Genomic DNA, 72,089 nt, shown 5'->3' on the forward strand with positions numbered 1-72,089 from the left:
TACTCTGTGTCTGGCTTGTTTCACTTACAATAATGGCCTCCAGTTCCACCCATGTGTCTCCAGAAGTTATGATTTTATTTTTTATGCCTGAATAGTATTTCATTGTGTATATTTTCTACATTTTCTTTCTCCAATCATCTGTTGATGGACATTTAGGTTGATTTATATCAGTTCTACTGTGACTAGTGTTGCAACAAACATACAAGTACAGATATCTTTCTGATACATTGATTACTTTTCCTTTTTGTAGATACCCAGTGGTGGAGTTGCTGGATCAGACAGAGCCAATTAATGATCAGTAATGGTGGCCAATGATCAACTAGAAACAAAATACTTAGCAGGGCCTGAAAACGCCAAAACTCTGAGACAACTGACCTTCAAAAACTTCAACCGCCATGAGTGAAATATCCAAACACATTTATCCACCATTCAAAGACCCTTTATTGCCTGTCCTCTGTGCATCTCAGAATTCTTTTTTTTACCACACTGTCTATATACTGCATTAGCCATTTATATGAAACTCCAAGGCATCTTATACTACGTATTCAAACATGTATCCCTAGTACCTAGCACAGTCCTGGCATATAGTTTGCTACTAAACATTTGCAGAATGCAGTAATTATCTTGTACCCAGGTTCCAAGTTTTAAGGTGATTTCTCACTAACAATAAAGTATTACAGTTCACAAATAATCTACTTCCTTTTTTAGAAATGGGATCGATTTTAATCTTATTTCCTAATAACATTATTTTCATTTACTTCCGTCTAAACATACTGTCCTAAGAGAGCAATAAGAAAGAGAGCTAAAGCTGGAGCATGAAGAATTGTACATGGTCCACACTGTGGCCTGACATGCACTGCTCACCTGAGCTTCATCAGTTAGGTATGTCAGGGAAGATAAGCAGGGTGAGAGTGGCCTCAACAGAGGACCCCAGATCTCTGGCTTCCCCATCTGGCAAGTACACCTCTGTGAATAAAGTCTTCAGAGCCAGATGACAAGAATGGCCCAAGCAGTCCACCAGGGAAACCTGGACCTAGTGTACATCAATGCAGAGCATCGAGCACAACATAACAGGTGTACAGTTGCCTATTCCTGTTCAGAGATAACTGCATCACACATACTGTAAAATGAAGAAGTGCAAAGAAGCAGATGTAACTGAAGAAGACAGCAGGAGCAACAAGGAGGGACAACCACGACCTAGGAGAGCACCATGCCAGAGAAACCTGGACCCCACACTAGGCTCAGTGCCCATTATACTCTTGGGACCCAGTGCTTAACCTCTCCATCACTTGGCAAACTTGGCATTTTTTGTTAATTAAAATAATGTTTTTAGTGTTCACCTTCCCTAGGAGACAGGCAGATCCTGTGACACTACAGCTTCTGGCACATAGTAGGTGCATCACAAACACCGGCTGAGTTCACACACTCTTGCCTTCTCAAACTTTCTTTTCAAGTCTTCAGTGGAAAGGAATTACTAATTGAGCAAGAATTAAATTTCTAGAGACTCCTGGATCCACTGAAGTTTGAAACAAGGTGAAATTTGTTTACTGCCATATTCCTAGCTCATAGCAAACTGTAGTCATTTAATACATGTTTGTTAAATAAGTGAGTGAATTGATTCATACATCTTACTTAGCAATATGTTTTCTGAGTAAAGTTGATAAATGTAATAGTTTACTTCTGGTATAATTTTACTTTACTTATTCAATAAACCTGACAATTCAACTAGGTAGCAGGCACACCGCTGTTTAAGAAAAAGAGGTATAAGATACAATTTTTCTACATGAAAGCCACAGTCTAAAAAGTAGAAACATATGAACAAATTGTAACAATAAATTGGCTAAATTCAAGTCGGAGGGGTTTGTTTCTATTTTAAACAGGAAGTGTTGGAAAGTTCTAAACAGGAAATGTTCCAACACACCATCTAAACATGAAGCAGAAGCCACCCATAATTGAGTTTGCTACCACCAACCTCAACAGCAAGAATTTCAATCCTGCTGCTACAAATTAAGTGTAACTCTGATTTTATTACTGCTATGTAACCCAGTTTTATACTCTCTGGTTGTCACTTAATGTTCCAAAAAAGTATTAAAGAGAAAATATTATTATGGTGATGAGCCCATTCACTGCAGCCATCTCATCATTATGCAAATTATAAGACCTATCATTTAAAAAGAAAACTGTTTGTTTAACTTATTTATCCAAAACTCAGTGTAACATAAACATATTTGCCATCAGACTTTGGATTTCTGGGTTAAATAGCATATAAATGTGATTAGAGGCTTAAAGTTTACACTTTTCTGGTTCTCTTAAGTTTTTTTTTCCAAAATAGCATATGCCTTTCTAAACAATTGTTAGTATATTTTTTAAATGAACTTTAAAAGGCATATTTTCCAAAAGCAAAATACAGCTCCCATTGGTAAATGATGATGTTGAGATACAATAGACAACTTCTCTTGGGAAACATTTAATCAGTGCTCACTTTTACACTCTGTCCAGAAATGTCAATGGCTTTAAAATATAGAAGTATATTACACAAATAAATTTATACTTATTCAGTATTGTGCAATATTTAGTACTTGTTATAGCTCTCTCTTGCTGAATAGTAAGCCATTCCAAAACTTAAGGAATTATTTATGTTTAATATTTTTTATTGTTATTATTTATTTAGTAATTTTTAATAACATTACTTCTCATGGTTTTGTGGGTTGATGGACACTACAAAAGCTCTCTTTTGGAGTCTTTCTTGTAGCTGCTGTTGGTTGGCTGCTGCTGAAGTTACCTGAAAGCTCAACTAATCTAAAGAGCCTAGACAGGTTACTCAGATGGCTGGCAGTGTGTATTGGTTGCTGTGTGTGATATCTATCTGACCTCTCCATGTTACCTGTAGTTCTCACAACTTATTAGTTGTTCCTAAGACACACAGGGAAATACTACAAAACTTCTTATGACCTAGGCTTGGAGGTCCTAGAATATGACTTCTGCTGCATCCTATTGGTAAAGCAAGTCATTGTGACCAGCACAGATTCAAGAAATGGGAGAGTAGACTCTACCTCTCAGTGTAAAGAGCAGCGCGTGCATGCAGGGAGGAAAGAAATTGAGGGCATCATCTTGAAGACTATCTTACCACACCATTATTCTAACCAATGAACATTTTGTTTTAGATGGATAGTACTAGCTACTCATGTCTACCACAGAAACCCAAGCTAGGCATTGACATATTGAAAAGAATGTCAGTACCATTAAAAAACTCTAGAAAAATCACATGTGATGACAGGTTAATTCAGTCTCTCAATTACATCAGTATAATTCCCTTCTTTTAATCCTAAATATGGTAAAACAGAATTGAATTTTGCAAAAGTCTTTCATCTGTTTCCCTGTGGAATAATGAACAAACCCAATAAATGTATAAAGAGCATGAAGTCCAATTTATTTTAGATTTATACCTCTTGATTTCAAAGCTTATAGAAATCCAGAGAACTAATCATCATAATCCATAATGCCTGGACCAGAAGTCATTGTTCTAAGGGTATCCTGTGGCATGTTAAAAATGTATTACTAATTAGGAAATTTAAAACTCTTTTGTTGGTGATTTTAAGAGAGCTGACTAGCTCATCAGCACAATTCACACAGATTAAGAATGGAGATTACTCTGCTGAGTGGATTCGTAATGATCAGAAAAAAAATCCACAAATGAGAAAAGAGATAGAGAAGGGGAAACATACTGTCAATCACTAAAATAAAGGGAATTTTCAAATGGTCTGATTTTGTATTTTTCAAAACAAAGGCAGCTTATTGTGATAGAATAAGAATCCCACTTGTATGTCTTCTTTTGAGAAGTGTCTGTTTATGTCCCTTGTCAGTGTTTTAATGGAATGGTTTTATTAATGTTCAACATCACTAATCATCAGGGAAATGCAATTCAACTTAAGATACCATCTCACATTATTCAGTATGGCTACCATTAAAAAGTAAAAAAGTAACAAATTCTGGTTAGACTTCAGAGAAAATAAAATGCTTACACACTGTGGTGAGAATGTAAATTAGTTTAGCCACTATGAAAAGGAGTTTGGAGATTTTTCACAGAATTTAAAACAGAAGTACCATTAAACCAGCAATTCCGTTACCTAGTATATATTCAAAGAAAATTTAAAATTCTACAAAAAGAAACCTCACATGCATTTGTATATTCATCATATTGCTATTCACATTAGGGAAGGCATGGAATTAACTTATGTGTGAATCAATAATTTGGATAGAAATATGTGCTACATAAACACCATAAAATACTATGCACACATAAAAAGAATACAATCATGTCCTGTGCAGGAACATGGATGCATCTGGAGGCCATTATCCTAAGGAAATTAATACAGGAACAGAAAACCAAGTACCATGTGTTCTTGCCTATATGTGGGATCTAAACATGGGGTACTGATGAATATAAAGATGTCAACAATAGACCCTGAGAACTACTAGATGAAGGAGGGAAGGAGGAGGGCAGGGGTGAGAAACTATGGGTACTATGCTCACTACCTTGCTGATAGGATCAATTATATCCCACAATATATGCTCACTACTGTGGTGATGGGATCAATAATGTCCCACATAGCTCAGCATCACAAAATATATCCATGTAACAAACCTACAAACGTACTCCCTGAATCTAAAAAATTTAAGGCAGAGACAGAGTAAGACAGCAGAATAGAAGCCTACACCACTCATCCCCCATACCAAAACACCATATTTTCACAACTTACTATATTCAAGAAGCACTGTCAAAGGGACCAAAAATTAGGTGAGCAATCACAGTATCTGGTATTAACTTCATATCAGTGAAAGAGACATTGGAGAAGACAAAAAAATGACAGTCTAGATACGCCAATGCCACCTCTTTTTCAACCACCAGTAGTGGCCACATGGTGCAGAGATTGTATGTTTGGGAGAGAGAGAGCACAGTTTCTGAGGCTTTGCAATAAACTCAGTACTACCCTGTCACAGTAAAAAGCAGAGCCAGATTGTACTCAGTTGACATATGCCAATAGAGGGAGAATTTTGATTGGCCCTAGCAAAAGGAAAATCTCCCATCTCAGTGTTGGGAGCTTGAGTCTTTTTTTTTTTTATTTTTTATTTTTTTATTTTATTTTTTATTTTTTATTATTATTACTATTATTATTATTATACTTTAGGCTCTATGGTACATGTGCGCAACGTGCAGGTAAGTTACATATGTATACATGTGCCGTGCTGGTGCGCTGCACCCACCAACTCGTCATCTAGCATTAGGTATATCTCCCAATGCTATCCCTCCCCCCTCCCCCCCACCCCACAACAGTCCCTGAAGTCTGATGTTCCCCTTCCTGTGTCCATGTGTTTTCATTGTTCAGTTCCCACCTATGAGTGAGAATATGTGGTGTTTGGTTTTTTGTTCTTGCGATAGTTTACTGAGAATGATGATTTCCAATTTCATCCATGTCCCTACAAAGGACACGAACTCATCATTTTTTATGGCTGCAGAGCTTGAGTCTTTACAAGCCTTGACATCATGAGTTGAAGTGCTATTGGACCCTAAGAGAACTTAAGGGGCAGTCTAGGCCACAAGGACTTCCATTATTAGGCAAGTCATACTGCCGAGCTGGGCTTGGAGCCAGTGGAATGTGGAGGGTGGGGAGAATGTGGCCTACTGAGACACCAGCTAGAGCAGCTAAGGGAGTGCTCACAACACCATTCCCCCACCCCTCACCCAGCAGCAGCCACAAAAAGAGAAACTTGTGAATTTGTGAGAGGGAGAGCACAGTGACTGGAGGACTTAACATTAAAGTCAGTGCTACCATGTCAGTAAAGACCTGGCAGAATTCATCACCTGCTGACTAAAGAACCCCTGTACTCAGAATAAAAAACAGTGATACCCAGGTAATACACCATGGGTATTGGGCTCTGAGAAGTGCTAACTTCAGGTGTGACCCAGCACATTTCCAGCTATGGTAGCTATGGTGAAACACTTCTTCTGTTTGAGAAAAGCAGGGGGGACAGTAAAGGGAACTCTGTGTTGCACCTCATATACCAGCTTAGCCACAGTGGGGTAGAGCACCAAGCAGATTATTACAGCCCCTGAGTCCAGACCTAAGGTCTTGGTCAGCATTTCTGCACTTGCCCTGGGCCAAAGGTCGAGTCCCAGGCATTGCAGAATTTATCACAAGCAAACTAAAGAGTCCTTGGGCTTTAAGTGAGAAATTGATGATGATTAGGCAGGACCCCCCCCTCCATGGGCTGCTGGTGTTGGCAGTCATAGAGGAGGCTCCTTTGCCTGCAAACAGGGAAAGGAAGGGCAGAAAATATTTTGTTTTATGCCCTAAGTGCCAGGTTAGCTACAGTAAAATAGAAGATCAGGTAAATTTTGAAGATCCTATACTTTAATCTCTGGCTCCCTAGCACCTATGGACCCACTCATAGCTAGGTGAACTTGCCACCCTATAGGCAGAGACAAAAATCTGGCTGACTTTGCCATCTATTAATCCTGGAGTCCTAGGGCTTTGAGTAAACTTATATGGTAGCCAAGTAGTGGTTACAGTGGGCTTTGGGTGAGACCAAGTTCTGTGCCTACTTCAGGTGTGAAACAGCACAGTCTCAGTGGTGGTGGCCACAGGGGTGCTTATGTTACCCCAACTGCAGCTCCTCAGGCCTTAGCACAGAAAGAGAAACTCTGCTGGTTTGAGAGAAATTAAGGGAAGAGAACAAGAGTCCCTACTTGATAAATCAAGATAATTTTTCTTGATGTTAATCCAAGGCCGCCAAGGCAGCACCTCTACGTGTTTGCATAAACTATTGTGTTATTGTGTTTGGGACCCAAGACTCTTTGAATACCTGGAAAGCATTCCCAAAAATAATGGACACAAACAAGCCCAGACTCTGAAGACTACAAGAGACAACTCTTCAATGCCCAGATATAGATATTGATACAAGTATCAAGACCCTCCAGGAAAACACAACCTCACCAAACAAGCTAAATAAGGCGCCAGGGACAAATCCTGGAAAAACAGAGATTATGTGACCTTTCATACAGGAAATTCAAAATAGCTGGTTGAGGTAATTCAAAGAAATGCAATATAACACAGAGAAAAAATTCAAAATTGTATCAGATAAATTTAACAACAAGATTGAAATAAAAAGAATAAAGCAGAAAATTTGAAGTAAAAATGCAATTGTCATACTGAAGAATGCATCAGAATTACTTAAAATCATTGATCAAGAAGAAGATCGATTTAGTGAACTTAAAGTCAGACTATTTGAAACTACAAAGTCAGAGGAGACAAAAAAGAATAAAAAATAAAGCATGCCTACAAAATCTAAAAAATAGCCTCAGAATAGCAAATCTAAGAGTTATTGGCCTTAAAGTAGAGGTAGAAAAATAGATAGGAGTTAAACATTTATTTAAAGAAATAGCATTAAATAATATTAAACAATTCCCCAACATTTGATATCAAAATTCGAGTACAAGAAAGTTACAGAACATCAAGCAGATTTAGCCCAAAGACTACCTCAAGGCACTTAATTGAGCTCCCAAAGATTAAGGATAAATAAATGATTCTAAAAGCAGCGAGAGAAGAGAAACAAATAACATTCAATGGAACTCCAATATATCTGACTGCAGACTTTTCAGGGGAGAATTTACAGGCTGAGAGAATGGCATGACATATTAAAAAAGCTAAAGGAAATATAAGACCTTTACTTTAGAATAATATATTTGGCAAAAACGTCCTTTAAACTTAATGGAAAACAAGAACTTTTCCCAACAAACAAAAACTGAGGGATTTCATTAACACCAGACATGTCCTACAAGAAATGCTAAACGGAGTTCTTCACCTGAAAGAAAAAAGTGAGTGAGCAATAAGAAATCATCTGAAGGTACAAAAGTCACTAGTAATAGCACACGGAAAAACACAGAATATTATAACATGATAATTATGGTGTGCAAAAATCTCAAGTAGAAACAGTAAGCAATAAACCAATAAAAAATAACTATAACATATTTCCAAGACACAGACAGTAAAATAGGGAATGAAGAGAAACAACAAAAAGTTTAAAAGAATGGCAATAAAATTAAAGTGTAGAGTTTTTATTAGTTGCTCTGCTTGTTTGTTTGAGCAATCAGTGAAAAATTGTTCACAGTCTAAAACGATGTGTTATAAGATATTATTTTCAAGCCTTATGGTAACTTCAAATCAAAAAGCATACCACAGATGCACAAAAAGTAAAAAGGAAGAAATAAGATTGTATTACAGGAGAAACCACCTTCACTAAAAGGAAGACAGGAAGACAGAAAAGAAGGATGAGAGGACAAAAATCAATTAGAAAACAAATAACAAAGTGGCAGGAGTAAATGCTTATCAATAATAATGTTGAATGTAAATGAACTAAATATTCCAATCAAAAGACAAATAATGGATGAATGAACAGAGAAGCAAGACAATAATCTGTGACCTAAAAAAAAACATACTTTACCTATAAAAGTACATTTAGACTGAAAATAAAAGGATGGCAAAAGTTACTCCATGCCAATAGAAACCGAAAAAGAGCAGAAATAGCTATACTTATACCAGGCAAAAATAGATTTCAACAAAAGACTGTAGGAAGAGATTAAGAAGGTCATTATATAATAATAAAGAGATCAATTCATCAAGAGGGTATAATAATTGGAAACATATATGCACCCAACACTAAAGCACCTAGATAAATGAAGCAAATATTGTAAGAGCTAAAGAAAGAGACCTCAATACAGTAATGGCTGGACACTTCAACACCCCACTTTAGTCATTGGATAGACCTTCCAGACAGAAAATCAACAAAGTAACATCAGACTTAATCTGCACTATAGAACAAATGAACCTAATAGATATTTATAGAAAATTCCATCCAACAGCTACAGAATACACATTCTTCTCCTCAGCACGTGGGTTATTCTCCAGGATAGACCATATGTTAAGTAACATGTCTTAAAAACATTCAAAAAAATTGAAGTAATATCAAGCATTTTCTTTGGCCACAATGGAATAAAACTAGAAATCAATTAAAAATGAATTTCAGAAACTATACAAGCACTTGAACATTAAACAGTATGCTCCTGAATAATCAGTAGGCCAATAAAAAAGTTAAAAAGAAAATAGAAAAATTTCTTGAAACAAATGATAATGGAAACATAGCATAGCAAAACCTATGGAATATAGTAAAAGAGGTACTATTATAAAAGGAAAATTTATAACTGTAAGTGCATACATAAAAAACAGAGAAACTTCAAATAAATAACCTAACAGTACATCTTAATTAAATAGAATAAAAAGGCCAAACCAAACTCAAAATTAGAAGAAAATAAATAATAAAGATTAGAGTGGAAATAAAGTTAAAATGAAGAAAACAATGCAAAAGATCAATGAAACAAAAAGTTGATTTTTTTTGAAAAGTAAAACAATTGACAAATAATTAGACAGGCTAACTGAAGAACAGAGGAGATACAAATTTATAAAATCAGAGTTAAAAAGGAGACATTACAAGTAATGCTTCAGAAAATCAAAGGGTCATTAGTGACTACGATGAGCAATTGTATGCCAACAAATTAGAAAACCTAGAGGAAATTAATTCTTAGAGAAACACAACTTACCAAGATTGAACTAGGAAAAAATAAAAAACCTGAACAGACCAATAATGAATAACAAAATTAAAACCATAATAAAAAAGTCTGTAGGACCAGACTGAAAAATAGAGAAGGAAAGAACATTTTCAAACTCATTATTTGAGGCTAGTATTAAACTGATATCAAAACCAGACAAAGACACATTAAAAAAGCAAACTATGGGCCCATATCTGAGAATATTGATGCAAAAATTTGCAAAAAACCTAGCAAACTGAATTAAACAGTACATAAATAGATAATTTGTAATGACCAAGTGAGATTTATCCCAGAGGTGCAAGGATGGTTCAACATGCAAATCAATCAATGTGATATGTCATATAAACAGAATGAAGGGGCCAGGCTCAGTGGCTCATGCCTGTAATCCCAGCACTTTGGGAAGCCAAGGTCGGTGAATCACCTGAGATCAGACTGGCCAACATGGTGAAACCCTATCTCTATTAAAAACGCAAAAATCAGACAGCTGCCGTGGTGGGCACTTGTAATCCCAGCTACTCGGGAGGCTGAGGCAGGAGAATCACTTGAACCTGGGAGGCAGAGGTTGCAGTCAGCCAAGATCATGCCATTGCACTCCAGCCTGGGTGACAGAGGGAGACTTCATAAACAAACAAACAAACAAACAAAAAACACAAAAAACAAAACAAAACAAAAAAAAGAATGAAGGACAAAATCCATATAATCATTTCAATTATGCTAAAAAATTATGTGATAAAATTTAATATTCTTTAATAATTAAAAACCCTTTGAAAACTGGGTATGGAATGATAGCTCAACATAATAAAAGTTATATATGACAGACTCACAGCTAGTATCACTCTAAATGGGGAAAAAGTAAAAGCCTTTCCTCTATAATCTGGAAGATGACAAGAATATCCACTTTTGCCACTGTTATTCAACATAATTCTGAAAGTCCTATCTGGAGCAATCAGACAAGAGAAAGTAATAAAAGGCATCCCAGTTGGAAAAGAAGTCAAATTATCTTTTTTGCTGATGATATAATCTTATATTTGAAAAAGCATAAAGACTCCTCTGATAGAGTTTGAAAGTGTGTCCCCTCCCAAATCTCATATTTAAATGTAATTCTCAATGTTGGAGGTGGGCCTGGTGAAAGGTGATTTAACCATTGGGGTAGATTACTCACAAATGGCTTAGCATCATCCCATTTGGTGCTATCCCCATGATAGTGAGTGAGTTCCCCTAAGATCTGGTTATTTAAAAATGTGTAAAACTCGCCCCTCTGTTTTTTGCTCCTGCTTTTTGCCCTGCGATGTGCAAGATTCTACTTCAACTTCTGCCATGACTGTAAAGTTCCAGAGGCCTTCCCAGAAGTGTATGCCAGTGCTATGTCTTCTCTACAGCCTGTAGAGTCATAAGCCACTTAAACCTGCTTTTTAAAAAATAAATTATCCAGTCTCAGGTATTTATAGTGATGCAAAAATAGATTAATACAGAAAATTGGCACCAAAGAATGGAAAATTGTTATAAGCATACCTGAAAACGTGGGATCAGCTTCGTAATTGGGTAAACAGGCAGAGGTTGGAAGATTAGGACTTAGAAGAAGACAGAAAAATGAAGAAAACTTGAGATTTTCTTAGAGACTAGTTGTATGGCCGTGACCAAAATGCTGATAGTGATCTGGACATAAAAGTTTGAATTTGAAAGTGATGATTTAGGGTTTCTGTTGGAAAAATGTCTAAGTAGAAAAGCATTCAAGATGTGGACTGGCTGCTTCTAACAACCTATGCATACATGTTGGAGCAAAAAAAAAAAAAAATTGAAACTTACACTTACAAGGGAAGCATAGTGTAAAATCTCGAGAACTTTGCAGCCTAGTTATGTGGCAGAAAAATACATAGCTTTTATAAGAGAGGAACTCAAGCAGGCTGTGGAGCAACCACTTGTTAGAGATACTTGTATAACCCAAAAAAAGCAAGTGTTGATAGCCAAGACAATGGGAAAGAGGAATTGAATGCATTTTAGAAAGCTAAAATGCAGCCCCCCATCACAGACCCTGAGTCCTAGAAGAAGAGAATAGTTTCTGGGATCAGGCCCAGGACCTGCTGCCTTGGGTAGCCTTGGAACATGGCTCCCTGCATCGTGGCCACTGCTCCAGCTCCAGGTGTAGCAAAAATTGGCCCAGTTACAACTATAGTCACTGCTTCAGAGGGTGCAAGCCATAAGCCTTGGTAGCTTTCATGTGCTGTTATGCCTGTGGGTGTACAAAATGCAAGAGTTGAGACTTGGGAGCCTCCACCTTTATTTCAAAGGATGTATGAAAAAGCCAGGGTGTGCAGGCAGAAGCATGCTGCAGGGGTGGAGCCCTCATGAAGAACCTCTACTAAAACAATGCAGAGAAGAAATGTGTAGTTACAGTCCTCATGCGGGCTCCCTACTGGGGCATAGACTAGTAGATCTCTGAGGAGATTCACTGTCCTCCAGACTCCAGAATGGTAGATCTAGCTACAGCTTGCACCTTGGACCTGGAAAAGCCAGAGGCACCCGATACCAGTCCATGAGAGCAGCTGAACCATGGGGGCTGAACCATGCAAACACAGGGTCAAAACTTCCCAAAGCATTAATGTGCCCTGGAAATGGGATACAGGCTCAAAAATAATTATTTTGGAGCCTTACAATTCAATAACTCCTATTCTGGATTTCAGACCTGCATGGGTCCTGTGGCCCCTTTCTTTTAGCTGATTTCTTCCTTTTAGAATAGGAGTATTTACCCAATGCCTATGCTCCATTTGTATCTTGGAAGTACCTAACTTGTTTTTTATATTTTAGGCTTATAGGAGGAAGGAACTAGCTTTGTCTTAGATGAGACTTTTGACTTTTGAGTTAAGGCTGAAATAAGTTAAGACTTTGGGGATTATTGGGAAGTCATGATTGTATTTTGAAATATGAGAAGGATATGAGATTTTGAATGGCCAGGGGCAAAACAATATAGTTTGGGTGTGTGTTCCCACCAAAATGTTATATTGAAATGTAATCCTCAACGTTGGAAGTTGGCCTAGTGGGGAGGTGATTGAAACTGAGGGCAGGATTTCCATAAACAGTTTGGCATCATTTCCTTTGGTGCCATTCCCACAATAGTAAGTTTTCATGAGAGCTGGTCATCTACAAATGTATAGCCCTTTCCTCCCGTCCTTGCACTACCACGTGATGTGCAAGCAGCGGATTTATTTTTCACCTTGATTGTCAGTTGTCAGGGGCTTCCCCAGAAGTAGAAGCCAGGACTATGCTTTATGTACAGCCTATAGAACGATGAGCCAATTAAACCTATTTGCTTTACAAATTAACCAGCCACCAATTATTTTTATAGCAATGTGAGAGTGGCCTAATATATCCACCAAAAAGCTATTAGAAGTGATAACTTGAGTAAATTTGCAGAATACAAAATCAACATATATAAATCAGTAGAATTTCTATATGCCAAGAGTCAACAAACTGAAAAAGAATTCAAAAAAGTAATCCTATTTGCAATAGCTACAAATAAAACAAAATGTGTGGGAATTTACCAAAGAAATAAAAGTCCTCAACAATTAAAACTGTAAAACACTGATAAAAGAAATGAAAGAGGACACAAAAAACGAAAAGATATTTCTTTGCTCACAGATTTGAAGAATCAATATTTTTAAAAATGTCCATACAATCCAAAGCAATCTATGCATTTCATGCCACCTCTATCAAAATAGTAATGATATTCCTCACAGAAATAGAAAAAAGCTCTGAAACATTTATGAAACCACAAAACACCATGATAGCCAAAGCTATGCTGAGTGTATAAAACAAAAGTGGAGGAATCCCATTACCTGGTTTTAAATTATACTATCAAGCTATAGTATTTAAAACAGCATGATGCTAGGATAAAAACAGACATAAAGACAAATGGAACAAAATAGGTAAGTTAGAAACAAACTCATACAGCTAAACTAAACTTATTTTCAACAAAAGTGCCAAGAACATACAATAAAAAATAAGACAGTTTGTGTAATAAGTAGGACTGGGAAAACTGGCAAGCCATAGGCAGAAGAATGAAACTAGAACCATATTTCTTGCCACATAAAAATCAAATTAAAATGAATTAAAGATGTAAACGTAACACCTCAAACAATCAAACTTTTCCAAAAAAAAAAAAAAAAAACCGGGGAAACTCTTTAGGGTGTTGGTTTGTGCAAAACTTTCTTAGATAATACCCCATAAGCACAAACAACCAAAGCAAACATGGACAAATGGAATTACAGCAAGTCAGAAGCTTTTTTAAAGTGAAGGAAACAATAAACAAAATGAAGAGAAAACCCACAGAATGCGTGGAAACGTTTGTAAATTACTGTCTGAAAAGTAATTAATAGCTACATGATATGGTTAAGCTTTGTGTCCCCACCCAAATCTCATATTGAATTGTAATCCCCAGTGTTGAGGGAGCGACCTGGTGGAAGGTGATTGGATCATGGAGGTGGTTTTCCCCATGCTGTTCTTCTGATAATGAGTTCGCATGAGACCTGATGGTTTTATATGGGACTCTTACCCCTTTGCTTCACATACATGCTGTCTTGCCTGCTGTCATGTAAGAGGTGCCTACTTCCCCATCTGCTGTGACTGTAAGTTTCCTGAGGCCTCTCCAGCCATGTGGAACTGTGAGTCAATTAAACCTATTTCCTTAAAAATTACCCAGTCTCGCCAGGCGCAGTGGCTCACGCCTATAATCCCAGCACTTTGGGAGGCCGAGGTGGGTGGATCATGAGGTAAGGAGTTCAAGACCAGCCTGGCCAAGATGGTGAAACCATCTCTACTAAAAATACAAAAATTAACTGGGCATGGTGGTGGGTGCCTGTAATCTCAGCTACTCAGGAGGCTGAGGAAGAGAATTGCTTGAAGCCAGGAGGCAGAGGTTGCAGTGAGCCGAGATCGTGCCACTGCACTCCAGCCTGTGCGACAGAGCAAGACTTCATCTCAATAAATAAATAGATAATAAATAACCCAGTCTTTGTTTTTTAATAGCAGTGCAGAAACAGACTAACACACTACAATATATTGAGTTCAAAAAATTCTATAGAAAAAAGTGTAGTAATCTAATTAAAGAGCGGACAGAAAATTTAAATAGATACTTATGAAAAGAAGACATACAAATGGCAGACAGGAAAATGAAAAGGTGCTCCACATTACTGATCATCACAGAAATGCAAATCAAACCCAAAATGAGATATCATTTCACCCCAGTTAAGGTGGCTTTTATCCAGAAGTCAGTCAAAAACAAATGCTGGTAATAGCCAAGATTTGGAAGAAACTTAAATGTCAATCAACAGATGACTGGATAGAGAAAATGTGGTACATATACACAATGGAGTGTTATTCAGCTATAAGAAAGAATGAGAGTCTGTCATTTGCAATAACATAGATGGAACTGAAAGTCTTTATGTTAAGTGAAATAAGTCAGGCACAGAAAGACAAATATCACATGTTCTCACTTATTTGTGGGTGCTAAAATTTGAAATGATTGATGTCATAGAGATAGAGAGTATAAGGGTGGCTACCAGAGGATGGGAAACACAGTGAGGGAAGAGGAGGATAGTGGGGATGATAAATGGGTACAAAAAATTGTTAGAAAGAATGAATAAGACAGTATTTGATAGCACAACAGGGCAATTATAGACAAAAATAATTTATACATTTTATAAAAACTAAAAGAGTATAATTGGATTGTTTATAATGCAAGCTATAAATGCTTGAGGGGATTTTTTTATTATGTATTACTCATTGCATGCCTGTATCAAAGTATGTCATGTACCCCTGTAAATATATACACCAACTATGTACCCACAAAAATAAATTAAAAATTAAAATTAAAACCAAAGGGAGGAGAGTATAATGAGGCATGTGTGACCCATGGCTTGAACTAACTTTTCAGGTTAACTTTGGAATGTCCTTATCCAAGAAGAGGGGTCCATTTAGTCAATAGGGGCTTAGAAATTAATTTTTAGTTTATGAGTAGAAAAAAGAAGAATTTTTAATCCTGAGCCATAGCTCTCAGTCAATCAATCCCTGCAGGGAACCCTATTCTTTACTCTGGAGATAAACACTATTTTTCTTTTCCACTGAATAACATCACATTTCAAAATGATGGAAACATCTTGAAACTAAAAGGTACAGCCTTATTAAATTTGATTTGGTTTCAATTATACTTAATTTAATCACATGTGTTCCAGAGTTTCTCCTCAGTCTTCTCCTACTTTAGGCCCATGATCTGTTGAATTTGCTCAGCTCCCTGCTCAACAGCAGGAAATCAGTTAGAATTATTTAAAAACCTCATTGTGGTTGGGAGTGGTGGCTCATGCCTGTAATCCCAGCAATTTGGGAGGCCAAGGTGGGCAGATCTCTTGTTGTCAGGTGTTTGAGACCAGCCCGGCCAACAGAGTGAAACCCCATCTCTACTAAAGATACAAAAATTAGCTGGGTGTGGTGATGCATGCCTGTAATCACACCTACTTGGGAGGCTGAGGCAGGAGAATCACTTGAACCTGGGAGGCAGAGATTTCAGTGAGCCAACATGGTGCACTGCACTCTAGCCTGGGCAACAGAGAAAGACTCTGTCTCAAAGTAATAATAATAATAATTAATAATTAAATACAAATAAAAATGTCATTGCATTTCAAACAAAATTTCTTTTGAATATCAACTGTATCAACTTGCATATTAACTTTAATTATTCTGTTTACTTTATATCCAATCCTGAGAAATCTTTGAGAACTAATTTCACTGTTTTCTGCCACTTTGGTAAACATATGAAATTCTATCAAACAAAATGCACAAAATTCCTGAGAAATAAACTTTATCCTTGAGGAATAGACTTGCTGTGTTAGAGGAACTCATGGTTACCAAGCTTCTAGTTTAATAAACATGACTAGAATACTCTATCTTAATATGAGTAGCCAGGTACTCACCAGGCATCTAGAAGGTTAATACTTATGGTCTAAAAATAGCCATATTTTTTAGCTGGCCACAAATTACAATTGCAGAATATTTATGGCCATACAAGACACCTTCCACCAAGCCTGAAAAATGTGTAAGTGTCCTAAGAGTGCAGCATTTTTTCTGAAAGATAATATTAATGAGCTAGCTTAGGTCAACGGGTTAATGGTCATTGTTAAAACCAATAACCCCTGACTTTAGTAACTACATCTACACCTTCCAAGTTTAACAATAATTCTTTCTCTTTATACTTACTTATAAGTAGAGACACTAACAAAAGACAATGCATTCCTGCTCTTGTTTTCTGAGTATGTCCAACTCTGTAATGGAGTCAATTCTAATAAACTTGCTTCTTTCACTGTGCTCTCCGACTCACCTCAAATTTTTTCCCGCACAAGATCTAAGAATCCTACTTTGTGGTCAGTATCAGGACCCTCTTTTCCAGCAACATCTTTCAGCAACACCATGAAGGGACACAAAGACAAGATCCCCATCCAAGGAAAACAAGCCATACAGAATCAATCAGCTGGCAAGTGGGCCATCTTTTAGAGTCGTGAAGCCATTCTGGTGGGCAAGAATGATTATCCACTGCTACTTAAGTGAGAGGCCCTAGGGTATAATGTTAGGGGGAAGACTTAGCCCAAAAAGTTAGAGACCTGGGGGTGTCATACTCAGATTAGAAGCCAAGCTCACAAGGTTAGAGGACCTGGGGTATATTGAGGAGAATGGATTTGGCTAAAAAAGATGTTTGCCACTTTCTCTTTTTGGACCATCCACCTTGCACTCTCTGTCCTTCACCTGAGTGCTCTGCATCTTGTCACCTTTCTGCTCACCACCTCTGTTTTGTAGTAGCCTATAGGCTGCCCCAGGAAAGAGGCTCCAAATAGTTTAGCTTTTACTTTCCTCAACGATCCTCTGACTTTTAGCTGATTGCTTATTTAATTTGCCTCTTCTGTAAGTGACACTGAAAAAAAGAGATATCTTGGAACCTAGTATTTTTGTACCTTAATTATCAGAAAAAAAACAGCAATAACCTCTCCATCATTATGACTAGAAGTTGGAAGGTGGTATTTAACAGCCCTACATGATAAGTTCAGATATGCCTGTTTAGTGACAGCCTCTTTTATGACAATCCCCTGCAATTGATTAGCCTCAAGATGGAGAACATGAGAATTTTTCTTAACAGTTTTCTCTCATTTCTTAACCATAAGGTCATCTTTGATGAGCTGGTATAGCACAGCTGGACCCTACTTTCTAAATCCAGCACGTCACTTTTTCCCTGAAAGAGTTTTGTCAGTTTTGTCATGGCAGTGCGAAAATAGACTCATACATTACAATATACAAGTTACAGCCTTCCCATTTCTCCTGTTTGGTCTGACTCCTTTCTTTGCAGCTTAATTAGTTTTATAGAAGAGAAACTAAGAGGGAGGAAATACATTATGTACAGGCTTCTCTGATGCTTGGTCAGGATAAAAAATTAAAATGGGCTTCTATATGTTTGCTGGAGGAAAAGACAAAATAGGGATGGCACACAATTGATTCCCCTTTTAATGAAAGTGCCTCTTAATATTAGGATTTTCTTAGCTAGGGCTGAACTCTCCCCTGCCAGTCCAAGCACCCCATAAGAACACGGTCAGACTCCTTCAAGTTCTGGTGAGGTGTGCAACATGTTATTAATTCCTTCTAGTTTTCCAGGGTTATCTAGTGTCCAGTCATCATCTTCTCCCTGCCCATCGAGTCGTGTCTTACATACATACCCCACTCTCGAAACACTCGCGCTTCACTAGAACAACATGCAGTAGGGCCTCTTATCAGCTGACAAAGTTGAATTTTTGCCCCTCTGGGATGTGACAGATGATAATAGGGACACTCTATAGGTATATATACCCTTTTCTATGTCTGAATTAGCCATACGCAAGGAAAGACTAAAATAGTTTGCAGAGGTTCCAGGAAAATTCATAGACAAATTTAAGCAGGCAAGGTTTGCATATATTTATGTTTACCTGCTGTGTGGTAGAAAAGCAGTGTATTATGGGAGTGGTTAGAGGATGTGCTAATAGGGTGGCAGACTGCAACCAGAGACACGGCACCTATCAAGTAGGAGGCACAGCAGTGCCTGACAAGGACCCAAAAGACAACTAGAATCTGGAAAAGAGAAATGAATTAGGAAGAAAGTAGGATATATAGAGAAAAATTATGATTATTTGACTCCTTGAAGGAATAAAAAAAAGTGTGATAAAGCTTTTTAATTTTTATAAAATCTGGAAAATTACTCAGGGAAAAGATGAAATCCTAGCCTTATTACAAGGGTGGATAATTTAGACCTTGAGGAAATAGACTAACACTGCCCCTGACTCCAAGAAGTGACAGGCATTGCAGCATTGCTAGGAGTTTATTTTATAGCCCAGCCTGCTTCTGATATCTGCAGGAGGCCACCAAAAGCAGCCTTAGGCTTCCAGACTCCCAGGGATCAGCTTTTAGACTTGGCTTTTGCAGTTTTCCATCACAGGAATAGGGCAGAGAAAACATAAAATAAAGCAAATCTCACAAGAGGCCCAGCTTCTAGCTGCAGCCTTGTGCTCTCCACCACTTCAGAGGCAGCCTCTTAACCTCTGGCCCTCACAGAGGAAGTGAGAAGGTGAAAGTCCCAGTCTGTGCCTCTGGGCCACTATGCCTTGGATATAAATCAATGTGCCTTCTGTAAGAAGGTCGGCCACTGCCAAAGGAAATGCACTGTGCTTCCAAGGGAGACATCATCAGAGCCCAGCATATCCAAAAGTGGTAGGGCCTGATACTTCCTGACTCCACTCCCATTAGACTATTAGCTATTGAGAGATGGAGGAGCCTCAGGTGACTCTTGAAGTGGCAGGTAGGAGTATTAGCTTCTTATTAGGTGTGGGAGCAGATGACTCTGTTCCTGATTCAATACAATGGGCTCCTGTCATCTCATGATGGACATGCCCCAAAACACTACCTTTCTTATCTTCTAAGCTGTCCTCCAGAGCCTCTGGGTTTCTCACCTGCCTTTTTAGTACTTTCTGAGTGCCTGCTCTCTTACTGGGGAAAGGCTTATTGACTCAGGAGACCAAGTCATGGTCACCTTCACAGATCATAAAGCAGAGAAAGTTTTTCTTTTGTTCCTGACCCCTCAGGGGAAAAAAGAAGTTAAGAATGAGCTGTCACATTTACCACCTGAGGTGTTGTCTCAAGTAAATCCTGAGGTTTGGGCCACACAGGCTCTGGGAAATGCACTAAACACCTCCCGCATTCAAATCCAAATTCAGCCTAGTGCTCCTCACCCTCAGAAGAGACAATACATTTTAAGGCAAGAAGCATGAGAGGAAATTCAAACCCTTATTTTGTTTTTGTTTTTTTTTTTTTGAGACAGAGTCTCACTCTGTTACCCAGGGTGGAGTGCAGTGGCACGATCTCGGCTCACTGCAAGCTCCGCCTCTTGGGTTCACACCATTCTCCTGCCTCAGCCTCCTGAGTAGCTGAGACTACAGGCACCCAACACCACGCCTGGCTAATTTTTTTCTTTTTTTTTTGTATTTTTAGTAGAGACGGGGTTTCACCGTGTTAGCCAGGTTGGTCTCGATCACCTGACCTCATGATCTGCCCGCCTCGGCCTCCCAAAGTGCTGGGATTACAGGCGTGAGCCACCGTGCCCGGCCTCAAAACTTTATTGCCAAATTACTGCCATATGAGTTATTAAGGCCATGAGAGTCTCCTTATAATATTTGCATGTTACCAGATGAAAAGCCTAAAGGCAAGTGCATATTTGTCAGAAACCTTAGAGCATTAATAAATGCAGTTGTCTCCATACACCTCATTGTCCCCAATACTTACCCAAGTCCCAGGGGATGCAAGCTGGTTTACATTCTTAAACCTGAAAGACGCATTTTTCTGCATCTCTATGCATCCAGATTCACAACATGTTTGCCTTTGAATGGACTGATCCAGATACGCTCAGCCTCAAAATCTAAGCTGGACAGTCATCTCTGAAGAGTTCTGGGGTAGCCTCCGCTTATTAGAAAATACTCTAGCTGAGGACTTAAGAAATCTACAATTGGAAATGGACACAATTATTCAGTATGAAGGTGACTTGCTCATTGCTAGCCCAACTAAAGAAGACTCAAATAATAATACTGTTAAATTGGTAAATTTCCTGGGAACTTGCAGATACAGGGTATCACCATACAGGGCTCAGACTTTGACTGAAAGACTTAAATATTTGGAATCTGTCTTAACCTCTGGAACTGATCAACATCCCTAGAAGATAGAAAAGTTATTTTAGTCATTCAAGGGTCCCAGTCCAACAAATGACTGTGGGCTTTTTTAGGAGATGGCTGGGTACTGCTGCTTATGGGTGCCCAGATTTGGACATGTAGCCAAGCCTTTATACGATACACTAAAGGGAAAGATTTAGAGCTCCTAGAATGTAATTAGAACTGCAAGCAAACCTTCAATACTCTAAAGGAGAAATTGGGCTCTGCTGCAGCTGTGGGAGTCAACAAGTTGGATGAACCATTTTTTCTTTATGTAGCCAAAAAGCAAGGCACAGGCCTTGGGTAATCTTGGCCCAAAACTGGGGAACATTCCAAGGCCAGTAGCCTAATTTTCTAAGCAGATAGACCAGGTGGCCTCAGGGTGGCCTTGATGTCTTAGAGCTATTGCTGCTACAACTTTTCTAGTAGGCAAAGCTAATAAACTAACATTAGGACAGCACCTACAGGTTTTTGACCTCACACCAAGGGAATGTGGTCCTGGAAGATAAAGGGCACCAGTGCCCTTAAAGCCTGACAAACCATAAACCCACCTACTTATCTGCCAGAGTCCACAGGTGCTCCCAGCCTTTCTGGCATACAGGTTGTATTAGTCTATTCTCATGCTGCTAATAAAGACATATCTGAGGCTGGGTAATTTATAAAGAAAAGAGGTTTAATCAACTCACAGTTCCACATGATTGGGGATGCCTCAGACTCATGGCAGAAGGCAAATGAGGAGCAAAGTCACATCTCTTACATGGCAGCAGGCAAAAGAGCTTGTGTAGGGAAATTCCCCTTTATAAAACCATTAGCTGTAATCCCATCACTTTGGGAGGCCAAGGCGGTGGATCACCTGAGGTCAAGATTTTGAGACCAGCCTGGCCAACAGGGTGAAACCCCGTCTATACTAAAAGTACAAAAATTAGCCAGGCATGGTGGTGGGCACTTGTAATCCCAGATACTTGGGAGGCTGAGACAGGAGAATCACTTGAACCCAGGAGTCAGAGATTTCAGTGAGCCGAGATCATGCTACTACACTTCAGCCTGGGCAACAGAGAAAGACTATGTCTCAAAAATAAATAAATAAATAAATAAAACCATCAGATCTCATAAGGCTTATTCACTGTCACAAGAACAGCATGGGAAAGACCTGTCCCCCAATTCAATTACCTCCCACTTGGTCCCTCCCATGATATATGGGAATTATGGGAGCTATAATTCAAGATAAGATTTGACTGGGGACACAGCCAAAGCATGTCACAGGTTATAAAACAAATTTATTCTAGGAGGCCAGACTTAAGAGAGATGAGCCCCTTGACCATCCCAAGGAAGAGTGGTTAACAGATGCAAGTTGTTTTATGCATCAGGAAAACAGGAGGAGTAGATATACTATTATTAGTCAGCACAAGAGAATCAAGGCACAAGCATTGCTGGCCTCTACCTCAGCTCAAAAAGCTGAGTTAATTGAACTTACTAGGCCCCTGCAGTTGGGAAAGGATTTAAAAGTTAACATTTACACTGATTCCAAGTATGATTTTTTAGTGCTTCATGCTTATGCTGCAATTTGGAATGGGTAGGGACTCCTGACCTCCAAGGGCTTTTCCATACAACATCATTCAGATTTTGAGCTTGTTAGAATGATGCTTTGCTGCCAAAAAGTGACTATAATTAACTGCAGAGGACTTCAAAAGACAGACTGACCACGTAAAAGGAAATGCCCTTGTAGATGCCACAGCCAAGGCCCCTGCACTGAAAGGGCCAATGAAGCTTATGGGCGTGCTGGTCAGCATACATAGAACTGGGCCAGAATACTCCGAAGAAGAACAAAAATGGGCCAGGGTTTGCCATTCAGTCCAGGACCCCTCTGGCTGGCTGAATGATGGTAATAAATTACTAATACCAAGTACCAATCATAGGAAAATAATTCAGCACTTTCATGATTCTTTTCACCCTAAAAGGGATTCTTTGTTTCTGTTAATGTCTCATTTGTTTATGGGGGTAAATCGTTTCAAGACACTAAAACAGGTGACTCAGCCCTGTGAGCTCTGTGCCTGACATGACCCAAATGGCCAGCAATTTTCTCCTTCTCCAGTTAAACCTGTCCAACATTGAGGAATCTATCCAGGTGAGAACTGGCAACTCTAATTTACTCAGATGCCTTTCTGCAGGAGATTCAAATATTTGCTAAGGCTTACTGATACCTTCACTGGTTAGATCAAGGCATTCCGCACCCCATCTGAAAAATGTTTACCGGAAGAAATAATTCCTCAGTTTGGGTAATCTAAAAGCCTGCAAAGTGGCAATGGCCCATCTTTCACAGCAGGCGTATCCCAATACCTATCCTCAGCTTTAATAATCTAATATTACCTTCACTCTGCGTGGAGGCTGCAGTCCTCTGGAAAGGTGAAAGGGCTAATCCTACTCCAAAGAAGACTCTAGATAAAGCAGAGGCCTGACTATCTCTGACACCCATAGCTTACTGCGGGTTTGAACTGCTCCAAAGTAAAACTTATGATTAAGTCCTGTTGAGTTAACATACGGAAGGCCTTTCCTAACCACAGATCTCCTAATAGATGAAAAGACTCATAAATCACAAAAATATGTCACCAATCTAGGACAGGTGCAAAGCACTCTGTGAATATGGAAACAAGAGTTTTTCCCCTCCCACATAGGAGGAAAATTCAGTTTCAGCTCAGCTAGGGATTTAGTCTTACTAAAGACATGGTAGGAAGCTCTCCAGCTGACCAGCTTTCCCCAAGGTGGAAAGGACCACAGCAAGGGCACCTCAGCTCTCCAACAGACGTTCAACTCCAAGGGATTAACAGGTGGGTACACCTGGGCTGGGTCGCTGTGCCTCTGCTCCTCCTTCTGGCGTTTCTCCTGCCGCCCTAATCCCACCTTGGCCATGAGTCAGATTGTGCTCATGCAGACCGGGCAGTGCGGGAACAAGATCGGCACCAAGGTTGGCAGCCAGGGCTCTGAGGGCCCAGCTCGGGCCTGCCGGGTGGCCAGGGAAGATGTTGGTAGCGGCAGTGGTGGGGGTGGTGCCCCTGCGTTGTGGCCCCTGGGCTCCCTGCCAGGGACGCGGTGGAACTGGCCGGCTGGCGAGGCGGCCAGGGTGGACCCCAGGGACACGGCGGCCTAGGGATGGGAGTGTGGATGAGGGAGGGGGTGGGAGAGGGACTGGGGCGCCTCCGGCTCCCTGGCCTCCGTGACTCAGCCCTGCCTGTCTGGCCCCTCCCATCTCTTGCAGTTCTGGGAGGTGATCTCTGATGAACATGCCATCGACTCCACTGGCACCTACCACGGGATCAGCGACCTGCAGCTGGAGCGTATCAACGTGTACTACAATGAGTCCAGCTGTGAGACCCCAGTCCCTCCCCAACCGCCCTCCTGGGAATGGCGGCCCTCCCCTTGCTAATGCCCTCGAGTCCCACTCAGGTGGCAGGTACGTGCCCCGTGCTGTGCTCATGGATCTGGAGCTGGGCGCCATGGACTCTGTGCGCTCGGGGCCCTTGGGGCAGATTTTCAGGCCAGACAACTTCGTCTTTGGTGAGCCTTGGGTGAGGACTGGGGTGCGGCTCCTTAGCCAGGGTAGCTTAAAGTCTAGGAATGCCCCAAGTCATCGCTGTGGGAACAGTGGAGCCAGGGCCCCTGAACACCCTCCTATCCTCCTAGTTGCTCGATCTGCCTCTCCTAAACGGGCTTTGGGAGGAAGGCCCAGGTGTCTTAATGTGAGGAGCTACTGATGTAAACTCCCTGCAGGGAGCTGAGCTGGGGCCTTGGCTACTGCCTTCCCTGAAAATGGACAGGAGCCACCTGCAGGGAGGTCTGTTAGCCTGTCTCAGGTTTGGCTCCTGATTTAATTTCTAACAGGGGAGGCTGCTGTCCTGTAACTCTGGGGGAAAGGGTTTCATTTGCTCCACCTGCAGGGTGATTGGTGTTCTCACCTCACATGTGACACTTGGTGCATTTTGCATTGTGGTGATGACCACTGATGACCATACACCTGGCCATTGAGTGACTGGCTGTACTGTCTTACAGGTCAGTGTGGGGCCGGAAACAACTGGGCCAAGGGGCACTATACAAAAGGTGCAGAGCTGATGGAGTCAGTGATAGACATTGTCAGAAAGGAGTCTGAGAGCTGTGACTGCCTACAGGCTTTCCAGCTGACCCACTCCCTGGGTGTGGGGACTGGGTCTAGGATGGGTACCCTTCTCATTAGTAAGATCCGGGAGGAGTATCCAGACATGATCATAAACCATTCAGCATCCTGCCCATACCCAAGGTGTCAGACACTGTTGTGGAACCCTGCAATGCCACCCTCTGAATCCACCAGCTCATAGATAATGCAGATGAGACCTTTTGCGTAGATAACAAAGCTCTATATAACATCTGTTCCAGAACCCTAAAACTCCCCACACCCACATATGACGACCTGAACCACCTGGTGTCTGCTACGCTATCATGAGTGGGGTCACCACGTGCCTGTGTTTCCCAGGCCAGCTGAATGCTGACCTGCGGAAGCTGGCCATGAACTTGATTCTGTTTCCCGGGCTGCATTTCTTCATGCCTGGCTTTGCCCCACTGACCAGCCGGGGCAGCCAGCAGTACTGGGCCCTGACCATGGCTGACTTTACCCAGCAGATGTTTGATGCTAAGAATATGATGGCCACCTGTGACCCCCACCATGGCCACTACCTAACGGCAGCTGCCATTTTCAGGGATTGCATGTCCATGTGGGAGGTGGATGAACAAATATTCAACATTCAAAATAAGAACAGCAGCTACTTTGTTGACTGGCTCTCCTACAACATAAAAACAGCCGTCTGTGACATCCCACCCCAGGGGCTAAAAACATCATCCACTTTCATTGGCAACAACACGGCCATCCAGGAACTCTTTAAGCTTGTCTCAGAGCAGTTTACAGCAATGTTTAGGTACAAGGCCTTCCTCCACTGGTACAGGGGCGAGGGCATGGACGAGACATAGTTCACAGAGGCCTAGAGCAACATGAACGAACTTGTGTCTGAATATCAGCAATATCAGGTTGCCACAGCTGATGAGGAGGAGTTTGAGGAGTATGCTGAGGAGGAGGTGGCCTAGGCACTTGTTCATTTGGGTCTTCACTTCTCCTCCTGCTGCATTTTGAAGCACTTTTATAGTATGTGGTTTTGCCTAATAAAGTATTCTCATAGCATCTGGTTTCACCTCCAACTTCTTTCTATAGGCCCTGTGGCTACTGCTGCCAGATGTGCATAGTTGTCCTGCAAGGCTGAAGCTGTCTGGGCTTATCACATGCCCAGAAACAAGCATTCCAGTGGTTCCAGGAGGGGTCAGCATGGGCTGTGGACATGGAAGACAGGCTTCACATGAACTTGGGGATGCCCTGGGCCTTGGGCAGCTATATGGTGAAAAACCTGTTCCTGAAGGCAACCCTTGGCTTATCCCATGTAGCAAACTTCCAGGGAAACAGCTGGCACTCTGTTTCTGGAACTTTAAAAGTGGTCAGTGACCCTGATGGACAATGTTCCCAAAGTCCCACCTCAGGGTAGGGATGTGGTCAGACAGCTGGTTCTGAACCAAATGAGGGGTGGGCAGGTAGGACTCCAGCCACTCCATCACCATGACAATCTGGGTGTGTTTGTGTGGCCTCATTCTCTTAATGAGGTGGGCATGGGATATCTGCCAGGGACTAGTGGGCAGGAATCGAGCCCAGTGTATACTCCCATGCACTGAACCCTATGTAGAAGAGGATTAGGTCCTGGGGGCCATAGATGGTGGTTGCTGGGCCTGTGTGCTCAGGGCAGTCTCTCCAAAGGCACAAATGGGGTTTCTGAACAGGATCTGAGGAGACAGGCAGGTGCTCACAAGTGCTGCTTCCCCCAACTGGCAACCAGTGAGAAAAACGCCCGAGTGGAGGTCTGACCTGCATCAGTCTGGAGGGCTGATGCTCTCTAGAAAGGTGGCTAATGCACAGTGTCTGCTGTCTCCCTGTCCCCCACTCCAGAATTTCAGGGCAAAAATAAGATTGTCAGGATGAGACTGGTGAGGGTGGCACCTTTGGGGATAGGCCCTTTAGCCTGGCAGAGTCTCCTCCCCAGGCTTCTCGGGGAGCCTGGACTTCAAAGCCTGCTTTGGAGAAGCTTCAAATAAGAGATGTGTGTGTGAGCTGGGTGCTGGGCAGCATGCCAGGACAGTGTTCTTCTACCTGGCTCTTGCAGAACTTGTTCACGGCCTGTGTGATGACCTCTTGGTAATTCCTACCCCACCCCCATCACACAGAAAAGATGAAGCCAGCATGGCCTGGGGGTGGGCAGATGTACAGGTTCTACCCCAGGTCCCCTGGGCATAACACCTGCCTCAGATGCGTCAGAGAAAAGAGGTGAGGCTCCTTTCTTTTCTCTGAATGTTGGCAATGGCCTATTGCAGCCAAATAGGAACAGGCTGGCAGGAGAGTGCCTCATCTTGAAGGAAGTGGCTCCTGGAAGCAGCTAGGAAGAGGGAGAGGTCCCACGTACTCCTCCAGCCTGTTTTCCGAGCAGGAAAAGGGGCCTCTGTGATAGCGCTCCTCAATGGCTCTCACCCTCTGAGGGGTGTCCTTGCCCAACCCAGGTGTGCACCAATCTGAGATGGCCTTCCATGGATCTGGTTGGGAAGGTTCAGCTGCAGCAACCACTGGAACCTGCCCACACCTAGTGTCTCCACTCACGTGTGGGGTCAGATGTTCCTCCTGTAGTGGTACAGCCAGAGTGGCAGAAGGGACAAGTCACTGCTACAGTTCCCACCTGGGTGTGAGTGGGGGTCAGGCTTGGTACCCATGTATTTCCCAATTACCTGGTTCCATCTGGGGAACAGGAGTGGTGCTTTTCCAGGCCTCTTTTCCATATGCCAGCTACAGGCCCAGGTTTCCCATGTTTCTGGAACCCCCCGTGCCACCAGACAAGCATGGCATGTTGTGGGGGAAGGACATCAAGCCTACGGGCAGCAGAACCTGTCTGGGTATGTTCTCTACCCCTGGAGGCCTCTGGATGTTTACCTGTTTGGGTGGGAGTCAGCTTAGGACCTCAACATTCTTGCAGGACTTCAGAACTGTACAGAGAGGGGCCCAGGAGGGAGCAGGGGCTGGGACTGGCAGCTAACCAGTGTAGTGGGGGTTGTAGGGCTCAGTTTTGTCTTGCAGGGAATGCAGTGAGGCTTGTATTTGTTGACGCTCTAGACAAGCTTGGGCTTGGATATGGAAACAGCATGGATCGGGGCCCTTCTGCATGCTGGAGTCGTTAAAAATACTTTAGTAGTCAATTAAATGAACTAAATGTAAGTCTGAAAACAATAAGATATTTATTTTTATGAGAACGTACATAACTTCTGGTTACCTTATTGTCACACTCTAGTTTGTGTGCAGTAAAGAATGACAAATTATTTTATCAATTACTACCAATATCAATGTGTAAGAGGTTTTTCTTATCTCTTAAAGTATGGTTCTGCTACATTTCAGTAGAATGCTTACCTGACCAGATATAACATAATTGGTTCAATGCTAGCTTGCCCTAGATGTTCAGAGCTGCCTTCAGTATGATTATCTAGCAAGTTCTCCATTATAGCTATGGTTTGCTCCACAAATTGAGTATTGGTATCAGTCACTAAAACCTATAGAAAGAACAAACATATTAATGATTTGCCATCAATGCCCAGAAGACAGACCCTTAGAGAGATGAAACCAACTGATCTAAACACACAAACAGAGACGTGCACCCACAGGCACACAGCCAAACAGGCATACAGATATATGCAGACACTCATACCCATACACAAGGCATGTATACCCTCAGGCACACATACACACCAGAGTTCCTAAGAAGCAAGCTGACCCCTACATTGAGATGACTCTTCTTTCTGCAATGTTTTGGCAATTTTTAAAAACTGTGAGCACCTAATTTAAATACTTGGAAAGAAAAAGCCTTCCTTATTTCAAACAAGTCACTATATTCATAGGGAAAGGTAAAAAATAAAAAAGAACACACTTTACCTGTCCTTGGGAGTCAAAAAACTTGCTGATGGTATTCTTCAGTTTGTTAAATAGCATCAGATAAAGAACAGGACTCAAATCTAGACCCACCAGATCCTTAACATTGAAGTCCCACTTTCTCATGGTTACACACTATTAAGGAAAACAGCTGATCCATACATTTGCTAACAGGTGTATCTGCATTTCCCTCTGAGGACATCACTGAAATCATGGAATCTTACATTCACTGACTGGACCCATGGGTGGGCTATAGGTTGCCAGGCCAGAATTACTTTTCTGCTGGAGGCACACTCCCCCAAGGGCACAAAGGAAGCCAGTCATGTTGATCCATTCCTGTAGAGAATCTGTGTCAGACAAATCTACGCATCCTCCTCCACTCACATGGGACATTTGCCTCTTAACAATGGTCTTGTGAAGCTTTCAGCAGCCTAAACACAAAATTTTTGTGCAAAGCATGAATTAAACCTAAATTAGTTGAGACTTGACAAATTGCTCTTTATCCAACATTTCTTCCATGACAAAAGTACAGGAAATATAAAAAATCACATTAAAATAAACCCCAAGAGTGTCAGACAATAGGTGCAGGACAGTGGATGCAGCACACTGAGAGTGAGCCGAACCAGGGCGAGGCATGGCCTCACCCAGGAAGTTCAAGGGATCAGGGAATTCCCTTTCCTAGTCAAAGAAAGGGGTGACAGATGGCACCTGGAAAATTGGGTCACTCCCACCCTAATACTGCACTTTTCCAATGGTCTTAGCAAACGGCCCACCAGGAGATTATATCCCGTGCCTGGCTTGGAGGGTCCTATGCCCATGGAACCTCGCTCATTGCTAGCACAGCAGTCTGAGATCAAACTGCAAGGTGGCAGCGAGGCTGAGAGAGGGGCGCCTGCCATTGCTGAGGCTTGAGTAGGTAAACAAAGCGTCTGGGAAGCTTGAACTGGGTGGAGCTTACCACAGCTCAAGGCGGCCTGCCTGACTCTGTAGACTCCACCTCTGGAGGCAGGGCATAACCAAAAAAAAGACAGCAGAAACCTCTGCAGACTTAAATGTCCCTCTCTGAAAGCTTTGAAGAGAGTAGTGGTTCTCCCAGCATGCAGCTGGAGATCTGAGAACGGATAGACTGCCTCCTCAAGTGGGTCCCTGACCCCCGAGTGGCCTAACTGGGAGGCACCCCCCGAGTAGGAGCAGACTGACACCTCACATGGCCGAGTACCCCTCTGAGACAAAACTTCCAGAGGAACGATCAGACAGCAACATTTGCTGTTCAGCAATATTCGCTGTTCTGCAGCCTCCACTGCTGATACCCAGGCAAACAGGGTCTGGAGTGGACCTCCAGCAAACTCCAAAAGACCTGCAGCTGAGGATCCTGACTGTTAGAAGGAAAACTAACAAACAGAAAGGACATCCACAAAAGACCACATTTGTATGTCACCATCCTCAAAGACCAAATATAGATAAAACCACAAATATAGGGAAAAACAGAGCAGGAAAACTGGAAACTAAAAATCAGAGCACCTCTCCTCCTCCAAACGAACGCAGCTCCTCACCAGCAATGGAACAAAGCTGGACAGAGAATGACTTTGATGAGTTGAGAGAAGAAGGCTTCAGACGATCAAACTACTCGAGCTAAATCAGGAAGTTCGAACCTATGGCAAAGAAGATAAAAACCTTAAAAGAAAAAATACATGAATGGCTAACTAGAATAAACAATGCAGAGAAGTCCTTAAAGGACCTGATGGAGCTGAAAACCAAGGCATGAGAACTACATGATGAATGCACAAGCCTCAGTAGCTGATTCGATCAATTGGAAGAAAGGGTATCTGTGATGGAAGATGAAATGAATGAAATGAAGCAAGAAGAGAAGTTTAGAGAAAAAGAATAAAAAGAAACCAACAAAGCATCCAAGAAATATGGGACTATGTGAAAAGACCAAATCTATGTCTGATTGGTGTACCTGAAAGTGACGGGGAGAATGGAACCAAGTTGGAAAACACTCTGCAGAATATTATCCAGGAGAACATCCCCAATCTAGCAAGGCAGGCCAACATTCAAATTCAGGAAATACAGAGAACACCGCAAAGATACTCCTCAAGAATAGCAACTCCAAGACACATAATTGTCAGATTCACCAAAGTTGAAATGAGGGAAAAAATGTTAAGGGAAGCCAGAGAGAAAGGTTGGGTTACCCACAAAGGGAAGCCCATCAGACTAACAGCTGATCTCTCTGCAGAAACTCTACAAACCAGAAGAGAGTGGGGCCCAATATTCAACATTCTTAAAGAAAAGATTTTTCAACCCAGAATTTCATATCCAGCCAAACTAAGTTTCATAAGCGAAGGAGAAATAAAATACTTTACAGACAAGCAAATGCTGAGAGATTTTGACACCACCAGGCCTGCCCTAAAAGAGCTCCTGAAGGAAGCACTAAACATGGAAAGGAACAACCGGTACCAGCCACTGCAAAAACATGCCAAATTGTAAAGACCATCAAGGCTAGGAAGGAACTGCATCAACTAATGACCAAAATAACCAGCTAACATCATAATGACAGGATCAAATTCACACATAACAATATTAACCTTAAATGTAAATGGGCTAAATGTTCCAATTAAAAGACACAGACTGGAAAATTGGATAAACAGTCACGACCCATCAGTGTGCTGTATTCAGGAGATCCATCTCACGTGGAGAGACACACATAGGCTCAAAATAAAGGGATGGAAGAAGATCTACCAAGCAAATGGAATACAAAAAAAGGCAGGGGTTACAATCCTAGTCTCTGATAAAACAGACTTTAAACCAACAAAGATCAAAAGAGACAAAGAAGGCCATTACATAATGGTAAAGGGATCAATTCAACAAGAAGAGCTAACTATCCTAAATATATATGCACCCAATACAGGAGCACCCAGATTCATAAAGCAAGTCCTTAGTGACCTACAAAGAGACTTAGACTCCCACACAATAACAATGGGAGACTTTCACACACCACTGTCAACATTAGACAGATCAACGAGACAGGAAGTTAACAAGCATATCCAGGAATTGAACTCAGCTCTGCACCAAGCAGACCTAATAGACATCTACAGAACTCTCCACCCCAAATCAACAGAATATACATTCTTTTCAGCACCACACCACACCTATTCCAAAATTGACCACATAGTTGGAAGTAAAGCACTCCTCAGCAAATGTAAAAGTATAGAAATTATAACAAACTGTCTCTCAGACCACAGTGCAATCAAACTAAAACTGAGGATTAAGAAACTCACTCAAAACCACTCAACTACATGGAAACTGAACAACCTGCTCCTGAATGACTACTGGGTACATAACAAAATGAAGGCAGAAATAAAGATGTTCTTTAAAACCAACAAGAACAAAGACAACATACCAGAGTCTCTGGGACACATTCAAAGCAGTGTGTAGAGGGAAATTTATAGCACTAAATGCCCACAAGAGAAAGCAGGACAGATCTAAAATTCACACCCTAACATCACAATTAAAAGAACTAGAGAAGCAAGAGCAAACACATTCAAAAGCTAGCAGAAGGCAAGAAATAATGAAGATCAGAGCAGAACTGAAGGAAATAGAGACACAAAAAGCCCTTCAAAAAATCAATGAATACAGGAGCTGGTTTTTTGAAAAGATCAACAAAATTGATAGACCACTGGCAAGACTAATAAAGAAGAAAAGAGAGAAGAATCAAATAGACGCAATAAAAAATGATAAAGGGGATATCACAACCGATCCCACAGAAATACAAACTACCATCAGAGAATACTATAAATACCTCTATGCAAATAAATTAGAAAGTCTAGAAGAAATGGATAAATTCCTTGACACATGCACCCTCCCAAGACTAAATCAGGAAGAAGTTGAATCTCTGGATAGACCAATAACAGGCTCTGAAATTGAGGCAATAATTAATAGCTTGCCAACCAAAAAAAGTCCAGGACCAGTTGGATTCACAGCCAAATTCTACCAGAGGTACAAGAAGGAGCTGGTACCATTCCTTCTGAAACTATTCCAATCAACAGAAAAAGAGGGAGTCCTCCATAACTCATTTTACGAGGCCAGCATCGTCCTGATACCAAAGCCCGGCAGAGACACAACAAAAAAAGACAATTTTAGACAAATATCCTTGCGATGCAAAAATCCTCAATAAAATACTGGCAAACTGAATCCAGCAGCACATCAAAAAGTTTATCCACCATGATCAAGTGGGCTTCATCCCTGGGATGCAAGGCTGGTTCAACATACGCAAATCAATAAACGTAATCCACCATATAAACAGAACCAAAGAAAAAATCTCAATAGATGCAGAAAAGGTCTTTGACAAAATTCAACAAGCTTCATGCTAAAAACTCTCAATTAATTAGGTATTGATGGGACGTATCTCAAAATAATAAGAGTTATCTATGACAAACTCACAGCCAATATCATACTGAATGGGCAAAAACTGGAAGCATTCCCTTTGAAAACTGGCACAAGACAGGGATGCCCTCTCTCACCACTACTATTCAACACAGTGTTGGAAGTTCTGGCCAGGGCAATCAGGCAGGAGAAGGAAATAAAAGGTATTTAATTAGGAAAAGAGGAAGTCACATTGTCCCTGTTTGCAGATGACATGATTGTATATCTAGAAAACCCCATCTTCTCAGCCCAAAATCTCCTTAAGCTGATAGGCAACTTCAGCAAAGTCTCAGGATACAAAATCAATGTGCAAAAATCACAAGCATTCTTATACACTAATAACAGACAAACAGAGAGCCAAATCATGAGTGAACTCCCATTCACAACTGCTTCAAAGAGAATAAAATACCTAGGAATCCAACTAACAAGGGATGTGAAGGACCTCTTCAAGGAGAACTACAAACCACTGCTCAATGAAATCAAAGAGGACACAAACAAATGGAAGAACATTCCATACTCACGGGTAGGAAGAATCAATATTGTGCAAATGGCCATACTGCCCAAGGTAATTTATAGATTCAATACCATCCCCATCAAGCTACCAATGACTTTCTTCACAGAATTGGAAAAATCTGCTTTAAACTTCATATGGAACCAAAAAAGAGCCCGCATCACCAAGTCAATCCTAAACCAAAACAACAAAGCTGGAGGTATCACACTACCTGACTTCAAAGTGTACTACAAGCAAAGCTACAGTAACCAAAACAGCATGGTACTGGTACCAAAACAGAGATATAGACCAATGGAACAGAACAGAGCCCTCAAAAATAATGCTGCATATCTACAACTATCTGATCTTTGACAAACCTGACAAAAACAAGCAATGGGGAAAGGATTCCCTATTTAATAAATGGTGCTGGGAAAACTGGCTAGCCATATGTAGAAAGCTGAAACTGGATCCCTTCCTTACACCTTATACAAAAATTAATTCAAGATGGATTAAAGACTTAAATGTTAGACCTAAAACCATAAAAATTCTTGAAGAAAACCTAGGCAATACCATTCAGGACATAGGCATGGGCAAGGACTTCATGTCTAAAACACCAAAAGCAATGGCAACAAAAGCCAAAATTGACAAATGGGATCTAATTAAACTAAAGAGCTTCTGCACAGCAAAAGAAACTACCATCAGAGTGAACAGGCAACCTACAAAATGGGAGAAAATTTTTGCAATCTACTCACCTGACTGCTAATTTCCAGAATGTACAAAGAACTCAAACAAATTTATAAGAAAGAAACAACCCCATCAACAATTGGGTGAAGGATATGAACAGACACTTCTCAAAAGAAGACATTTATGCAGCCAACAGACACAACAAAAAATGCTCATCATCACTGGCCATCAGAGAAATGCAAATCAAAACCACAGTGAGATACCATTTCACACCAGTTAGAATGGTGATCATTAAAAGGAAACAACAGGTGCTGGATAGGATGTGGAGAAATAGGAACACTTTTACACTGTTGGTGGGACTGTAAACTAGTTCAACCATTGTGGAAGACAGTGTGGTGATTCCTCAGGGATCTAGAACTAGAAATTCCATTTGACCCATCCATCCCATTACTGGGCATATACCCAAAGGATTATAAATCATGGTGCTATAAAGGCACATGCACGCGTATGTTTATTGTGGCACTATTCACAATAGCAAAGACTTGGAACCAACCCAAATGTCCATCAATGATAGACTGGATTAAGAAAATGTGGCACATATACACCATGGAATAATATGTGGCCATAAAAAATGATGAGTTCATGTCCTTTGTAGGGATGTGGATGAAGCTGTAAACCATCATTCTCAGCAAACTATCCCAAGGACAAAAAAACCAAACACCGCATGTTCTCACTCATAGGTGGGAATTGTACAATGAGAACAGATGGACACAGGAAGGGGAACATCACACACTGGGGCCTGTTTTGGGGTGGGGGGAGGAGGGAGGGAAGCATCAGGAGATATACCTAATGTAAATTATGAGTTAATGGGTGCAGCACACCAACATGGCACATGTATGCATATGTAACAAACCTGCACGTTGTGCACATGTACCCTAGAACTTAAAGTATAATTAAAAAAACAAAAAGACAAGAAAAATAAATCAATATTTCACTATCTCTATCCACTTTATTAGCAGAAAATTTTTATTTTTAGAGCAGTGTTACAGATTAGCATTATCCTACAACTCCCACTAGTATTAACCTTGATATAATAATTTAAATTTCCAAGATTTCAATTAGAGAAGAAAGTTTTAAGCTGCTAATTGTCCCTCAGGTACTTTCTTCTGGGCCCTGAGGCATGGAATCTCCCTAGACAGATCTATTTTTCACATGCCCTAAGTATGCACTTAAAGGGATTGTGCTGAACAGCTCTCACCTTCTTTCTCGTTGGTTGATTCCTAAAATGAGGCCCTAGTCACAAAAGGTGAAACTACAGTATAGGTTCTGGAATTTGACCAACATCAGTTCAAATCCTGACTATAATTTATAGAATATGTATTATGCGGCAAGTTACTTGATCTCTTTGTACTTCTGTTTCTGTATCTTCATCTGCAAAAGAGGGGCCCTAATACTTGAAGATAAAATGAGGTAATTTAAGTGTTTTGCAGAGTGGCTTCCATGTATTAAGTGTCAGTGAGTGGTAGCTATTTTTGGCAACAACTTTTCATCCTTATTTGTATGGCTAGGACTCACCTCCCATTTCCTGGCACACAAAAAAAGACAAGGAAAAGTATGTAGAATCCCAGACGCAAACTAATACTTTCCTTAGTGAAAGCCAAGATAAGTTAACAACAACATCATCAATAATACCAACAATCATACAGAGCAAGTGCCTGGAAACAAAAAGAAAATTAATCCTTGATTTCAAAAGGCTTATGGATCATGAAATTTTTATTAGAAATACTTTGTCTATAAAATGACATTTTCTATACGATAATATATCCAAAAAAGCTTTCCATTTCTGCTTCTTCAACTGGAATCTTGCTTTGGTTTGCTTATATTTTTATTAATATATGCTTTAGCATATCTACATGACCCCAAACTGTAAGAATTAAATGAATTTTTAGTCATATAGTTACTGCATTCCTATAACTAAGTGGGTTTAGGCAACAATATTTTACGTCTGCTTCTAATTCAGGCTTTCTGGTTTGCACAACCTCTGGGCTTTGTAGGCCAATATTTTCAAAACATTATTTGTATATCTTACCTACAATCTCTAAAACTTGGGATATGCCCCTAATATAAGTAGTATTTTGTGAGCTATTAAAAATAAAAAATCACACAAACAAAATATTCTAATAGAATCTAAGTAGTATTAGAGGACTGATTATATAAAGCCTGTGCAACATGCTCTTTTAACTCTATTACTTGTGTCACTGCTGATGAAATATTTATTGATCAGGAAATAGAAGTAGGTACAGCAAACACAGAGAAGTATGACTTTGGCTATGCATTCAAGAAGAATGTGTTACTTAGTATGACTTTGATTACTAAAAAAATCCATTTCTTCTTGTTATCCACCCCCAGGAAAACTATTCTAACTGTAAGACAAGACAATATGGGTATAGCCTAACAAGTAAGACTCTGCTACAGATAATATAGTGTGGGAGCAAGCTCCCTACATGTGGTTGGATTTCTGTAAGCTGAAAAGGTTAAATGTAATTGTGTTTAATTAATTAGATGGACTTCCTTTGATTAATCAAATCAACTGACATTTTTAATATCAAGTAGGTCATTTAATAACAATTTCAGCCTACTGCTCTTATGCCTAAAGCTCTTAAAAATATCAATAAATAGGACACACCATAAACACTACAGGTGCAGATGTAAAACAAACTTACATAAATTTAGATATTAATACTTAAAATCCTATAAAAAATTAATATGCATATTATACACAATACATGGGATTAATGCATTTCTTCCTAATAATGTTTCCTTGCTGCAAAGCTGGCTGGAGTCTATATTTTTCTAATTTATGGTCTAGTATGTCAAAGTTTTACATCCAGTAGAGTATCATTGTTTGGAATCCATAATTTCTTAATATTATCAAATTACTTATGAATTGTTTTGAGAGGAAGTAAAACATAAAAAAGAAGTTAACTACAGTTATAGATAGTACCTTGTACTTCCTTGTTCACTCAATGGACAAGAATCAGACCACCAGATTTTGTCACTTTTGCTAGCAATGTACACTCAGGCCCTTTTAAAATCTTTTGTAATCTTGAAGTTTGCTTAGGTTGTGTAACCCTCATTACAAGCACCCAAATTTTTCTTAGGAACAATCTGAGGGAAAGTGTGTTATGTACTAAATTTTTTGTGCCCACAAAATTCATATGTTGAAGCTCTCACTCGCAGTGTGATAATATTTGGGCATAGGGTTTTTGGGAGGTACTTGGTTCATGAAGACAAGGTCCTGGTATGATGGGATTAGTGCCCTTAGAGAAATGAAATATCAGAGAGCTGGTTCTCACTCTCTTCACCAGCACACACTGAGGAAATGTCACGTGTGCACAAAGCAAGAAGGCAGCAGTCTGAAAACCAGGAAGACAACCCTCACCAGAAACCAATCCCACCAATGTTAATCTGGTTATCTAGCTACCAGAACTGTGAAAAATAAATTTCTGTTGTTTAAGCCACCCAGTCTAAGGGGTTTTGCTCTGGCAGCCCCAGCAGAAAAAGACACAATGGTATATTATTTCATCTGTGAGCCCAACACCCTGATGAATTGGAGAGGAGACCAGACTCACTGAACCCAAGCAATAAGACCCTTGTGGTTTCCATGGGATTCACAAGAACTAATACAATCCCCACTGACACAGTGGAGAGGCTCTTGGCCTTGCCCACTATGGGGCAGAGGAGGCTGTTTGACTCATTCATAGGCATTCTCCCAGGATTATAATCATGACCCCTGCTATGGTTTAAATGTTTGGTTCTTCCAAAATCATGTTGAAATTTAGCTGCTATTCTAACAGCATCAAGAGGCGGAATATTTTTAATACTGTGCTAAGTATTTAAAATAGTATTTAGAGGTGAGTGATTAGGTCATGTGGGATCTTCCATCACGAGTGAATTAATATCATTATCACAGGAGCGGGTTCCTTATGAAAAACAAGTTTGCCCCCTTTTCTCATTCTTTCTCTCTCACCCTTTTTTCCCCCTTGCACCATGGGATGATGCCACAAGAGACTCTTGCCAGATGCTGGCCCCTCAATCTTGGACTTCCCAGCCTCAAGAACCCTGATCCAATAAACTTTTGTTCCTTATAAATTATCCTGTCTGTGGTATTATGTTATAGCAGCACAAAATGGACTAAGACAATCCTATGTGTAGCCTATTTCTCTCTTTTGTAACCCTTCAAATAACCTCAGAAAATTATGTGTTGTAGCCACAAGTGTACCTATGCTAATTTATATCTCACTGAGTTAGAAATGAGGTAGTCTTTTATAAAAGAGAGTGATGTACAGTTTGTTCTTCTTCAGGAACTAGTAGAAAGAGCCAGTAAATCCTGATCAGCACCAGAGAAAGAGAAAGAAAGAGAGGCAGTGTCTCTTCTAAAATAAACTTCCTTCTGGTCTTCCAAATTCTATTCTGTTTTTCTATAGGTATGCCTTTATTAACTTTCTTTCAATATCGCTGAAAAAAAGCCTTCTCAGCACCTACCTTTTGAGAAGTAATTACTATTGCCCTTTATTTCCAGCCATATCAAGCAGCAGTGAAAGAAGGTGACAATCAGCCCTGGCTGGTCTGATTATTGCCTGACGCCAGGGCCCCATCACCTTAATAAGGCTGCCTGGGTCAGAGTGACTGCATGTACTCCTCAAGGCAATAACACAGTTAAGGAAGTTATTTACAAGGAACAAACATCTTATTATGAAGAGAAAACAGAAGCAAGAAAAGTGAAGTACAATTCCCAATTACAGACTCTCAGCCATTTTCTAAAAGCCTCCTGTCAAGTTTATAAATGTAATTGTTAAACAGCTGCTAAGAGTGGCAAACAAAATGTCAATAACAAGGATTAAATAATATTTTCTTAAAAAATAAAAGAAGACTGAGGTCCGTCTATGGTGCCAATCAAAGGCTTGAAAACAAGTTATTACTCCCTTGTAAATATAAGTTCATTTTAGTAAGGTTTGTCCCTACAGTCATAATTAGCTAACAGTATTATCCTACAATTGAGATGTCTGGCTTTGTTAAATGGTGGGATGTGTTAGCATATGTGTACCACACATAAGAATTTTACATTACACATTTTCAGAAAAGGTGAAATCAATTTGTTATGTGGATGTTAGACATGACTCCAACTCCAGGCCAGTGTATTTATTAGTGCGGATATTTATGCATAGTGCCCAATTTCAGAATATTAGCAAAATTAAACTTGAATGCTTCTAATTTATAATTACTTTCAACTCTCTTTAAAACTAGATCTGATAACCTTTGGAAGTTAGTGGAATAACTCTTCTTGAAGGTCCTTCACACTACTGCACTTTCATTTGGACTAGCTAATTAGGACAATATTTTTGTTTTAACTTAAAAATGTCCAACAGGCTGTATATTGGATGTCCATATCTTAGTAAAAACTCAGACTGCAGCCTTTATTAGTAGAATCTTTTCCTCTCACAGGCATCATGGAGGAGGCATAATCTGATAAAGAAACAGTAAATGTATCGATGAGTTTGGATTCATATACTGGTGTTTTAAAATTCTAGCTTTATGAAAATATTTCAGTAATTACTCTTGCAAACCAAAAGCTAATTTTCATTTTTATCATACTTCATGTTTCCATATTTCATATAATCTCTTTTTCTTTCCCTTCAGAGATATTGGGTCACTACATTGTGATGATGCGAAGGATCATATGCTCTCTTTGGTTTCTCAAAATTAATGCCACTGTTTTGACTGATTTTCCAGGGCAAGAAACATGTGTTGTTGCTCTTTTATGTTTCATGTCCAAAAAACATAGTGCATTACTGTGCATAGCACAAGCCCTTCATTGACAGTAACTGATGAATTCCAAGAGAGGAGGAAAGAGCTTAACCGTTTTCTTACCCTTGGGGGATGGATGAAAAAAAGCAGATGCTAAAGTATTATGTGAAGGCATAAACACTACTTTTTTTTTTTTCAGGGAGACAAGAACATTACTAACAAGAGAAATTAACATTTTAGAACTGACTTGAGTCCCTTGACTATGAAGACAGCATTTCTACTAAATTTGAGAATTCATATTCTTTAGTAATTGTAACAAGTAAATTTGCCACCTAGATTTTTATTGCTAATTTTAAAAAATACTTTAGGATAGTGAGATTTTTATTTGACTTTATTGCTCTGTGCTGTTGATGTTTTCATAAGTAGGGAGACAAGTGAGAAGAAAATGTATTTTGTGTTGGCTAAGTAGAGACATTGAGAAGGCAACTTAATGCTTTGTCTTCTTTATTCTAATCAGAAAATAAACTATTCCTTCCTTCAAATTTCAGCTCTATGTATAATATGACTAAGAACTCTGTAAAATTCTTTGAAATATTGCCTTAGAACCTTAATATAGACAGAATAACATCCCCTGAAAGATCCCATACCCTAATCCCCAGAACCAGTGGATATGTAAGTCTACATGGCAAATTACAAGGAGAATTAAATTGCAAGTTGAATTAAGGTTGCTAATCAAATAGCCTTAAAATAGAGAGACAGAATGAATTGTCCAGGTGCATACAAAGTTAACACATGTCCTTACATGTGAAAGAAGGAGACAGAAGAGAAGATAAAATGAATGCGGTGTGGGCAGAACTGTACCCGATGTGTCTGACTTTAAAGATGTAGATGGGGGTCGCAAGATGAGGGATGGGAAAACCTTTGGAAATGAATTCTCTCCTAGAACCTCCAGAGGGAGCATGTCCCTGCCAACACCTTGACTTTAAGCCAGTAAGATAATTTTGGAATTCAGATTTCCAAAACTATAAGAGAATAAATGTAAATTGTTTGAAGCCACCAAGTTTGCAGTAATTTGTTACAGTGGTAATAGAAAGGCAATATAAACTCAATCTCTCCCAGGTTGGTTTAATATCAGAACTCGATGCTATGTTCTACACCTTTAGTCACATTGCTGTTCAGATGATTTATTTGCCAGAAAACTTTCTAACAGGCTGAAAAGGAGCCCCACAAATATAATGTTCATAATAATTTTGCAGTGTTTGTTTCCACATTTTCTGCAGACATTTCTACAGATCACCTTTCATGTGACTATAAGTCAAAATTAAAGGTATCTCCAAGTAATTTCCCTCAGGCCACAGTTAAACAATTAACAGCCACTTTTTTCACAATAAACATAAGCAGGTTTAGTAATTTAACATTTGCTTTATCAAGTCATTCCTGTGCCTATATTGAAGGAAATAATAATTGTGATCTTTCAAAAATGTAATGAAGAAACAGAAAAAGCAAAATCACGTTATTAGTGATAATGTATGTGTCCCTTAAATGAAGTCCCGCTCTGGTGTAGTTCATTAATAGCTTGGGCCTTTGAGTATGAAAATACATTTAAACATTGGATGGGTCATTGGAACTAATCCTTAAAGTCCTTTTCCAGCATGCAGTTGAAAAACTCTATGATTCTCTGTTGATGTAGATCAAAGCACAGAATCAGGCTGCTTTCTTAAAATAAAACTTCTTATAAATATTCTTAAAAGCAAGGCTTCCTTTATTGCATTTGAAGATTTGAAGTTAGGCTTAACAAAATCTCATTTACCTGGCATGCTTGCAGACTTATTTTAAGGATAAAATTAAAACACACACACACACACACACACACACACACACACACATTCCAAAGTCAGACACAGGTACTGATATAGAAAAGTCATTAGTTAAGCTTTTAAAAAATCTGGTTATTTCAAACACATAATACAATGCCATTGCTTAGCAATTTGATGAATGTAAGTTAATAATGGCTTCATGATTCAGAAATAATATTGTGAGCAATTGTTTATAAAAAAAAAGTATTACTTGCCTCTCCCAGGTATCACCACATAGATATCATTTGAAAAATAAGTTATTTAACCAAAAGTTGAAGGAGTCTTATCTGAGGTTGTTTCTTGCTCTCAATAAAATTATTTTATTTCTTCTTAGCAGTACCTATTGATTTTTTAACAGTGGTCAAAATATGTTCCTTATTACACATCAATACCTATTTAAAACTATAAAGGAACGTTTTACATACTGATCCATGAAGACCTAGGAACCTCAAGCTCCTTTGCAAGACTGGATTAACTGGGAGCAGAGGCAGACTCATGATACAGGTAACATTCCTACACCCACCATTTTAATCAGTTAGCTCAGCTTTCTCTAGTTTATATGTTGGATTTCACTTTTGGTTGGAAGAAATGTTTGGGTACCACTGTCTTAAAGAACTTCATTGCAATAAAATTCACATTCATATAGAATATATTATATAAAAGCACATTTCAACCCAATCATAGACTGATGGCTATTCCTGGGCACATGGCTACCCAGAACAAAGACTTCATTTCCTATCCTCCCTTGCAAATAGGTGTGGTTGCATGACTAAGCTGTCACTAAGAAAATGTAAATGGAAGTGGTGTATAAGAAGTCTGGATCATGTCCTTAAACTGCAGGATTGTGACCCTGATGACCCTATTTTCTTTATCTTACTGTTTGAAAGAGGAATTCTTGGATCTCTCTCTACTTTGAAACTTTAGGATAAAGACCACATCAACAAATAAATCTGTAGATTACCATAACAGCCTTGATTTACCTAAATTCATACTTTCATGAGAAATAAACCTTCACCATGTTTGAGCTACTGTCATTTTGTGTTTCTATCACATCTATGAAAACCTAAATAAATTACCATCTTACAGGCTTTTATGCTATTCTTGATAAAGACTATTAAGCCTAACTGAATTCTGATAATTAGATACATAAATCAGATCTTTTATCTTTTGTTATTCATTTGTGTATTGACAAAGATAATAGTTATGTGAATAACATAGACATACGCTTGTCTGAAAATTATAGTCCTATAAATGTAAGTAGATTAAAAAATGTTATAGCTTTCAAAATTTGTATTTGGTAAGATTGAGAGCTATCATCTCAGCTTACAAAAACAAAGTATATTTTATAACACTGCTTTCAATTTAATTGCAATCACAAGAATACTCACAGATAACAAAATCAACTACCCTGAAGAAAAAATGTCTGAAGAATAAGCATATTTATAGCCCAACGTTACAATTAGTCTTTTAAGTAATGGTAAACAAATGTTTCTAAAAGCTTTTGAAGTGAAAAACATTTTAATCACTTAAGTCAGAAAACACCATTACCCTGCAGAATCAGTAGAACTGGTGATAATAATAAATTGAATTGTCTTGCTAAATTAGTCAGTGAGTATGAATGTTCATGATTCACTACTCCAAAGTAAACAAACACAAAAATGCCTTTGAAAGAAATCGACTTTCAGTAGTCAGAACAATAAAGTATTCACGCTGTCATTTAAATTAGGAACATTGAAGAAATTGAAGATGAAACCCAGCAATATAATAGATTTTTGCACAAAAGACTGATTTCTGCACCAAAGACTGGTGAGAGGCACTAGAAGGAATGCAAGAAAAGGGGCATTCTAAACACAGCAACAAGGATAGAGTTTAGTTATCCTAGGGAAGGAGCTAAGGAAACCAGAAGAAAAGACATTCAAGAAATAGTAATGCAGGAATCTCAATGGAGATGAATATCAAACTGGTTACTCAAGTACAGTTAGGATAGGTGAAACTCAAAAAGTCCAGGTGGTAAGATCACTCCAGGTGGCTGGCTAATCATTATCAGAGAGTGATAACAGATGGATCAGGTGGTGAAGAGTGAAAAATGCCATTTGAGGTGAAGGCTGCTAGGCAGACATGAGATTCCAGGCAGAAAACATGGTCTGTGAGAGCACAGAGGAATGAGGTGGATCTCAGTCATTAAGAACTTGGGATACAGGAAAAGAATCAAGTTTCCCCAAGACGTTTCTGGAATACCCAAGTTAATATTTGTGAGCTATGAGAGGGGTACCTAGTACTTAGTCATGGTGATAGCGACAGGAGATAGACAAATTCCAAGGCAGACAAGGGCGGGTCTCTGGTAGGGCTCAACCTTCAACCTGAGGACCTAGCTGTCAGTTTCAGACAGAGTCCATGACTGGAGTGAGAACTTCTATCCCTGTCTTACCTACTCTCCTCTCTCCCTGAATTTGTTCCTTCTGGATAGTGCCTTTTAACCAATTGAATGATGCATTTTCCAAGACCACCCGTGGACCAATCAGCATGAACGCCCCCATTCCAAGCTCATAATAACCCTGGACTCAGCCACACAGACAGCTACCATTTCAGGTCACCTCTCACTATGGAGAACTTTTCTGTCACTCAATAAACTTCTACCCTGCCTTGCACATTCTCTGGTGTGAAAGGTAAAGGGTACAAAACAGATACACAGTGACTTAAAAATTTTATGTACATAAAGATGCATTAAAAATCAGAAAGGAAATATACAGTTTAGTAGACTAATGGATAGTCATTTTCTTATCTAAATTTTTATGTTATATATGTGCCAGTTTTATGCTAAAGGGAATAACTAAATTTATTTTTAAAATAAATTCAGTTTATGAAAGTTTAAAATTTTACATTTAAAGCTTTAAGCAATTTCAGATGCAGAAATTAATAACTAATGAAATTTATAATATAAAAGAAGCAATCATAATTAATATCACCAGCAGAGTTATTAGGGTGAATCATATATAAAAGACAGAACTTGGATGGTTTTTTTTTAAAAAAAAAAAAAGAAAGGAAAACTAAAAACATCAAAGTAGAAAGACTTTCTTTAGTCAATCCTTGGCAAAGAGGATTCATCAATCTCTAATGAAGAGAAATTGATATCAGACCCTACATAAGTTATTATGTACTTTGCTTTATATAATTATGTACAATTTTACTGTACAATAATGTAGATTTAGTCACCATTACATTTTTTGTTGTCTTCATAAAATTCTTTTTTTTCACTTTTTTTATTATTATAGTTTAAGTTTTAGGGTTATAAAACCCTTTCTTGGTTAGTTTCAGCTAGGTAACTAAGTTGAATAAACTATATCACCTTTATAATTAAGATTCTGTTGTCAAAACAGAAAAATTGAAGTAAGCAATTTTCCTTATGGAATATTATTCTATTAAATGTCAACCCAGGAAGGGTTTGATGCATAATACAAAAAAAGCTACTAAGACATCTCTGGAACATTTCAAAGTGTATTATCAACCAAAAAAATCTTCAAATTTTGTTTTTAAAAAAGAAACCCTCAAATAGCAACCAGTTGACAGGAAGCCTGCTTATAAAGAAATGGAGTTCCAGTTACTATTGATAATGTTTGCAATGCTAAATTCAGTCCTTTCTAGGAGACAGTTTCCTAACAGCTGAGAAAATAACCTAAAAAAAAAAAAAATAAGATCCGCCTGTTCTGCCCTGTGAAGACATGCAAATCCATAATGTATTCCTCCCTTTTGCTCTCCATGCCACAGTTGAAGTTCAAGATATTTCCAGCCCTATTAAAATCTATCCTTCTTGGATAACATGCTATTCTTTGATAAGCTTTGATAAGCTGAGATAAGCAATTTACCAGTTCATGCTGAGTTGTAATAGTTACTAAAGGGCTGCTTCTCAGTTTGTAGTGTTGCCTTCTGAGGTACAAAATTCCTGAACAGTAGAAAAATGAATTATTGGTGAATGACCCAGGCACTGATAAGCAAGAATAATTATGATATTTTGGGAGAAAACTTTTGTTTGACCTCAAAATACTTCATACACCATTTTAGGTAGGTCTGGCTGTGTTTAAGTGTCTGTCCTTTGCCATCATGAGGGATTAGAAGGATGCATTTTCTCTTGCCTTGCCATTCTGTGGATCAGGATTTGCTGTAGAGAAAACATACATGATAACAAACTTCCTTATAATAGGTAAATCTATAAACCCCTTTAGCTTCCCTGAAAATAAAGAGCAGAAAATGGAAAAAAATATATTTCTAAGTTTTTGTATTTTTTGATAAATGTTCAGTCTTCCCAAAATGTTTTGGAAAGATTAGAAAATAGAAAAAAAAGCATATACCTTGAAAGCTTCAAATCACGGAGATAAAAAAGCTTAACAGGTCCAAGGCCATTTGAGGCAGAAAATGCTTTCAATCAGTTTCCTCATCATGTCATCAAATGTGACTTTGCCTTTAGCAGTGACTTCTTTACACTCATTCTTTTAAACTTAAGTTTCTTAAAATGAAAGGCTTAGGTTTATTTCTAAATAGAAGGCTATGACGAATGACGTGTTTTATTGTTTTTCTCAAAGTCTTTCGGTCTTCCTAAAAGAGGCCACTTTGTATTTTTATTTGCAAGATTTAATATTAAGCTAGTTAACATAAAATGAATCTTTCACCCACAAGCACAAATTATTTTCACTCTCTGGCTGTATTTGTTACAGTTTATCTTGTGAAATTAGGTTTACTGCCAAATTTTAATATATAGTTGACAATAATGGAGTTTTTGACTAGTTCAGAGACCAGAACACAAATCAGCTAATTAAAAACCAATTAACTGACCTCAGGCTCTATTACTAATTTTTTTTGGCAGCCATTGCCCTAGTCTGCTATGACCTATGTGAATGGAAATATATTTCCAAGATAATCACTCCCTTCTTCTGAGGATGAGGTTAATAAGAATGCCAATCTATTAAGATCATGTTGAAGATTAAGTAAGAAGAAGCATAAAAAACTTGGGGCACATGTAAAATCTTTTAAAGATTAGTTATTATTGCTTTTAGTAAATAAAAATAAATGAGAAGAAGAAATAGTAAACAATTGATTGGTAAATACGACATTATATTAACAGGTTACAGAAAAAATACACACACAAACATATCTTCTCTAACAGTCTGAATAGGCCTATAATTGGAAAGTGCAAAACAAACAATGGGAAAAAAACAGTAGCAGCTCATTAGCAGTAAGAATATAATGAGAAAGACAAAGTAATTTTAATATGCTCAAGTATCCAAGTCCTTATTAATTTTATAACAGATTAAGGAAAGAACATTTATCTATCATCTAGGAACATTTATGTTAAAAGAAATCAAGAATATTAGGAGAACTGTTCGAATTTCCAAAATCAAGGTACTAGTAACTACTGGAAATGACAAGCTCACTGTTGATACTTAGTAAATTTCTAGAATCAATTGTTTTTTTTCTTGTTTTTTTTTATACTTTAAGTGCTAGGGTATATGTGTACAATGTGCAGGTTTATTACATATGTATACATGTGCCATGTTGGTGTGCTGCACCCATCAACTCATCATTTAACATTAGGTATATCTCCTAATGCTATCCCTCCCCCCTCCCCCCACCCCACAACAGTCCCCAGAGTGTGATGCTCCCCTTCCTGTGTCCATGTGTTCTCATTGTTCAATTCCCACCTATGAGTGAGAACATGCAGTGTTTGGTTTTTTGTCCTTGAGATAGTTTGCTGAGAATGATGGTTTCCAGCTTCATCCATGTCCATACAAAGGACATGAACTCATCATTTTTTATGGCTGCATAGTATTCCATGGTGTGTATGTGCCACATTTTCTTAATCCAGTCTATCATTGATGGACATTTGGGTTGGTTCCAAGTCTTTGCTATTGTGAATAGTGCTGCAATAAACATACGTGTGCATGTGTCTTCATAGCAGCATGATTTATAATCCTTTGGGTATATACCCAGTAATGGGATGGTGGGGTCAAATGGTATTTCTAGTTCTAGATCCCTGAGGAATCGCCACACTGACTTCCACAAGGGTTGAACTAGTTTACAGTCCCACCAACAGTGTAAAAGTGTTCCTATTTCTCCACATCCTCTCCAGCACCTGTTGTTTCCTGACTTTTTAATGATCTCCATTCTAACTGGTGTGAGATGGTATCTCACTGTGGTTTTGATTTGCATTTTTCTGAAGGCCAGTGATGATGAGCATTTTTTCATGTGTTTTTTGGCTGCATAAATGTCTTTTTATGAAAAGTGTCTGTTCATATCTTTCACCCACTTTTCGATGGGGTTGTTTTTTTCTTGTAAATTAGTTGAAGTTCATTGTAGATTCTGGATATTAGCCCTTTGTTAGATGAGTAGATTGCAAAAATTTTCTCCCATTCTGTAGGTTGCCTGTTCACCTGATGGTAGTTTGTTTTGCTGTGCAGAAGCTCTTTAGTTTAATCAGATCCCATTTGTCAATTTTGGCTTTTGTTGCCATTGCTTTTGGTGTTTTAGATATGAAGTCCTTGCCCATGCCTATGTCCTGAATGGTAATGCCTAGGTTTTCTTCTAGGGTTTTTATGGTTTCAGATTTAACATTTAAGTCTTTAATCGATCTTGAATTAATTTTTGTATAAGATGCAAGGAAGGGATCCAGTTTCAGCTTTCTCCATATGGCTAGCCAGTTTTCCCAGCACCATTTATTAAATAGGGAATCCTTTCCCCATTGCTTGTTTTTGTCAGGTTTGTCAAAGATCAGATGGTTGTAGATAGGTGGCATTATTTCAGAGGGCTCTGTTCTGTTCCATTGATCTATATCTCTGTTTTGGTACCAGTACCATGCTGTTTTGATTACTGTAGCCTTGTAGTACACTTTGAAGTCAGGTAGCGTGATGCCTCCAGCTTTGTTCTTTTGGTTTAGGATTGACTTGGCAATGCAGGCTCCTTTTTGGTTCCATATGAACTTCAAAGTAGTTTTTTCCAATTCTGTGAAGAAAGTCATTGGTAGCTTGATGGGAATGGCATTGAATCCATAAATTACCTTGGGCAGTATGGCCATTTTCACGATATTGATTCTTCCTGCCCATGAGCATGGAATGTTTTTCCATTTGTTTGTATCCTCTTTTATTTCATTGAGCAGTGGTTTGTAGTTCTCCTTGAAGAGGTCCTTCACATCCCTTGTTAGTTGGATTCCTAGGTATTTTATTGTCTTTGAAGCAATTGTGAATGGGAGTTCACTCATGATTTGGCTCTCTGTTTGTCTGTTATTGGTGTATAAGAATGCTTGTGATTTTTGCACATTGATTTTGTATCCTGAGACTTTGCTGAAATTGCCTATTAGCTTAAGGAGATTTTGGGCTGAGATGATGGGGTTTTCTAGATATACAATCATGTCATCTGCAAACAGGGACAATGTGACTTCCTCTTTTCCTAATGGAATACCCTTGATTTCCTTCTCCTGCCTGATTGCCCTGGCCAGAACTTCCAACACTATGTTGAATAGGAGTGATGAGAGAGGGCATCTCTGTCTTGTGCCAGTTTTCAAAGGGAATACTTCCAGCTTTTGCTCATTCAGTATGATATTGGCTATGAGTTTGTCATAGATAGCTCTTATTATTTTGAGATACGTCCCATCAATACCTAATTAATTGAGAGTTTTTAGCATGAACGTTGTTGAATTTTGTCAAAGGCCTTTTCTGCATCTATTGAGGTAATCATGTGGTCTTTGTCTTTGGTTCTGTTTATATGCTGGATTACATTTATTGATTTGTGTGTGTTGAACCAGCCTTACATCCCAGGGATGAAGCCCACTTGATCATGGTGCATAAGCTTTTTGATGTGCTACTGGATTCGGTTTGCCAGCATTTTATTGAGGATTTTTGCATCGATGTTAATCAGGGATATTGGTCTAAAATTGTCTTTTTTGCTGTGTCTCTGCCAGGCTTTGGTATCAGGATGATACTGGCCTCATAAAATGAGTTAGGGAGGATTCCCTCTTTTTCTATTGATTGGAATAGTTTCAGAAGGAATGGTACCAGCTCCTCCTTCTACCTCTGGTAGAATTTGGCTGTGAATCCAACTGGTCCTGGACTTTTTTTGGTTGGTAATCTATTAATTATTGCCCCAATTTCAGAGCCTGTTATTGGTCTATTCAGAGATTCAACTTCTTCCTTGTTTAGTCTTGGGAGGGTATATGTGTTGAGGAATTTATCCATTTCTTCTAGACTTTTTAGTTTATTTGCATAGAGGTGTTTATAGTATTCTCTGATGGTAGTTTTTATTTCTGTGGGATTGGTGGTGATATGCTCTTTTTCATTTTTTATGGCATCTATTTGATTCTTCTCTCTTTTCTTCTTTATTAGTCTTGCCAGTGGTCTATCAATTTTGTTGATCTTTTCAAAAACCAGCTCCTGTATTCATTGATTTTTGAATGGCTTTTTGTGTCTCTATTTCCTTCAGTTCTGCTCTGATCTTCATTATTTCTTGCCTTCTGCTAGCTTTTGAATGTGTTTGCTCTTGCTTCTCTAGTTCTTTTAATTGTGATGTTAGGGTGTGAATTTTAGATCTGTCCTGCTTTCTCTTGTGGGCATTTAGTGCTATAAATTTCCCTCTACACACTGCTTTGAATGTGTCCCAGAGACTCTGGTATGTTGTCTTTGTTCTTGTTGGTTTTAAAGAACATCTTTATTTCTGCCTTCATTTCATTATGTACCCAGTAGTCATTCAGGAGCAGGTTGTTCAGTTTCCATGTAGTTGAGTGGTTTTGAGTGAGTTTCTTAATCCACAGTTTTAGTTTGATTGCACTGTGGTCTGAGAGACAGTTTGTTATAATTTCTATACTTTTACATTTGCTGAGGAGTGCTTTACTTCCAACTATGTGGTCAATTTTGGAATAGGTGTGGTGTGGTGCTGAAAAGAATGTATATTCTGTTGATTTGGGGTGGAGAGTTCTGTAGATGTCTATTAGGTCTGCTTGGTGCAGAGCTGAGTTCAATTCCTGGATATTCTTGTTAACTTCCTGTCTCATTGATCTGTCTAATGTTGACAGTAGGGTGTGAAAGTCTCCCGTTATTATTGTGTGGGAGTCTAAGTCTCTTTGTAGGTCTCTAAGGACTTGCTTTATGAATCTGGGTGCTCCTGTATTGGGTGTATATATATTTAGGATAGTTAGCTCTTCTTGTTGAATTGATTCCTTTACCATTATGTAATGGCCTTCTTTGTCTCTTTTGATCTTTGTTGGTTTAAAGTCTGTTTTATCAGAGACTAGGATTGTAACCCCTGCCTTTTTTTGTATTCCATTTGCTTGGTAGATCTTCTTCCATCCCTTTATTTTGAGCCTATGTGTGTCTCTGCACATGAGATGGGTTTCCTGAATACAGCACACTGATGGGTCTTGACTCTTTATCCAATTTTCCAGTCTGTGTCTTTTAATTGGAACATTTAGCCCATTTACATTTAAGGTTAATATAGTTATGTGTGAATTTGATCCTGTCATTATGATGTTAGCTGGGTATTTTGCTTGTTAGTTGATGCAGTTTCTTCCTAGCCTTGATGGTCTTTACAATTTGGCATGTTTTTGCAGTGACTGGTACCGGTTGTTCCTTTCCATGTTTAGTGCTTCCTTCAGGAGCTCTTTTAGGGCAGGCCTGGTGGTGTCAAAATCTCTCAGCATTTGCTTGTCTGTAAAGTATTTTATTTCTCCTTCACTTATTTAGCTTAGTTTGGCTGGATATGAAATTCTGGGTTGAAAATTCTTTTCTTTAAGAATGTTGAATATTGGCCCCCACTCTCTTCTGGCTTGTAGTTTCTGCAGAGAGGTCTGCTGATAGTCTGATGGGCTTCCCTTTGTGGGTAACCCGACCTTTCTCTCTGGCTGCCCTTAACATTTTTTCCTTCATTTCAACTTTGGTTAATCTGACAATTATGTGTCTTGGAGTTGCTCTTCTGGAGGAGTATCTTTGTGGTGTTCTCTGTATTTCCTGAATTTGAATGTTGGCCTGCCTTGCTAGATTGGGGAAGTTCTCCGGGATAATATCCAGCAGAGTGTTTTCCAACTTGATTCCATTCTTCCCGTCATTTTCAGGTACACGAATTAGATGTAGATTTGGTCTTTTCACATAGTCCCATATTTCTTGGAGGCTTTGTTCATTTCATTTTATTATTTTTTCTCTAAACTTCTCTTCTTGCTTCATTTTATTCATTTCATCTTCCATCACTGATACCCTTTCTTCCAGTTGATCAAATCAGCTACTGAGGTTTGTGCATTTGTCATGTATTTCTCATGCCTTGGTTTTCAGCTCCATCAGGTCCTTTAAGGACTTCTCTGCATTGGTTATTCTAGTTAGCCATTCATCCAATTTTTTTTCAAGGTTTTTAACTTCTTTGCCATGGTATCGGACTTTCTCCTTTGGCTTGGAGTAGTTTGATCATCTGAAGCCTTCTTCTCTCAACTCATCAAAGTCATTCTCTGTCCAGCTTTGTTCCATTGCTGGTGAGGAGCTGCATTCCTTTGGATGAGGAGAGGTGCTCTGGTTTTTAGAGTTTCCAGTTTTTGTGCTCTGATTTTTTCCCATCTTTGTGGTTTTATCTACCTTTGGTCTTTGATGATGGTGACATACCGTTGGGGTTTTTGGTGTGGATATCCTTTCTGTTTTTTAGTTTTCCTTCTAACAGTCAGGACCCACAGCTGCAGATCTGTTGGAATTTGCTGGAGGTCCACTCCAGACCCTGTTTGCCTGGGTATTAGCAGCGGAGGCTTCAGAACAACGGATAATGGTGGGCAGCGAATGTTGCTGTCTGATCGTTCCTCTGGAAGTTTTGTCTCAGAGGGGTACCCAGCCGTGTGAGGTGTCAGTGTGCCCCTACTGTGGGCTGCTTCCCTGTTAGGCTACTTGGGGGTCAGGGACCCACTTGAGGAGGTATTCTGTCCATTCTCAGATCTCAAGCTGTGTGCTGGGAGAACCACTACTCTCTTCAAAGCTGTCAGACAGAGACATTTAAATCTGCAGAGGTTTCTGCTGCCTTTTGTTTGTCTCTGCCCTGCCTCCAGAGGTGGAGTCTACAGAGGCAGGCAGGCATCCTTGAGCTGCTGTAGGCTCCACCCAGTGTGAGCTTTCCTGGCTGCTTTGTTTACCTACTCAAGACTTAGCAGTGGCAGATGCCCCTCCCCCAGCCTCGCTGCCACTTCGCAGTTTGATCTCAGACTGCTGTGCTAGCAATGAGTGAGGCTGCATGGGCATAGGACCCTCTGAGCCAGGCATGGGATATAATCTCCTGGTGTGCCATTTGCTAAGACCATTGGAAAAGCACAGTATTAGGCTGGGAGTGACCCGATTTTCCAGGTGATGTCTGTCACCCCTGTCTTTGACTAGAAAAGGGAATTCCCTGACCTCTTGCACTTCCCAGGGGAGGTGATGCCTCGCCCTTCTTTGGCTCAGGGTTGTTGTACTGTACCCACTGTCCTGCACCCACTTTCCAACACTCCCCAGTGAGATGAACCCAACACCACAGTTGGAAATGCAGAAATCACCCGTCTTCTGCATCACCCATGCTGGGAGCTGTAGACTGGAGCTGTTCCTATTTAGCCATCTTGCCTCCATCCTCGATATATTTTAATGCCTGAAAGCAAGTAGTGAAATTGAATGAGACGAGAAAGCTAAGGAATTTTCCTGAAATGTCCTTGAGGAGTAGTAATGGGAGGAGTGTTGGCCAGTGATGATCAAACTTTAATATGCATCAGAATCACTTGGAGGGCTTGTTAAAACACAGACTCCTGGTCCCACTCCCCGAGTTTCTCCTAGAATCAATTGTTAAAGAAATTGTTTATTAGTATGTGAAAAATAAGATGACCTTCAGGGAGAATCATCGCTTACTTACTCAAAATAAGGAACAGTAAAATAATTTTGATCATATTATCTTATCCATTGATTAGGGAAATGTCAGAGAAAAATATATCATCACTTCAATAAAACAGTATGATATGGTTTGGCTGTGTCCCCACCCAAATCTCATCTTGAATTGTAACTCCCACAATTCCCATGTGTCATGAGAGGAACCCGGTGGGAGGTAATTGGAATATTCACTGTTCTTGTGATAGTGAATAAGTCTCATGAGATCTGATGGTTTTAAAAACAGGAATTACCCTGCACAAACTCTCTTTTTGCCTGCTGCCATCCATGTGAGACATGACTTGCTCCTCCTTGCCTTCTGCCATGATTGTGAGGCCTCCCTAGCCATGTGGAACTGTAAGTCCATTAAACTCTTTTTCCTTTTCAAATTACCCATTCTCGGGTATGTCTTTATCAGCAGCATGAAAACAGACTAATACAGTAAATTGGTACCAGTAGAGCAGGGCATTACTGAAAAGATACCTGAAAATGTGGAAACAACTTTGGAACTGGGTAACAGAAAGAGGTTGGAACAATTTGGAGGGCTCAAAAGAAGACAGAAAAATGTGGGAAAGTTTGGAACTGCCTAGAGACTTGTTGAATAGCTTAACAAAAATGCTGATAGTGATATGAACAATAAGGTCCAGGCTGAGGTAGCCTTAGATGGAGGTGAGGAACTTGTTGGGAACTGGAGCAAAGTTGACTCTTAGTTAGCGTCTGTTTGTTTCAAATTAAAGAAATCTTTTTAATCTTTCTTATAAGGCAGTTCTAATGGCAGATTAACTCTCACGGCTTTTATTTGCCTATAAAAGTCTTTATCATAGCTGCGCAGCTAAATAACATCCTTGCTTGGTATAGTGTTCTTAGTTTACAGGGTTTTTTTTCCCCTTTCAGCACTCTGTATATATCATTCCACTCTCCTCTTGTCTGCAAGGTTTCTACTAAGAAATCCTCTGATAGTCTTATGACTGTTCCTTTGTATGTGATGGGTTGCTTTTCTCCTGCTTTCAAAATTCTGTTTTTAATTTTTAGAATTGATAATAGTGTGCCTCGGGGAATATCTCTAATTTATTTGTGGTTATTTGGGCTTCATGGATATGGATGCTCTTTTTCTTCTCCAGATTTGGGAAGTTGTCATTATTTTTTTAAATAAGCTTTCCTCTCCTTTCTCTCTCTCCACTACTTCTGAGACCCTCATAGTTTATATAATGGTTCACATGATGGTATCTTATAAGTCATATATGCTGTCTTCACTTTTTAAATTTTTTCTTTTGCTCCTTTGAGTAATTTCAGATGTCTTGTCTTTAAGCTCACTAAATTTTTCTTCTGCTTGAGTTTGCTATAGAAGCTCTCTGTATAATTTTTATTTTAGTCATTATATTCTTCTGCTATAGGATTTCTGATTGCTTTTTAAATAGCTTCTATCTTTTTGTTTGAATTATTTTGTTTGTATACTTTTGTGGGATTTTTCTATGAGTTTTCTACCTGTATTCTCTTAATGTCTTTAAGAGGATTATTTCTACCTGTATTCTCTTAATATCTTTAATAGGATTATTTTGAATTATGTGTCAGGCAGTTTGTGGATCTTCATTTCTTTAGGGTCAGTTACTGGTGATTTATTATGTTCCTTTGGTGATGTCATATTTCCCTGATTATTCAATTTTTTATGATCATTATGGACTTCCATTGGGTCTGCACATTTGAGGTAGACAACTTTTGAAGTTTTTACAAATTGGCTTTGCAGCGAAATCCCTTCACCAGTCACTTCATCCAGAAATTCTTGGTGGGCCTCTGTTTGGGTTTGTGGGTAAGATTGCTTCTGCAGTCCTTAGGCAGGGTAGCCTGATGTCTTGGGGGGATAAGTGAGTGGTTGAACCTGAAGCCTGAGTTGCTTGGGCATGACATGGTTCTGGGTTCATGAAGACCTACCTGACACCTAGATCTGCAGGGGCCAGCCCAGCATCAGGATCTACCAGTGTACACCTGGACTCTGGATCTGTTGGAGCCTGTGCCTGTGGGAACTGGCCTAGAGCCTGGCTCTTCAGAGGCTATTCTGAAAGATAAGTCTGTGGAGGTTAGTCTGGAGCTGGGTTGGAGGCATGGTTCCAATTGGCACACCTGAGTCATGGGTACATATGAGCAGTATTAAAACCTGGGTTTGTGGGGGATGGTCTGAGACTGGAGTCTACTCATGTGGCTCTGGACCCTGGGTCTGCTGGAGCAAGCATTTGTTGGGGCCAGTGTTAGGCCTGGGACCAAAGGGACCAGCCTGGTGCTGGGAGGACACAGAATGTAGAGCTGCAGGGGCTAGCTTGCAGACTAAATCTGCAGATGTCAGCCTGATGCCTGAGCCTATAAAGGCTGACCTGGAATTTGTGTCCGTAGGTGCCGGCCTGAAGCCTGGGGTCAGAGGATGCAGCCTAGCATTGGGTTTTACTGGGGCATGTCTGATACTAGGGTCCATAGCACTTCCCTCCACTTCTTCAAAGCAGAAGGTATCTCTCTCCATGCTGTGTTTCCTGGGATTGTGGGGAGGATGATGCAGATAATGTGAAACTGTTCCTCCTACACTTACTCTCTTTAATGTTATGTTTCTTATTTCAGTGCTATACCCATATGCCATAATCTCTTACATGGATTCCTTAGCTCTTGTGAAGGTATGCTCATACATTGTTATTTGTTCAAATTGTTGTTTTCATGGGTGCATAAATGCTGTAAGATTGTATTCTGCCATCTTGCTGACGTCACTCTCTCAAAGCTCTATATGAGTATTAGTTAATCATGGATGTAATATAAATTAATAGCAGAATATAGATAGTAAGAAAGCTAGCACATTAGTTTCTGATATGGTTTGGATCTGTGTCCCCACCCAAATATTATATAGCATCATAATCCTCAATGTTGAAGGTAGGACCCGGTGGGAGGTGACTGGATCACAGGGGAGGTTTCTGAGGAATCTCAGCACCATCTCTCTAGTGCTGTTCTCCTTATAGAGTTCCCATGAGATCTGGTTGTTTAAAAGTGTATAGCATCTCCCTTCTCACTTTTTTCTCCTGTTCTGGCCATGTGAAGTTCTGCATTTCTGTTCACCTTATTCCATGTTGTAAGTTTCCTGAGGCCTCCCTAGAAGCTGAGCAGATGCCACCATGCTTCCTGTGGGACCTGTAGAGTCATAAGCCAATTAAATATCTTTTTGTATATAAATTACCCAGGCTCAGGCATTTATTTATAGCAGTGAGTGAACTAACACAGTTGCCAAAAATAGAAAATTATGTTTATTATAGGAATAAGTATCCCATTGTATTCTATTCTAAATAAACCAAATCAGCTTACAGACTTGTTTCTCTCATGTGCTTTTTAAAAAGACATTAATAGAAATATGATACTTGTGGGGGCGTTTTGACTTGTTATGAAAAAGAGAAAAATGTAATATATGAATGAGCTGGGCATGTTTAAACAAAAGGAAATATTTTTAAAAAATGGCAAGATCTTAAATATTTAAACTATAATCATTTAGGAGTGGCTTTACCATGTGTTGTTTCTAAAAGTAAAACTAAAATTAGTGAATGAAGGTCATGTAGTGGTAGATCTGTTGTCAAGATTCAAAGAACAATGGGTTTTTATGAGGTATTGAGTTTCATACTATAAAATGAATTCATCTGTAGGATCACAGAACAAAAATAATACTGAGGAAGATAAATCAACTTATCTTAAATGTCAAGCTTCAACGAGTACAGCTATATAATAGAGGTTGACAGATTCTGGAGGCAAACTTCCTGGGTTCAATTTCCATCTTCCTTACTCATTTTCAATATTATTTTGTGCCAATTACTTAATGTCTTTGTACCTCAATTTCCTTACCTATAAAATGCAGGTCCCACAAGCACAATTATAAAATCCAAAATTTTTCAAAGTTAAAATTTTTTTTAAGGTTATAGCAAACTTATTCGACAAAAAGAATATATCTGAGAAGATACGAGTTACTTATAGCCATATTTTCTCATGTAGTATGAACATTTACAAGTTTCTTCATAGAAATGTTAATGTGTTTGATTGTGTTGTGCTGCCCCCAGACCCTTCTGGGGGTAATATATATCTATAATATATGCACAGTATTATTTTTTTGAATGCTTAAAACCTCTAATTTTTTAAACACATCTGTCCCTAATGATTTCAGCAAAACTGTACACCTGTAATACCTATGACCTCATAAGGTTATATTAATTAAGTATACAGAAAAAAGCCAGGCACAGATAAATGCATAACATATCATATTAGTCTGTTTTTATGCTGCTGATAAAGACATACCTGAGACTGGGTAATTTATAAAGAAAAAAAGGTTTAATGGACTCACAGTTCCATGTGGCTAAGGAGGCCTCACAATCATGGTGGAAGGCAAAAAGGCATGTCTTACATGGCAGCAGACAAGATAGAATAAGAGACAAATGAAAGGGAAAACCCCTTATAAAATCATCAGATCTCATGAGACTTATTAACTACCAAGAGAACAGTATGGGGGAAACTGCTCCCATGATTCAATTTTCTCCCACAGGGTCCCTCCCACAAAACAGAGGAATTATGGAAGCTACAATTCAAGATGAGAGTTGGCTGGGGACACAACCAAACCATATCGCATATGTTAGCTGCTACCACTACAAAAATTATTTTATTTTCCGTATCCGTTGTATTCAGAATAAAGTCATAAAAAGGAAAAATATTTCTTTATCACATAAAAAAGTGACACCATGCACATTGGTACTTGTAAACTTTTATAAGCAACACTTTTTAGTAGTGCTCTTACAAAAGATTTCAACTTATTAGAAATCTTATAATCTTTAATTTCTCATAGTTGGAGAGTGTTAAAAAATTACTTTCATGGAAGAAGTTTAAGCCATCTTCTGTATATAAATAGAACAAAAATTGAGAGCATATACTTAAAATGGTTAAACTTTGAAATGCATTTTCATCCAAGACAAAAAACAAAATGAGTGATGAAATGCATTTCTGTGAAATATATTCCTGTGTTCTTTGCAATTCTGAGAATTTTACTTCTTAGAGAACATGATTTTTGTATGTGTGAAGAGTTCATACTAACTAACTTTTAGAGTAACAATTTTTTTTTTTTTTTTGAGATGGAGTCTGGCTCCGTCACCCAGGCTGGAGGGCAGTGGTGCCATCTCAGCTCACTGCAAGCTCTGCCTCCCAGGTTCACACCATTCTCCTGCCTCAGCCTCCCGAGTAGCCACAGTCTAAGAACTTGTAACTTATAAACTAAGAACCTTATATTTAAAGTATGACTTTAAATCCTTACAAATCTTTCTTGATAGACCTGGATAGCATCCATTTATTTCACAAGTTTCAAAGAAGTATGTACACTCTACGCATACTTTTGAACAATCCTGTTCTAGTAGTCCATTTTCTGTTGGTATAAAATAATATCTGGGGCTGAGTAATTTATCAGAAAACAGAGGTTTATTTATTTCTACAGGCTGAGAAGTTTGAGGGCATAGCCTTGGCTTCAGGCGAGGGTTGGGTTTTGTCACAATATGGCAGATAAGTCAAAGGGGAAGTGGATACCTGCAAAGAGGGAGGAGGGGGAAACAGTAGAGGAACTTTGCTTTATAACAACCTGCTCTTGTGGGAACTAATTCATTCCTGAGAGAACTAGTCCAATGTCCAAGAGCAAGAACTTATTACTGAGAGAATGGAACCAAGTCATTCATGAGGTATTTACCCCAATAACCCAAACACTTTCCAATGGGCCCCACTTCCCAACACCACCACACTCGGGGTCAAATTTCAACATGAGCTTTTGTGGGGCCAAACAAACCATATCCAATCATAACACCTGAATATTGTGTACTATCAGAGACAAAGAGATTATCGGTCAGGTAGAAAAAATTGAATTCTCAAAAAATAGCCAGCTCAGAATGAGACTGTAGAGTAGAGCAGAGGGTTGGATATTACAATGGTAAATTCATGAATACCACATTATCGAATAATTGATGACAGCCACAGAGTTAAATAACATCATGAAATTGTAAAATATCACTTGCTAAAAAGTGATATTGCTGTGAAGAATGTACATCTTTCTCTATTTTTAGTATTTTAACACTTCCTAGAAGATATCAAGAAATAATAGGAATTGCATATTTCTGTCTTATCCTCATTCTCAGCTTAATAACTGGAGGATGATTATGTTCACTGAGTCAGTGAGCCTAGGAGGAAAAGCAGCCTGAGACTTAACAGTAAAATGAAAGGCTGCAGTTTTGTCTGTCAAAACCCAAGTCCCTTTAGGACATCCAACTGGAGAGCACTGGTAGAAACTTAATTCTCCTTCATGTTTTCCCTAAAGAGAGATAAGTATCAGAATAATACTATTCTGTCCCCCTCATTATTTCTTTCTCAAACATCTCTCCATGTGTGTGCAAAAGCAACTAATTTATTTGTCAAGTTAGAGAGACTTTGGCATCCATTGAGTTAAATTGACAGAGTGGGGCAAAAGAAAAAAGAATTTAGTGAAGATTTATCTCTTTTCTCTCTCTGTTGTTCCTCTGCTGCATGGAATATGAGAAAGGTCATAGTTTTCTCTTCTAGCCTGAAAGCAAGAAGAGGGAGAGAGGGGGGTGAGAGAGAGAGAGTATATGTGTATGTACTGAGGATGGTTGGCAGGAAAGTGAAAAAAGGAATGGGAGTTTTGTCACATTCTCCAACTTAGAAATTACCAAATAGCTCTAATCTAAAACTAATGTTTCATTTTCATCTCCACATCGATCCTTATTTTGTTTTCCCCCTCTGGATGAAACCCAAAAAATAATGACCTAGATTATTCCAATATTTATCTAGGATAAGAACCTGGATTACTCCAGTCTCCAAGAAATATATCCAATAGGTGTCTAGAGATACAGGTATACAACCTATGAGAGACAAATGCTTGGTAATTAGCAAATAAAGGGTCACTGAAGCCACAGGATCAAATAGGAGATCATTTAAGGAGTGTGAGTTAAGGAAGAGAAGACTTCTGAGACTGCAACTTGAATGAGATGACAAAGAAAAAGACAACTTCTTCATGATAGTGAAGTAAAACAGATATGTGGGAAGAAATTCAAAAGGTTCTGGGAATCAAAGTCAAAGTATCTCAAGAAAGTGAATCAACAAAGGCATCAAATGCTGCACAGGCCAGATGAGAACACTTACTCTGTGGCAAAGGCAGAATAATACATTTTATTCAGACTGACTTGGTGGTGAGTGTTTTATTTATTTACAGCACAAAACCCATCTTCAGAAGAAAATGGGTTACACACTTGCCTGGGTATGTACTGACTAAAGAGAAAGGCTTGTTAGAAGCCTATTCTAAGTATGAATTACAGAGTTTCCTGTGGAAAGAAAGAAAGAACCAGGCAAGAAATCTTTATTCAGTAAAAAAGATGACTTTTGTTTGGTGGGGAAGTAATAAAAAACAATGGCATCAAGTAGGATCTGTAGGAATTGGTCTAACATTTAAATGCTTGGAGAAAAACTATAAATACTTAACAAGAAAATGAAGATAGGAGAAAATTAAAAGTATTACTACTACTATAATATTTTTATGCCCATAAGTTTTTAGGCCTAAAAATTTGGGATACTATATAAGAATCTTTTGTTTTCCTCACTTATAACTATTTATATATTTAATTTGTTCAACATATTTATAATAAATAAGAGCTTAGTGTAGTTCTTTGTAATGGACCTGTATAGATAAAAAAGATTCCCTTTTTACCTTCAAGCATTTAGTATGTTTGTAGATGAGAAACTAAATATACAAACCAACAATAGCCAATCCATACATAAAAATAGAACTCTAACACCCAATCTGCAGTAACCAGCCCAGGAAACAAACTCCTTACCTATAATAAACAGCTTAGGATGCCAACCTACTATATGCAAGTCAGACTTGTAAGAAATCAGACCACTATTCATAGTAAATGGCCTGGGAAGCCAAATGATAACCTTGAAACAAGTGGCCCCAAATGCCCTGGACTTGATTAATAATCGATGGCTTCCCCAATTTTTGCATGACTTCAGGACCATCTAGAGGCATCCAAATATGTTCTCCAAGCCAATCACATAGGATGCCTCTCTTCTAGTTTATCCCACCTACGGCTTTTCCACGCCAACACCCCTAACCAAGGCACACCTGAAGGCTTTCCTTTTCCCACTATAAAGCATTCCTATTCCTTTGCCTGCCTTTGAGTCTGTACCAAACACTAGTGATGGTGGCTGACTCCATTGCTATAGCAAGCTCAGAATAGCCTTTGCTTGTTCTCATTTGTTCCCACTCTGGTAAGACTAAAATATAAAACTTTGATCTGATGATTTATTGAAAGCCATTTATTAGTAAACTTTTCCAATACAGGGGCTGTTGTTAAATAGGTTTTTCTAGGCAAACAAAAATATACAATTTAGCCTCCTCACTATACACTTATTATTTTCTTTTATCCTCAGACAGCACTTTTATTCCACAAGCAACCATTTTAACCCTTGTCCTGATTGCAACAATACTCGCCAGCAGTGCTTGCAGCTGCAGCATTTACCTAGCGATAACTTTGCCATGAAATATCTCGCTTTTATTATCATTTTCACGTTCCTCTGGTATATCAATTTTGGAAACAAAAGACATCATTCTGTTTATAGCATTCTGTGTTTATTAGTGTTCTGTCCATTTAAAAAATATATAGTAATTCTCAATTGCTGAAAATGTCAAATCCTAAAAAATGTCACATGCTTACATGTTAACATCATTCTCAAATATTTGTTGGCTGAAGATTCATTTGGTGAATCCTATTTTACCGAAATAAACAATTCTGATGATTTAGATGATTCTGATGTTAGTTCTGTTTAGAAATAACTCCAAGATAAATGGCGAGTTAATGGGTGCAGCACACTAGCATGGCACATGTATACATATGTAACTAACCTGCACATTGTGCACATGTACCCTAAAACTTAAAGTATAATAATAATAAAAAAAGAAATAACTCCAAGAACATTTTTATATTTTATTTTCACATTGAAAATCAGTCAGATTTGCCTCAGCCTTGAAGAGTAGTTTTATGTAAAATTAAATGAGTGGTGGCAGCAAGCTGTACTTTTTTTTTTCTTTTCTAAATGGGGAAGGGGTTAAATTTAAAATATATCTGTTTAATTGTTATCTTGCAATATATAGTACAAAAAATAAATATTGTTTCACTGAAATCTTTTTAAATTTATACAAATTATATTTATCATCTTACCTCGCATTTATCCCTTATATGGGTTCCAAATGACCACACAATTTTATTGAATCTCACATTACATTTCCATGTATACATCTTACTATTTCTCTACTTTCAAAATTTTTTTTCTTTTTACGGGTGAAAATGCCTTTAACTTCTTTACGTGGCAAAAATGACATGTCCTTCAAGGTACAATTAACATGCCACGTTGTTCATGAAAACTTCATGGTCACTAACATAAAAAATACATGGACACAGGAAGGGGAACATCACACTTCGGGGACTGTTGTGGGGTGGGGGGAGGGGGGAGGGATAGCTTTGGGAGATATACCTAATGCTAGATGACGAGTTGGTGGGTGCAGCGCACCAGCATGGCACATGTATACATATGTAACTTACCTGCACGTTGCACACATGTACCTTAGAGCCGAAAGTATAATAATAATAATAATAAAAATAAAAAAATTAAAAAAAATAAAAAATAAATTATTTCTAGTTTTCCTGAACTTCTATAATGCTGTTTTCTCTTATAAAATATTTCCTTCTCTTGAAATTATTATTCTTGGCTTTCCCCTATTACTTGGAGCTCTTTGAAGACTGTATCACTATTAAGTGCTTAAAATATAAAGATAAATTAGATGACCCACTAGTCTTTGAGGCACTCACACTCTAATGAGGATATTTATGTGTGTTCTGTATAATTAACAATATTATGATATGATGAGTTCTAAAGGCTCACAGAGAGGAAAAACAAATCCTACCTGGCAGGAGTTTGAATACGCTTTAAAGAAAAGATAAATGTAGGCATCCTGCCCTACATAAACTCTTCCTAGCCATGCATCCTTTTCTTCCCATCAAGAGGTGGCCCTGAAGATATGTTTGAGTAAATATCTATGCTTCTCCTAGCCAAGGCTGATCCCACAGGAGAAGCTTGGCCCAAGCTAGAGTAATTTGACAATTTTTTCAAAAAAAACAGTACTTTGGAAATAAAAATTCTAAACCATTATGTTATTAACTAAATTGAAAGAAAACAAAGCCTGTGGTAGCTATTTTCCATCATGTACATGAAAAAAAAGAACCCAATTTCAGAGAGATAGAAGAGGAAGCCTACAATGAAGGAAAGATAATAAAATGACATTTAGCTTCACAGAAAGAGACAAGGAGAGCAAGAAAAAGAGTTTTGATTCCAGGCTATTTTCCAATTTCTGACTCTAGTCCTCCTGAGGCTTGACTGTAGTTCTTGCCCTTAGGTTCTGTTGGGTAGCCTTGTACATCCTTCCATTAAGTTCACAGATTTTATAAAATTTAGCTTAAGGTGATCTCTGGTACTGCATCCAAACAATCTCTCTCTAAGGCAGCTATGTAATAAAGGGTAAATAACAATTTGACAGATATATGCAGGGAAAGGGCAGGACACTCCAACAAAAGGAAAAATTACCAAATATATGGAAATATGAAGTTTATGTTTGAGATTTATCAAGTAGATCAGAATAGTTAAAACATGTGATGATTGACAGCATTGTTGAAGCCTCATTAAAAACACACTTAAACATCTTACTGATTAACCTGGACATTATCCCAACAGCAGTGGAAAAGAGAATGTAGAAACATTTCAACACAGATGTTAATAAAAAAAGGCTGCAATTAAAATAGATTAGGCTCCCTGACAGTCACTCTGTGGCCTCAGATGACTTTCTTCCTCTTTATTCTCTTCCTCCAATTAATGATAGTAATAATAATAGGCAATACTAGTAGCTAATATTTATTTAGTACTTTGTGCCAGACAACCTAGTAATTAATTTATATGTAGTATCTGATTTCCTTATAGGAGCCCTGAGCTAGGGACTATTATTATCCTCATTGTACAGTTAAGAACAGTGAAACACAGAGAAATTAAATAACTTGTCTTATGCCACTAGCAGGAAATTCATATTTAGAGAGTATCCAAGAGAAATCTTTGGTTTAGTTTCAGGTTTTGTGTTTTTTTCCAACTTTGTTTTCTCCTTTTATATATTCCTTGTTTTTCACTGTTATTATAAAATGAAGCCAAAAACATTAAATATCAAAAGCTCTACTGAAATTGTTGATTAAAAGTCTTAATCTGTATTGAGAACACCTGTATTGAATACTCGCCAGCAGTGTTTGTAGCTGCAGCATTTACTTAGAGATAACTGGTGGTAGGAAGCCACACACACACACACACACAAACACCCCCCCACACACACAGTTTAGTCTCCAATATCTCTAATAGGGGTTTATACATGTAATCTCTGTAAATAATTCTTTCACGCAACATAATGTTTACAAATGTCAGGCTCGCTTTTCTTCTAACCAAATTTTATATCATCAAAGTCACATCCTCATTTTGCAAAACTAGAACCAGTTTTGACCAGTTTCTAAGCATTTCTGGGAAATATCTCTGTATCCAGTTTCCAAAGCCCTAAATAGTCTATTGTCTTGAATTTGGTACTCTTTTATGATCTGGATGGTTCTGACAGTGAGTGGTCTGGTGACTACAATTATATATTCATTTTCTCCAACAATAATAGTTGCAAAACATTAAAAAAGTAAACTTTCTGCTAGTCATAAATTTTGTTCTTCTGACCCCCAAATAATCCTGACTGCTCTTGACCTACATATATAATTGACATAAAAATTGTCACAACCAATTGAGTAGTAGATAGGGCATTGCATCCAGGAGAGTCTTACTTTCATAGCTCGGCTGTAACTTATAGAAATAACATTATAAGTTGATCTTTTGCACCAACTGTGGTTAGTATTGCCTAGAATATATTCCTATACTAAGTATCACAGCTTAGATAAACAGAAGAAAGCTTATTTTGTTACCAAATTGTATTTCCTGCAAAACTGGCTTCATGTTACCAAGTTGGCTCCTTCTCTAGGTCTTCCTTGGTGATCCCTAGACTATTCAGTTCAACTGGGATATAGAATAGGTGGACATTCAGAATTAATGAGAGGTTATTACATTAATAGACTTTGCTAGCTTCATCATCCCTTTCAACGTAGCATACAGGGCTGCAGGAATTTTGAATTCAATTCATGAAGCTACTAATAGTATCTGTTGCCTAATTGTAGTATAGATCATCAAAGTAACTTAAGTCTGAGAAAGGCCCTTTCTGGCACCTTAACCCAAAAGCCCATGCCTATAATCAATAGGTGTAATCAGTGGGAATAAAATGGTTCTATATAGCATTTATAAAGCTTATCTCAAGGTTCAATCCTGTATTAACCTACTTATATCTGTCTCCCTAATAAATGAGTCCACCCAGACTCTACCTAAAAGTCTCACACATTCAAATACATTGAATATTTAACTATATTGTCAGATAATCGCTATGTACTATGGCAGTGCTAGTTTATAGAAGGAACAACTGAATAGCCCATTTTATTAACACATTTAACCATAGGTGTTGGGTTACATGTCATGAAAATTTAAGGTACTTCTTTTACACCCAGTTTTATACTGCCTTACTAGTGAAATGAATATCCTGGTTGGAAGAAGTGTAAGTTCTATATCTTTATTGTCTTAATTGTTCTCTAACAATATCCCCCATTTCTATATCTTCTTTATCTGTAATCCTTTGTGGTGATAACTGGGGTGGCATGAACTAGTCTGAATCCTAATTAGAGAAGAGCTTCTGTCTTCTGTATCAGTCAGAGCCCAGTGAGGAAACATAAACTACACTAGTTATTTGTATAGAAAAAATTTAATATATAAAAACACAATAATTAGGATTTGTTTTCAACAGAGTAACCAAAAAGGAAACATAACAGTGAATTTTCGGGGGGATAGCAGTGATAGGAGGCAGCAATCATCCCTAAGGCTGAAGAAACAAAGGCAGAAGTTTAAGATTAGTAAAACTTAAAAGTGAGGATGAAGAGACCTGTAGATTTAAAACACAAGCTTTGAGGATGGCATGCTCACCTGGTGCTGGTTTCTCTAAACACCAGAAGGTGCCCAACAGCAACTTTGACTCAGATCTCTGAAGAGGGGGTGCTTGTAAACTTACTCTGAAGGTAGTTCTTCAAATTAAAGAGTATTTGCTAATTAGACGCCTCTGCTGCTATGAGAAGGAATTGTACTCCTGGAGTGAAAAATCATTACTAGAATGAAACACACAGGAAAAGAAACCAGTCATGAAGCAGATAAATGCACAGGGAAGAGCAAGTTTCTTCTTCTAGGCTTTCAATGTCTCTCTAGCACACCCTATCAACAAAGCCTAAAGAATACCAGCTAGAAAACTAGAATTGTGGTGTATAGAGATTGAGCCCTAGTAAAATAGAATATGGAACAGTGTGTTTGGAGCTCAGAGACAATAGCTTCATGAATGGCATAGCTGTTCCCTTGTCTAATGGTCCCTCCTGGCCTTATGGGTTTCATACCAGTTGGATTTACACTGGTCCCTATTTCTGTTAACAAATAAAGCACAGTTTAATAGCACTTAAGGATTCAGGAATATTAAGAAGAAAATGATTGATTATTGGTGCTGCTTGCCTGAGTGGTAATTAGGTATGTATTAATCAGGGTTCTCCAGAGAGACAGAACCAATAGAAATGGCTCATACATATATACATATACACATATGCATTTATTATAAATGATAAATATATTAGTAATATACATAAGTAATATATACATTAGTTTTATATGTGTGTGTGTGTGTGTGTGTGTGTATATATATATATATATATTTGAGAGGGGATTTATTAGGAAAATTCGCTCACATGATTATGGAGGCTGAGGAGTCCCATGACAGGCTGTCTGCAAGCTGGAGACCCTGGGAAGTCAGTAGCATGGCTCAGTCCAAGTCCAAAGTCCTAAGAACCCAGGAGGACACTGGTGTAAGTAAGTCCCAGAGTCCAAAGGTCAGAGATTCTGGAGTTTTGATATCTAAAGGTAGGAGAAGAAGAGTGTATCCCAGATCCCAGAGAGAGAGAGAGTGAGAGAGAGAGAGAAAGAGAGAGAGAGAGAAAGAGAGAGAGACACCAATTTACTTTTCCTTTGTTTTTGTTCTAAGTCTCCAGCCATCAGATGGTGCCTGCCTACATTGAGGAAGGATCTTCTGCACTTGGTCCACTCAAACTCTCAGGATTATTTCATCTGGAAACACTCTCACAAGCATACTAAAAAATAATGCTTTACCAGTTCTCTAGGTATTCCTTAATATAGTCATGTTGACACCTAAAATTAACCATCACAAAGTATAAACTCTTCATAAGGAGTGTGTGTGTGTGAGTGTGGGATTGTAGACAATCTAATCCTAAAATGGGCAAAAAAATGAAAAAAAAATCTAAATAGCTAAAACACATGAAAAGATGATATATTTTCTTAGTCACCAAGGAAATGCTATAAAGCAATCTCACTTCACATGCACCAGAATGGCTACAATTCTTTTTAAAAGCTGATGATACCATGTATTGGGGAGATGTAGAACAATTAAAATGTTCCTACTCTGCTGGTGGGTGTACAAGTTTGTGCAACAAATTTGGGAACACTGTCTGTCAGAACCTACTAAAGTTAACCACATGTATATCCTATGACCCAGAGTACCACATCTAGTTATATCTGACAGAATTGTGTGTATGTACAAAAAGATGAACAAGAAAGTTCTTTAGCAGAACTATGAATAATAGACAAAAACTAAAAACAATGTGAATGTGTATTAACATTGAAATAAACAAATTGCAGTCTTTCACCAAAAAAACCTTGAAAATTAATTGCAATTATAACTAACAGCATAAATCAATATCATAAAGCTAATATGGAATTCAAGAAGCCAAAGACAAGAATACGTACTATATTATCATAGTTATGTAAAGTTCAATCACAAGTAGAATCAACCTATGGTGAGAAGCTATGATAGTAGTTGCATTTGGGTCTGGTATGGGGCTAAGAAAAACTGCTGAAATAGTAGTAATAATCTGTTTCTTGATTTTTGTGCTGTTACATTGGTGTGATACCTTCATGCAAACTTACTGAGCTGTATAAGATGCGCACTTTTATGCACAATCTTTAAAGTTTTCAAGTAGAAGGGAAGAAAATGGTGAAACCTTTGTGCTTTATCTGATAGAAGTTCCCCAGAAGACACTGGAACTATCCACACTGTAGCTTCTACTGCTACATGTTCATGGTCCTGATATACTCTGCCTCTACCTCAACCTTTGGCATGTTCTTGGATATAACACCATTATCTAATGAGAAAGCAAACTCTGCTCAGCAAATATTTTTACATAAATATTGCTCTAGAGTAACTTCGGACACAAATGGAATTTCTAGGGGCAGAGTAATCAAATGATACTCAATAATATAACAAGCATTGTTGTTCAAATGGAGGTGGACTAGCCAGAATCTACATACGAGAGTTATACCATTCTCACGGTGTCTGTCATACCTCCAGTCAGGGTGTATTATCATGGTAGATAACTTAAGGATCATGGGAGCTTATGAGTCATTCCAGGCACAGTCAAGTCAGTGGGAATGGCCCTGGTCACTCCGGTCTTCACACAAAGTTAGCCTAAATTGGTAGGTAATATGAAAGATTTTCATTCTGCCTATATTATCAGAACCTGATTGGTTGTTCACTTGGTATTTTAGTGGTTGGAGCCATGGCCATATATGAAACACCTATGTACTAGTGACATATTCACTTAATGGAGACAAAATTACCTCAACCTTGTGGAAGGCTCCATACCATTCAGTATGAGGTCATTGTTCTGCCTTATCTGAGAAAGGCCCTGTAATCTCTCCCAGGTGGAGAAGTTCAGGAAACCTTGGCCGCATTGTCAATCTGCTTTAAAATGAAACTCTTTAGGCATCTGTTTTGGGTTCTCAGCCTTACGAACAGTTTTCTACTTTACCCTGTGTTGTCCACTCTACATTGCACTCTTTCTGTACAGGATTTGGAAAAAAAAACATGGCTTTTCTTTATTTTTAAAAAATGTCAGTGGAAGACTCTCTAGGGGTATACTCATCTCAGGAGCCAGTGTAGCCATAACCTCAAGCAAAGATTAAAAGAAAAATATAAACATACTCATCTCAGGAGCCAGTGTAGCCATAACCTCAAGCAAAGATTAAAAGAAAAATATAAATATAACTAGATATAAATTCTTTTTCAAGATACCCATCTTGGGAAAGAATGTTTCAATAATTATTTTTTCAGGCCTGTTATCACTCTCCAATTTTATTTCAACTAGTTTAAACCAACAAGATGGTCTATTTTAAATAAAATGATTTCTGAAACATAAAATATTACACCAATGTAAGCTTTATATATGTCAATTAAATGTGTTTAATTTGTACTAGAATTTGATATTCTCCTAGTAGAAATAGCAGAAAATTATTTCTGTGACTGTCCCCTCTAAGAATCATAAAAAAAAAACACCTCAATTAGCTTATACTAAGTTTTCACAAATCACAAAACTCCAAGACACAGTTCTTTTCATAATGTTAAATTTTCTTATTGTTAAGAATAAATATTTTAATTTTACATTAAAAAGTTGTTCAGAATATTATATGATCTTAACATTTACAGTTAATTATTCCCTTTGTCATTCTGCATCTTTTAAAAAGCCATTCCTATAGTGTGGTCGGCAGAATAATGGTCCCCCAACGATAGCCATGCCCTAATTTCCAGGATCTGTGAACATTTTATACTATATGGCATGATTTTGCAGATGTTATTGAGGTAACTGGATTTTGAGACTTTATGCTTGATTATTCAGGGGGACCCAGTGTAATCACATGAGTCCTTAAAAGCAGAGAGCCTTTACTGCCTGGATCAGAAAGATGAGACAGAAGAAAAAGAAGAGATTCAAAATGTAAGAGAAACTTGACCCACTGTTGCTGACACTGAAGGTCGAGGAAGGGGACCACAAGCCAAGGAAGCCCCTGGAAACATGGGTAGCCTCTAGAAACGAGGCCAGCCTTCAGCTGACAGCCAGCAAGAAAACAATAACCTAAGTCCCACAACCACAGGAACTGAATCCTGCCCACAATCCATGTGAGCAAGAAATAGACTATCCTGTAGAGTCTCCAGAAAGGAACACAGCTCTGCCAATACTTTGATTTTACCCCAGTGAGATTCATGCCAGACTCATTACCTAAAGAACATTAAGATATTAAATCTGTACTGTTTTAAGCTGCTAAGTTTGTGGTGTTTCCTATTTTTTTTACAGCAGCAATAAATAACTAATACATGTACTGAAAGTTTTATAATGTAAGGTAAAGATTTCTCAGACCTTCCCTTTCTATAGTTAAAACAGGCATTAATGAATTTTTAAATTGAAAATTACTAGTTATTTCCTTGAACAGGCTTCTCTGGCCTCCTATATCCTTTGATATTACTCGTTAAGAGTCAGGAGAAGAGTTGTATAGCATAATTGGGCAATGAGCAAAAAGCTCAGGCCAATTCTTCAATTCCCTCTGAGGAATTAGTTCTTCATTATTTTTACAATATTTATTGAGCATCTTAAGATTTGTGCACTGTTCTTCATGCTGAAAATACAGAAATGAATAAAGTTTATGTCATTGTAAAGATTACTTTCTAGTATGGGAAAGGGAGTCAGATTTCAAACCAGTAATCTAATAAACATGTAATATATCAGGGGAAATACATGCTATGAGTAAAAGTAAAGCAGTTTAACCATTCAAGGCCAGAAATGAAAACAACCAGTATGCTGAAATTAGGATAATCTAAGACGACACTGTGGTTCCAA

At 38.7% G+C, this 72,089-nt stretch overlaps 1 pseudogene; it reads left to right on the forward strand.

Annotated features, from left to right (window-relative positions):
* The first annotated feature begins 23,827 nt into the window (after window positions 1-23,827).
* Window positions 23,828-26,028, forward strand: LOC100461782 (tubulin beta-8 chain-like; annotated as a pseudogene).
* The last annotated feature ends 46,061 nt before the right edge of the window (window positions 26,029-72,089 follow it).

This window comes from Pongo abelii, chromosome 10 (genome assembly GCF_028885655.2).
Source record: "Pongo abelii isolate AG06213 chromosome 10, NHGRI_mPonAbe1-v2.0_pri, whole genome shotgun sequence".
In the NCBI taxonomy this organism is placed as follows: domain Eukaryota; kingdom Metazoa; phylum Chordata; class Mammalia; order Primates; family Hominidae; genus Pongo; species Pongo abelii.